The following is a 71733-nucleotide window of genomic DNA, read 5'->3' as shown; positions in this document are numbered from 1 at the left end:
GACGGCGCCAATTGTAGTTGCACGATTTTCCTGGCCCAAATTCGTTTGATCAGGCCCTGGCCCAAAGCGCAACCCACAATAAATATTTGTAGAGGATGGGTCAAAGAACTTGGTCTCAGTGAGTCTGTTCGGTCTGATACATGGAAAGCATTGTTACAAAAAAAATAAAAACACCAGAATGGATCTCTCACGTATAAGTTTGTTTCTTTAGTTTCTCATACAGAAATTTTTGTCCCCTTCTCTAAGGGACTCCACTACATTATATAGTTCCCTTCTCTTATCTCAACCCTACACTTGTTGACTATCTAAGCACCTACTTGAGTGGCTGTCCCATCAGACGCCTTCATCTCTCCCCATGTGAGTTGCAGAGGCCAAGGCGGTACTGTTCAGGGGTCATTTCCTCATTAATGCGGCCAAGTGGGTGGTTGGGGCGCAATTAATGTGGTGGTAGCTCTCCCTGGGATATTTTAGATTTTATTCATTTTATATGTTGGGAGGATGAACTGAAGTGGCTGGGGAGAGTTCCTCGTCTGGGCTTCGTGATGTCCGAGGAGGATTTACTCCTCGGACATGTTTCCCTGGCGTTTATGGGTTTGAGTAATGCTTCATACGTGGTTTCTCTTCGGATAGGACGCTCCTCGGACGGGCCTGAGTTTGGAATAGCCCATTATTTCTGGGCCGGGCCCCACAGCACTGTAATGTAATAGTTATTTCTATGATTTAACTATAAAATAGTTTGGTTATGATTTTATTGCAGGAAATAACCATTCCTTATAAATAGCTATTCTTTAAAATGAGGAATAACTATTCTTCTCTAAAAGAGTTTTAATATTTATTCCTTAACAGGTGTAATAATTTCTAATATTAGTATATTTTCAAATAAATAAACTTTCCATATCTACGTAACAATCATGGAAATAAAAAATCATAAAAAAAATAACTCATCTCTCTCAAATTTAAAATATATTATTTTCTAGGAAATATAATTGTATGAGTGAGATATTTCCAAAAATACATCTTGAGTTTTATTCTAAATATTACAACTTACAATCAAACTACTAGTTTTTTTTTAATTTTTTTGAGAATCTGTCAAACTAATTAATAGATTTAGTTATTCTATTACAACACATTTTATTTTTAGTAATAAAGATTACGATTCATGTTATAATCCACATTCAGTGTATCAAACATGTTTTGAGTAAATAAGAATTTCATTTAGAAATGAGGATAGAAAAGGAAATATAAAAAATATCAGAGTTATATTCTGAATTCAATTAATGGATTTTAATATTGTTAAGTTGTAGGAGAGCTATTATAATTTATTTTGAAAATCAAGGAAGATCTTTGTAGGTGGTACAATTGGAAATAAAGGTGAGGCGAATGTAATTTCATTAAATTTCGGGAAAGGTAAATTTTTTCAGCACTCGTTAACAAAAGATATGATAAATATGTGAAGCTAATGTCAATAATTAAACATAATTGCTCATTAAATATCTTGACTCATTAAATGTATTTGGAAATTAACTTTTCTAGGCTTAGATTTTAAATTTCTTGCTATAAATATGCTTGATTAATATTTGCATTAATTATTTTGTCTTACATTAATAAATACACATAGTAAATTTTCAAGCATGAAATATACTTGCTTAAAAAAGTCTTGATTAGGGGTGTGCAATCAACCTAAAAATCCGATAGATCCAACCCGATCTAGTCCAACTTGCAAAATTAGGTCTGTTTATTGGGTCAGGTTGGTTTTTTAGGGTTAGTGGGTTGAGTTGGATTGTCAAGTTTATTTTATTTATTTATTTATTTTTACAGTGGGTCGGGTTAGGTGTGAATTAGCAAATTACAATTCCGCCTAACTTAACTTGATCCACTTATATTTAATATATATTTTAAAAACATATTATATGATTTTATTATTTATTCATTTTCTTATCAACTAAATTGGGATAGAAAAATATAATATCCTACCGAATATAGAATAATAAACTTGTTCATTTTTAGTTTGTTTCTAATGAACTAAATTGAGATAGAACTATTTGATATCTTACTAATTAAATGAAATGTTGTTTGGTTTGATTATGATGCAATTACTTAAAATTTTCAGATGGTAAGGGTAGTAAATAAAATTTATTTGATTTGATTATTTGTGTTAGTTTAATGCACTACAAATAAATTTATAAGATTATAAATCTGTTGTTATTTGAAATTTAAAGCATTAATAAAATAGTTTGTGTTGGTTTGGTGCTATGTTCAAGTTTCTTAAGTTATGAATTTGCTCTTATTTGTGTTGATATTGTTCTAATGCTCAATTATTAAAAAAAAAAAAAAAAATGTCCAACCCATGGATCCAATCTAATTCAAGTGGTTTGAGTTGGATTTTTTTTAAACTAACCATGGTGGGTTGGATTAAAAAAACCCCTTAAGGCTGGCATAGTCCATTCACACCCTTAGTATTGATATGCACTAACCTTGTTGCACATGCTCCGATGTGTATGTTCAAAGATCTTTTTTTTTTTTTGGTATATTTATTTATTTTAATGTTAAAGTCTTTTATTCATTTAATTCAAAGGTTTATGCTTAATTCGATGAGAATTATGTGTTGCCAATCACCAAAAGATTTATGTTGGTTGTTTTGATTCATTTGTTTCTTTTTTGATTGAATTAATTTATTTGCGTAGATCTTAAACAGTGATATCTTATAGATTATTAGCTTCAAATATTTGAAGATAAATGATATGTCTATAACATTTTTACAACAAATCTTAAGTGGCAGGTTGTTACTGCTTGTTATTGTTGAGGCAAAAAAGTAATCTTAGTGTTAGTTTCAAATTTAAACCAATAACAACTAACCACCTGTGATTTGTTGTAAAAATATTGTAAAAATGTTGTAGACGTAGCATCTCTCAATCTTTGAAAGGATTTTTTTGTTGATAGGATTTGTATCAGGGCTTTGTCTTTTCTTGATTATCCCTTAACTCTTGCTATTTGATTAATTATTACATTTTTATTTTGAGCAAAACTTATGTACATCCATTTAGCTCTTTAGGTACTCTTGATTTCCTAAATAAATTCAATAAGGTGATTGCATTGATCAATGAATCACATGGTTGAGTTTATTGTCTTTGGAAAAAGATGACATTATTTATATTTCATTGGTCACTACAGCAATGTGATTGAATTTAATTGGGGAATTTAAGGTATAACAATTAAGGTTCTACGAAATTGTACTTAAGTTTTATTTTTGGATCATCAATTTTAAATTGGGTCATCTTGTACCAAGATCTTTATAGCTCAACTAGTTAGTATATTTTAGTGTTTCAAATAGAAACATCTAGATTTCAAATCCCACCAAACCTAATTATTGAATAATCAAATAGATTGTCATCTTGTCAAAAGACCTAACTTAGGTCTCACAACCAATATAATATGCCAAATTCTGAAGATTTTTATCAGCTATCAATACGTTACTAAATAATATTTGTAGTTGGCAGGTTTATTTATTAGAACATTCATATTTTGACGTAACAAGTAGCAATACAGGCATTTTCACAGCCATTGTTTACAAACCAAAGCGGGTTTTCTAGCAATGGCTTTGGTAGATTGATAAATGGTGAGGAAGAAAGCATACATTTTCCCTATATATAGGAGATGAGCATCCTCATTGTGATGTGTATCTTGGGAAGGAAAGCAACCCCTTCTTTTAGTGTGTTGGACAAGTTAAAGGTAACTTTTATGAAAAAGTATTTCGTATTAAATGATACCATGTTATCTTTATCATTGACTTTTGATTAGAAGAAATTATCTTTATACTTCTTAGCCCATTAATTATAGATAAAAAAGAAGAAGGGAATTTCATTTAGAAATGAGGATAAAAAGGAAAATATACAAATTTTCTTAATTATTTTTTCAAATCAATTAATTTATTTTAATAGTGTTAAGCTACATGAGAGTGATTGTAAATTATTTTTTTATATTTTTTTTTATAGGAATTGTAAATTATTTTGAAAAGCAAGGAAGGTTTTTGTACAATTGGAAATAATGGGGAGGTCAATGTAATATAAGTAAACCTCTAGAAAGGTCATTGCAATATTTTCACATTTTGTTGTCAGCACTTATTAACAAAAGATATAATAATTATGTGAATTTAATGTCAATAAGGAAGAATTATTGCTTAATAAATGTCTTGACTCATTAAATATATCTTAAAATTAATTTTTCTAGTCTTTAATATGTACCGTAATGTAATACCTATTCCTATTATTTAGCTATTCAATTGTTTGGTTATAATTTTGTTTCCGGGAATAGTCCTTCCTTATAAATAGCTATTCTTTAAAATGAGAAGTAACTATTCCTCTCTAAAAGATTTGTAATATCTATTCCTTAGTAGGAGTAATAATTTCTAATATTAATATATTTTCAAATAAACAAACTTTTCATATCCACGTAACAATTGTGGAAATAAAAAATCATCAAAAAAATAACTCATCTCTCTCAAATTTAAAATATATTATTTTCTAGGAAATATAAGTGTATGAGTAAGATATTTGCTAAAATAGATCTTTAAGTTTTATTATAATATTACAACTTACAACCAAACTAATGAATATATATATTTTTTGAGAATCTACCAAACTAATGAATAGGTTTAGTTATTCCATTATAACAGATTTTATTTCCAGTAATAAAGATTACGATTCTTGTTGTAATCTATATTTAATGTACCAAACATGTTCTAAGTAAATGAGAATTTCATTTAGAAATGAGGATAAAAGTGGAAATAAAAAAAATAGAATTATATTTTGAATTCAATTAATGGATTTTAATATTGTTAAGGTGCAAGAGAGTTGTTGTAATTTATTTTGAAAGTCAAGGAAGAACTTTGTAGTTGGTACAATTGGAAATAAATGTGAGGTGACTATAATTTCATTAAATTTTAGGAAAGGTCAATTTTTTTCAGCACTCATTAACAAAAGATATAATAAATATGTGAAGTTGATTCTCAAAAAAAAAAGAAAGAAAAAAAAAGTGAAGTTAAGATCAATAATTAAACATAATTGCTCATTAAATATATTGACTCATTAAATGTATTTGAAAATTAATTTTTCTAGACTTAGATTTTAAACATCTTGCTATAAATATGCTTGATTAATATTTGCATTAATTATTTTGTCTTACATTAATAAATACACATAGTTAATTTTCTAATGTGAAATATACTTGCTTAAAAAAGTCTTGATTAGGGGTGTACAGCTAACCTAAAATTCTACTAAATCCAACCTGATCTAATCCAACCTGCCAAATTAGGTCCGTTTATTGGGTTAGGTTGGTTTTTGAGGGTTGTTGGATTGGGCTGGATTGTCAAGTTTATTTTATTTATTTATTTTTTATAGTGGGTCGGGTTAGGTGCGAGTCAACAAATTCACAATTCCACCAAACTTGACTCAACCCACCTATATTTAATATATATTTTAAAAACATATTATACGATTTTATTATGGCATAAATGCTCTTTTCATCCCTACATTTTGGGGTCATTTCTATTTTGGTCCTTATATTTTTATATTACCACTTTTAGTCCCTAAACCAATTAACGCGTGATATTTAAGTCCTTATCGTCACTCAACTAACAAAAAAAGCTGACGTGGTAAATAGTGTATTGTTGACACAGTAAATGTTGACGTGGCGAATAAAATAATAATAAAAAAATTATTTATTATTTAATAAATGCCAAGTCAGCATAAAATAATAATAAAAAAATATTTTTTCATTTTTTTTCTAAATTCTTTTAAAATAAAATAAGATATTTAAATTAAAAAAAATTTATTTCTTTCATTATTTTTTTTTGAAGAACATGTTCATGTTCCTTGGGTTCATCCCCAGAAATTTTCTTGAGAAACAAACACACAAAGAAACCCAAAAAATTCAGCTCAAAAAAGAAATCATAAGCTCAAAAAAGAAATTCAGTCCTCATTTTCAATCCTGCAAAATAATCAAATCCCTAAGCCATAAGCCCAGAAAGTTCAAAACTAGAAAATCATCAAATCCCAGAAGCCACAACCCACACTTCTTCAATCACCAAACTCACATTGAAACCTAGAACCCAACCAGGACAACTTCGTCATCGTAGAACCTAGAACCTAGCAACCCAGAACCTAGCAACCATTTCAACAACTTCGTCCTCTCGCACACCATCTCCACCACCGCAAGCTTCACCTCCACCAGATTCTCCACCGTTGTGAGCATGTTATACACCGTAGCCATCTCATCGGGATCAAAAGCCATCTCATGGGGATCGAGATGGTGGGTGCTAGGTTCGACTAGGTTTGCTGGGATCTGGCCTTTCTCTTCGGCTTTGCTCGGTGATCGTTGGTGGGTTTGACTGGGTTTGATTGGATCTAGGTTTAGAGAAAGAGATGGCTTCTCTACCTCTCTCACGCAAAGCGAAGCTTCACACCCCTCAGTCCTCACCGTGTTCGAGGCCCACCGTCGCAAGCTTCACACCACTCGGTCTCCTCAGTTTCTTGGCCTCAAGAGTCAGCACGGTCTCTGGTCTGATTCCGATTACGGCTCTGATGTCATATTTCTCTTCTCGATATCGAAATCTGGCCAGAGCGGCGTAGCTTTTTCGATAGGAATTTCGGAGTTTGTTGGTGGGTGTTGGGTTCGATTTGGTTCGTTGGTTGGGATTGCAGGGTTTGTTGTTGTTGTTGGTCTGATCGGTGATTGTTTCTAGACATTTGGGGTTTGGGGTTTGCTGGAGATTTGGTTTTAGCGTTTGTTGGGAATTTCGCATTTTGAAATTTCTTTTTGTTTTTTAAGTTATTAACTTGTTGTGGTATTCGAAATTTCTTTGATTATGGTTTGGTTTGGGAGTGGATGAGTTGGGTGCTTTGCTGGGTTTCTATTCTTTGGATGGTTTGGTTTGGGTGTGGTTTCATGTGGGTTTTCCTGTGTTTGCTCTGGTTGATGCTCTTTGATTTGGTGATGTTCATTTTTTTTTTCCCTGTTGGTTTGATGTTCATGTTCTTTGATGTTCATGCTCTTTGACTCTGGGTTTACTCTTTGATTCTGGGTTTGATGTCGTTACTGGGTTTATTTTTTGATTTAAGAAGAACATTGAAGAACAAGTTCTTATGTTCTTAGATTTGTAATTTTTTGTTTTTAATTTAATTAAAATTAATTTAGATGCTGATGTGGCATTTTTTGATGTCAAAATAGATTTTTTTAATTATTATTTTAATGTGCCGTTAGCCACGTCAGTTATTTTCGCCTGTTGGCTGACGAAAAGGACTAAAATAACAAGCGTTAATTGGATTAGGGACTAAAAGTGGTAAAATAGAAATGTAGGGACCAAAATAGAAATGACCCCAAAATATACGGACGAAAAGAGTATTTACGCCTTTTATTATTTGTTCATTTGCTTATCAGCTAAATTGGAATAGAACAATATAATATACTACAAACTATAAGATAATAATATTTTTTCATTTTTAGTTTGTTTCTTATGAACTGAATTGAGATAAAACTATTTGATATCTTACTAACTAAATGAAATGTCATTTGGTTTGATACTTTGTATATGATGGTGCAATTACTTAGAATTTTCAGATGGCAGGGGTAGGAAATAAAACTATTTGATTTGGTTATTTGTGTTGGTTTAATGCACTAAAAACAAATTTATAAGATTATAAATATGCTATTGTTTGAAATTTAAAGCATCAATAAAATATTTTGTGTTGGTTTGGTACTATATTAAGGTTTCTTAGGTTATGAATTTGTTCATATTTGTGTTGATATTGTTCTAATGCTCAATTATATTAAAAAAAAAAAAAAATGCCCCACCCGTGGGTCTAGCCTGATTCAAGTGGTTTGAGTTAGATTTTTTTCAAACTGACCATGGTGGGTTGAATTGAAAAAACCCTCAAGCTCGGCCCAACTTGATCCATGCATACCCTTAGTATTGATATACACTAACCTTATCGCACATGCTCCTATGTGTAAGCTCAAAGATCTTTCTTTTTTGTATGTTTTTTTTTTTTTTTTTTAATGTTAGTCTTTTAATCATTTGATTCGAAGGTTTACATTTAGTTCAATGAGATTTATGTGTTACCAATCACCAAAATAGATTTGTGTGTGATGAGATCTAACACCAAAATATGAACATTGAAATTATTTTGTGTTTAGATATGGGAGTGTTCATTGTTTATAAGTTTTTATTGTGACTGCATTTGTATGGAATTGTTTATTCAATCATTTTAAGAAAATATGACGTGTAAATATTGGTTTTCTAAGGCTTATTATAACCTTTCCTCTGGGGGGTGTCGAGCCCACCTGCCCAAACCCGACCCATAACCACCCGATCTGATTGCTCTGGCGGTTGGACTGGAGTCTTGACACCAGCGAGTCGATTTTGGATCTCCTCCTTTAAAACCCGTGAAACTTAACCTGCTTGATGACCATTAACTCTGGCTATATTTCTAGATTTTTTACCACATTTTTAGCTAAATCCAGCAATTTCAGGCACGATATACACCGGATCTGGCTGAATCCTACGATTTCTCCGCACGATTTGGCAGAAATCTCATCGGATCTAGTTGCGTTTCGGTGGATTTCGGCAATTTTTTAGTTTCACCTAAAACCGATAACCACCCGTTGGCAACTCGAACCGACAAACCTGTTACTATTACGGGTCAGTTTCGGGTTGGGCACAAACCTAACCCGAACCAACCCTTAGTGAAACTCATCAAAAGCTTTCTTACTCACCACCTCTATCTTGTTCACACTCTTAATTGATCTGCTGGACTATTTTTCCATTTATATTTTGCAATGCCTTCGATACAATTCTAGTTATGGTTGAGTTGATATGCACACCCATACTTAGAATAATATTCAATGAAGGTAATAATATACCATCCCTCTATGTGCCTTATATCTCAAGGGTCCACATATATCAAAGTGGATCACCTCCAATAACTCTAAGGGTTGACATCTTTTCGTTGATGCATGATTCACTCACACATACACTAAAATCATTATAGCTCAGATTAGGTAGCAATCCACTTTTACTCGTTCACTCAAATCTTTTTTGATAACGTGATGTAATCCGAAATGTCATAAATAAGAACCACTTAACACATCTGAGGGATAGGAAGTAGTGCTTTATTATGAATTTATGATTATTATCAAAGTAATGCTAGGATAACATAAAATTGCACAACTTTTGCCACAACTTGCCTCGTGACTAGTTGTGAATAGTGAACACACCTCTACCACTCACAACTTGCCACATGGTGAGTTGTGGCAAAAGTTATGCAAATTTATTTGGCCCTAGCATTACTCTTATTATCAACCAAGTACATATATCATCTATCCTTAGGCCAAATAAAGAAATCAATATTAAATTCCTAGCAATATCAAGTAGGGTTGTTCAAAAAACCAAAAAAACTGAACCGACCAACCAGATAAAACCGAAAAATACAATTTGATCTTTTCTTTTAAGGGACCTGGTCAAGTCTCGATATTTCAATATAAAAAACTAGGGTCTTGATCATGGTCCTGATTTTGGAAGAAATAACCCCATACTAGATCGGATTGGACCGAATTGTTAAAAAAAATTATTTTTTTAATTATTATTATTATTATTATTTTAATTATTATTATTGAACGATCATTGGGGCTTTTTAATATTTTTATTTATTTATTTTGTGCCACAAAGGTGTCAATTATTATAGTTATAGTGGGTGGAAGAAGATGTTAGAGTAGTTAAAAAAGTTATATAGGGTCCAAATTGATTTGTATGAAAATATAGGGACCAAATTGATGGTGACTCCAAAATATAGGGATTAAAATGAGATTTTTGCAAAAAAAGAAAAGAAAAAAAAAAGAAAAAAGGAAGACATTAAAAGTAAGAAAAGTTATGATAAACACCTCCTTTAATATTTTTTTTTTGAAACCCCTTAGAAAATTAAAAATCCATCACCAAATGATTGTAAAATACATAATTAAAATGGCCTTACAAACAAAATTTGACATAATTTTATTGAAGATTCATTTAATGCTCAAGTTTGCAGGCAAATTTCAATAATTGCTCAATTTATTGATTGCTGAGTTGTCTTATGGCTTGAATGGAGGGGGGAAGGAGGGAGAGTAGAGGGGAGTAGAATAGAGTTGGTTAAAAATAAGTTAATTTTCTGTTAAATCTACTTTACTCTATTCTACTCCTCTTCTTTTTCCCTCAATCCAAACGGACCATTAGTGTTATCATTTGAAACATAAGACTGACCAAACCTCATTGACCCTATAACCACTGAAGCTAAGGCCCAAAGGCTAGATCAAATGTCACTCAAATCTAAACAAGCTTTTGAAATAAAAACCTAATACCATTACGGTTAAACTTTTCAAAACTGGTCACCTGATTTCACTATCATGAACAAAAACTAACTTTTGATTTCTATTGTTTAATTAGAAATTATTGGTAAGATTTCATACTAACACCAAGCAATTTTCTTGATTTCTTATACACTGATTGTCTGGTCCCATGCTCCATTTTCCGTCACTTTGCCAAATCATGAGGACTTCCATGATCTTATAGTCACTGCCATGAAGCGCTTAAATCTCCTTGATATGGTTTTTATAGCTGCTTGGATGATTTGGGGTAGCTGATACGCATAACTATTTGAAAACAAAGGCTATCAGCTATTCTATTAGGTCCCAGGCTTCCATACATACTCTTGAGTTCCTCGAAGTTTATAGAGCAACTCTAGTTCCGCCTGGTCTAGGGATCGTCAAATGGCAACTTCCTAGTTTGATGTCAACTTTGAAGATGGCATACAACAACCTGTAGCCTGTAGGCTTGGACTCATTATTTGTAACTCCAAAGGGGAGATAATGACTACTTCATGTGAGAGACTAGGCAAAGGGAAACTTTTTGTGTACAACATCCCATGCCATGAGAAAAGCGTTGAACAGTCAAGTTAATGACTTTCTTGAAAGCATTTATGGAAAGTACGTTTGGTGAAGTTACTGAATTCACATATCAGATTTGTCCATCACAGATTTCTTGGATTTTAGAAGACATTTCTTTGATTTGTGAGAGTTTTAAATCTTTTTTTTTTCTTATAGCAGTGTTCCTTTGAAATGTAATCCTACTTCTTAAGTTCTTTTGCTCTTACAACTGATGCCAAATAGAACGTGAAGGTTATGGTCTGTTTGGACTGAAGGAGAGTAAAGTAGAGTAGAGTAGATTTAACACAAAATAAGTTAATTTTGTGTTAAATAAGTTAGGATAATAGAGTAGTGTTGGATAAAAATAAGTTAATTTTTTGTTAAATCTACTCTACTCTACTCTCCTTCCTTCCCCCCTCCATTCAAACAGGCCATTACTCTTGATTTTAGAAACCTTGACAATTTAATATACCTTGTCACCTTAAGAATTTTTTTCATTTTTAAATTTTTTTTTGGTGATTTTGGACTTATTGTTTATTTATGTGTTTGTTGTAAATAAAACATATTTTTAAAAGTTCAAATTGTTTAATGGAGGCAAAGGGACTACAAAGTTCTTCATTGGAGCTATTAAGGGAAACTATATATATATACATGATTCCAAGTTATGTTTTGTGATCTAAAACACATAATCATAAATAAAAATTATTATTATTATCATTGCAATATACAAAAATCATGGTGCATATGTATATTGTTTCATAAATGTTTGCCTCTTTTTTTCATAAAGAAAACAATTTTTGAAGCAAATTTCTCAATCTTACGCTTAGCATTTTGTTATGGTTACATTCTTAATTACTTGATAAATATGGTTACAATGGATATGGGAACAACGTCATCCATTACATCAGTGGAATAACACATGCACATGTGGGATGAATTAATATATTATATATATATATATATATATATTTTTTTTTTATAATTTCTTTCATATGTTTAAATAAAGTTTATTTTTAAGTACATATTTATGCTAAGAATGTTTGTAAAATGCAAGTTTATTTTCATAATTTGATATTACTATTAGAAGATTAAATTCTTAGGTTGATTAGTTGAATATTATTTCTTATAATATTTGCTTCCATTTATAAAAGTGGTAGCAAATAATTTTCTTTTAATTGAGTTTTTTTTAATAGAGAGAGATATTAAATGAACGTTAAGACTTAAGGACTTAATTACAAGTTTAGAGCATTGTGTAATGAAAAGGAAATTAGAAAATTAGAATTTTTTTTTTCTTCTTCTTCTTAATAGATCGGTTAGACATGTATTGACGAAATCGTTTTATGTATACATATTTTTATATGCATTAGAGTTTCAGCCATATCCATCATTCTAAACTCCGACATTGGCTAAACTCCTCATTTCCTTACTCGATAATGTTAGTAATATTATAATGATTACGTCTTCTGAAAACAATGAATACCAACTTTGAAGGAAATGAATAAAAGTATATACAGACTCTTAATAATGTCTTTAATAGTAATAATATAACCCTACTTCATATATATATATATATAAAGAGAGAGAGAGAGAGAGAGAGAGAGAGAGAGGTTATTTACATGTTAAATTTTAAAAAAATATGTATACTCTTATCCCATTTTATTGTATTCGTCCTCTTTGTACAACCTTTTTCTTTAAATTTTATATTTCAAAAAAAAAAAAAAATTATAGTTCAAGTTTGAATTCTAGCATAAAAGATCTCAAATATATATAAATATATATATATATATATATTTATATTTATGTGTATAAGTGTATAACATAGCACAAAAAACATAAACTTATGGAATGAATTAAAACACACATTTTTTTTTAATTAAAAATTCATGGTTATGTTTAGGTTTTAAATTCAATAAAGATTTACAAATAATGAAGGATAAGTTGCTAGATTTTAAGATGTGGATAAGGGTATCGACAACTAATGGAACTTCAATAACCATCATTAACTGTTCTAGCTTACCACATGTTTAGGATGCTTTAGTCAACATATTTAACAAAAATAATAAATACATTATGTTTATTTAGGCCAAAATTGGGTTTTACCCATTTCAGTCGAACTTTCTAGCAAAATGCCCAATGTTTAAAACTATTTAAGGATATGTCCCTGTTTTGAAACTCGATTTTCTAAAAACTCGATTTTTGGACAATCAAGTTATAGTGAAATGAGACTCAAAAAAAAAAAAAAAAAAAAAATTCTGGAACTTGAATTCCACTTGAATATTTTCAAGGAACTCGAGTTCTACAAATTTTTTTTTTTTTTTTTTAATTTTCAGTTCGCTATAACTCGACTGTCCAAAAATCGAGTTTTACATTGAAACTCAATTTTTAGAAAATCAAGTTTCAAAACAGGGGCATTTTCCTAAATAGTTTCAGACACGAGACATTTTGCTGGAAAATTTTGGCGAAATGGACAAATGCCCATTTTGGCCTGTTTATTTATGAATGCTAAGCAACACAAATCTAGCGTACAAGAAAAGTGAATCAAGTAAAATACCCATCATATATTTCAAAATTTTAATACACTCACAATATAACATAAACAAATTAAAATAATAGTAATTATATAATAATTTGACCATATAGTTAGGTCCAGATATGACATATATACTAATTCTTTGAAAATAATCCAAGTTTGTTGAGATTAATTAAAAATTAGAACCCCCACTTTCTTGACATGAGATTGTTAAATAAACCACTAATGGAACTTCAATAATTAGCATTAGAGCATCATTTGAATAAAGGCATAGACTGCTACTTATGTCTTTTTTGGGAACCCAAGGAGGACTATGTGTTGATTAAAACTCTAAAGACTAAGCTCTCCATTTGTCCAAGGAAAACACATACAAACATAAAGAATTATACAAGCAAATATTATGGTAAAAGTAAACAATACTTCTATAACACTCATTAGGGATTCAAAGATAAATACAATCTTATACATAAATTTCTTTCTTTTGCTACAAATTGAATAACAATACATTTTTTATAAAAAAAAATTCATCAAATGGAATCGGCTTCATATTCTTTTAGAGTATAATCTAGCATCTATTTGTCTCTCCCTTCTATTGTATACCCCCAAATTTTGCATGCCAAAACAAAAATTAGAGAAAGATTAATAATAATAAAAAGAATTCCTAGACAAGTATTGTAACACCCCAGGGTTTAAAAACAATATTATTGGGGACATTTTTGTAAATTTGCCAACATGATATTTTATTGTGTGGTCCAAAACTTTACTATCACAAATCCATTAAAATATTTCTCTCCTCCCAGCTCTGGAACGTACTATGCACACGCATGGTTGTGTATGAGCACACATGGTTCCAAACATGTGCGTGCCCAAAATTTGACTGCACTACTTGCTCGACTTCAAATGATCATAACTTACTTATTTTAAATTCAAATTATACAAAATTTATGTTCAAATTAAATCCCAGGATCTCTAATTTCCAATGAAACAAACCTCACTTACTGGTGGATAAAAAGTTATGGCCAAATCAATGAATAAATGTCATTTTTCAGCATTATTTTCAAAGTGATTTGAGCACTTTTGGGTTGTGATCACCTTTGAACTGTTGAGAACTCTTTAATTACTTTTGGTTGACGTATGTCAAGCTCATCATTGGGGACGGGAACCAAAGGTTATTAACGGGTATAAAATGAGGTGTCTACAACTAGCCAACGAAGACAAAAGAACCCAATTGATGGGTTGATGAATGAAGTAGGGGTGTGGTGCATGAATGGGACAACTATTGCCAATATGACTGAAGATTATTTCCAAAAATTATTTACCAAAACACAGAGGGATAGTTTTAATGTTGTCTTAGATTTGGTGGATAGGGTGGTGAGAGATGGTATGAACAAAACACTAGTCCTACCTTATACAGTAGATGAGGTTTGCGTAGCACTATTCCAAATGCGCCCTTCAAAGTCATCAAGCCCAGATGGTATGTCCCCCTTTTTATTTCGAAAATATTATCACATAATTGGGGATGAAGTGGCCGTGGCTGTTCTATCAGTCCTAAACTTAGGTCACGTACTACATAAAATGAATTATTATTATATATTGTGACAATCCCTAATAAGAACAACTCACACTGCATGTCGGATTGCCACCTTATCAATTTAGGAAATCTGATCTCTAGAATTGTATCTAAAGTTCTGGCTAATTAGGTGAAAACTATTTTACCATCCACGATTTTTGATTCTCAAAGTGCATTTGTTCTTGACGAACTTATTACTTGCACTGCCATTGTAGCTTTTGAGATGTTACACCGGATGCAAAACTAACAGAGGGCCAAGATAGATCACATGGCAGTCAAGCTTGATATCAGTAAAGCATATGATAAAGTGGAATGGGGTTTCTTGAGGCATATGTGGACTTTCTAGAAAACTGGGTTAATCTAGCAATGCAAAGTGACACAACAATATCATCCTATTCAGTACTTATCAACAAAAAATCCCCAATGTTTTATTACTTTTTCCCGAGGTATAAGGCAAATTGATCCCCTAGCGCCCTATTTATTTTTATTATGTGTTCTATTGAGGAAGGCCACGAAGACACAACAAATAAAGGGGATTATGTCTTGTCATGGTGGAGTGCATATTTCTCACCTCCTATTTGTTGACAATAGCCCACTCTTTTGTCACATAACACCCTCAGAAGCCCAACACCTAATGAACATACTTGGCAAATATGAAGCAGCATCAGGGTAAGCAATATATAGATAGAAGACTTTGCTATTCTTTAATAAAAATACTAGACCGGGCACTAAGGAGGAGATATGGAGTTTACTGGGAGCCCAAGTAATGATTGATTATGAGAAGTATCTAGGTTTATCTATGGTATGTGGCAAATTAAAGGTTAGTACCTTCAAGGGGATTCAAGAGAGGGTATCCAAACGAGTGTTGAGTTGGAAGGAAAATTATATCTCTAAAGCTGGTAGGGCGGTCCTTATAAAATACATTGCACAAGTAACGACATACTTTATGAGTATCTTCAAACTCCCAAAGACTTTATGTGATGATATAAACTCCATCTAGCTAAGTAATGGTGGGGGAAAAATAGGAGAGAGAAAACAATCCATTAGATAAAGTGGAGTAAGTTATGTGCTCCAAAAAACCAAAGGGGTATGAGGTTTAGAGACATCAATGCTTTCCCGATGTGCTCTTTCATGGAGCAACCCTTCTTTTGTTTGGTGTAGCTTACTACAAGCACTTACTGATTCATGAAGGCTCTAAGTGGCATGTAGGTGATGGAATAACAATTTGAATGACTACTCACAAATAGCTACCACGGACCCTTGTCTTTCGAATAGAAGAACCTTACAACCTTGTTGGGCTACAAGTAATATTATCACAAAACTGTAAATCCAAAATAATAATCATACAAGAACGCAAGTATTTATGTGGAAACCCCTTTCTCCTTAAAAGGGGAAAAAATGGGACAAACTCCGAATAATTTTCCTATTATCAAATTAATTAAAATAATTCTCAAGTTTACGCCTAACTTGAGATCCACCAAATACAATAACAAATCCTTTAGTGTATGTCTCACAACTAAAGAAAAATATTTGTTTTTCTTTACTCTCACACACTCTCTTTTTGTGTCTCATGGCTAAAGAAGACCCTTCTAGTTTTTTTTTTTTTTTTTTTGCTCTCTCACACACACACTCTCTGTGTCTCATGGCTAAAGAAAAATCTCATTGTTTTTCTTTTCTCTCATGGCTAAAGGAAACCCTTCTTATTTTTCTTTGCTCTCACACACTAATTTTTTTTATCTCAAAGGCAACACTTTGCTCTCTCCTCTCTAGCTTTCTTCTCTTTGTCTTTCCATTTTCCACGTAGCTCTCTTTGGCTATCTCTTTTTATGTGTCACCTCTTTTTTTGGTATTTTGAAACATCAAACAAAACTTCAAAAAATACGAAAATCCATTTTTTTTTCTCTCTTGATTTCACACTCTATATTTCCTCTCCCTATAGGGAGGACACTAGGGCCAAAGTCATCAAATTCTTTATAATATATATATATATAGTGTGGTATCAGAGCCATTCTTTTCTGGCCGGTGATAGTGTGGTTGTGTTCTCTGTTGTCTATTTGTGTCTACCCGAAACTTTGATACTCCTTTGTTGTGTTCCCTTGGCGCCACCCTAGTCATAAAGTGAATTCCCAGAACCGAACAGTAAGGCCCGTTTGAGCTAGGAGAGCGTGTAGAGTATGAGAGGTATAGGATTGGTTAGGCTATGTGTTACAAAATGCAACAGTGTTAAGAAAAACATGATAATTGAGTGTTGAACCTAGGATAGTATGGATAGGTTGTGGAGATCCAACTACTCTGTCAGCTCCAGGACTGGTTGTCCTCCTGATATTGTAAATGAAGAAGATCACACTGTTAAAGAAAATGAGTTTCCTAATTTTCAGAAATGGAATATCCCCAAAGTTGATACTAAAACTGTTTATAAAACTGGTTGAACTGAAAATGCTTGGTATTCTACTTACAAAGTTAGAACTGTTGAACAAACATTTTCTATTTCAAAAACTCATGAAAAATGTTGCTTGTTTTCCAAAAGAAATATTAATGATTTTCTTACTAAAAAATTTAGTTATTTGCATATTGGACTTGTTCAAGTTGCTGTTAAACCACTCACCCGAAAGGGTATTAATGCTTCTGTTCTCATGTGTTTACGAGATGCTAGATTTAAAGTCTTTTCTGATAGCATTCTTGGTATGATTACTGCTTCTATGTATGATGGTCTTTTTTATTTTAATTGTTATCCTGATATTACTCTTGCTTTGGATGATCCTAATATTGTTGAAGCTTTGACGTTAAATGTTTTGACATCTGGTTATAACATGGCAGAAGGTAGCAAGCCTTTTGCTTTGATTTATCGCATTTATTACAGACTTTTAGGAACTCAATTGAATCTTGGTGCTAGGATCAATAGAGAACTTGCTGGTAAAACCATGTTAATCCAATGTTCAATTGCTGATGCTAAGACTCATGTCCAAAAAATGATTCAATGGCAAGACTTACTCTTCCCACTGAATGTTTGTTGGAACAAGAATCTCCTTCTGCTAAACCTGTTTTTGATGAGCTAAATCTCACTCATATTCAACATTATCTTGATGGCACCGTTAAAATAAGTTTTCATGATAACCAACCATTAAGAATCAACGAAGGAAGACATTCCTTTGTTGGATCTGAGAGTATTTCAAAAAGGGATCAATATCTCAATGATTTTTTGCAAAAGAATCTTGAAAAACCCACTGATTTGAAGCTAAAAGGTGTCTCAAGTAATAAATCCCAAGTTAGTACTACCTTTTACTCTACTAAACCAGAATCTTCCTCTCCATATAGCAGAACTGCTATTGAAGAAGAAGAAGATGTTAAACCTCCTGTGTCACCATCTTTTTCTGATTTTCAAATAAATGCTGAAACCCCTATTTTCGAAAGTCAATTAAGAGTTTTAAATGTTCTGAATGAGAACTTTGAAATTGATATGGTTGCTAACTGCTATTGAAGAAGAAGAAGAAGAAGATGTTAAACCTCCTGTGTCACCATCTTTTTCTGATTTTCAAACAAATGCTGAAACCCCTGTTTTCGAAAGTCAATTAAGAGTTTTAAATGTTCTGAATGAGAACTTTGAAATTGATATGGTTGCTTTGTATAATGAATTCATTTCTGCAAAAAATAGAGAAAAAAGAAAATATTACCAAAAGTACTTTTGCTTAGTCTGAAAAAGATCGTGTCAAAAGGAAATGGAAAGAAAAAAATGAATCAATTGAAAAAACACATTTTGTTTTTTGATTTTCTTGAAAACTATTATGTTTCAAAAGATGAAGTTTCCCAAAATCATTTGAATGTAATAAAGAAATCAAATTTTGTTAAAGAATATAAAACCATTGTTAGGTCTAGCCATCCGCCTCTAGAGATAGTCTTAATAACCTGTAAAAAGACTAAAGTGAAGGCCTCCCCTTTTAAAATTGCTAATGCCGATACTCCTGTTTTCAATATTATTGAACAAAAAATTTTTACTAATGAATCTCTGCATGTTATTGGTCAACAACTTGATCGTATTAAAGAAAAAATTGTTGAAACAACTACTGTTTCAAAATCTGAGAAACCTTTGATTGATTAACCCAGTCAAAGAGAAAAGATGAATTTCAAAACTTCCTAGGCTAAAACCCTTGACATTGTTAAAAAAATGCTTGCTGATTTAAAGGTTAAAACTGAGAGTACTTCTACAAGTGCTGCTCGAATTATTTCAAGAAATGAGAAGGAAATTGTTTCTGAAGAAAATACAGATTCCGACTCATTATCTTCTGTTTCTACTAAAAAAGTTTTTGATGATGATTTACCAGAAATTAAAAGATTTGTTGGAAAATTCCCATGTCTTTTACAAAAAATTGGTATTCAAAACCTACTCCTCCTAATATGCAGTTTGAAGAAAGATCTTTTCAAACCCAATTTTCTGTTTCGTTGATAAAATTTATGAATGAAATATTGATGGTTTGTTTGAATAGAAAATCATTAATAAAATGGGTCATATGTTTATGGTTGGTATTGCTTATATGAATAACCATAATCTTGACCACCCTGAAATTGTTGACCTTCTTGTTACTAGTTTTTCTGGCACTCTTCATGGATGGTGGGATTCATATCTCACAGAAGATTCCATAGAATTTATTAAAACAGATATTAAAAAGAATGATGAAGGTTTCCCTATTTTTTATGAGTATTGGTCGAGGTATTCCTGATGGTGTCAATACCTTAATCTATACTATTCTTAAACATTTTGTTGGTACTCCATCCAATATTTCGTCTCAAATTTTTGATTATCTGAACAATTTGAGATGTCCTACTATGTTTGATTACAGATGGTACCAAGATGTGTTCATTTCCAGAGTCATGCTCCGGAAAGATTGCTACAAGCCTTATTGGAAAGAAAAGTTAATTGATGGTCTGCCTCTTATCTTTGCTCATAAGGTAAAACAAGAGTTAATTGGTAAAAATGATTCCATTGATTATGATAACTTAACTTATGGTGATATTTTAAGTACTATTAAAAAACTTGGAATTAATATGTGCAATGATGAAAAGCTATTAAAATACCAATTAAAAAAAGAAAAGAAAAGCTAAATATGAAATGGGTAATTTCTGTGAACAATATGGTTTACCCCATATTGCTTCTTCTAGGCAAAAAGGGAAAAAACATGATAAAATTCACAAAAATTATAGCCATAAAAAATATAAAAAATACAGAACCAACTATGTTAAACCCAATGATTTTTATGCTAAAAAGAAAAATTTGGAAAAGGTAAATGTTTTAACTGTGGTAAACCTGGACATTACAGTAAAGACTGTAAACAAAAACCTGGTAAGTTAAAAAATAAGTTTAATATGTTAAATATTGATGATAAAGAGCAAGAAGAATTATTCTGAATCCTTGAATCAAACAATTTGTCTGATTCCTTGGAAGAGGATTTTTCTTCCTCTTCCGATTCTTGCTATCAATCTACTAATGATTCTTCTGATTCTCCTAATATTAAAATTGGTTGTAAAGATTCCTGTTGTAATGTTATTAAATCTGTTAATGTTCTCACCAAAAGTGAAGAAAATGAAAGTTTGTTGATTAAATTAATAAGTCAAATTGAAAACCCTGAATTGCAAAAAGAATATTTAGATAAGCTTAAGAAAAATTTGATAAAAGATGAAACTGGTAAAAAACTAAAATAAACTATAAGTTTTGAAGAAACTTTGGAAAGATTTAATAAAAAAAAAATCCAAAGATTTAACTGTTAATGATCTTCAACATGAAATTATTGTTGTTAAACAAGAAATAATTGAGTTAAAAAATGAATTTAAAAACATTAAAAGTGATAACAATAATCTTAAACAAGAATTATTATTGTTAAAAATTGATAAAAGCCTTGATAAACATCAATCTGATAATGAACAAGATGAGTACAAAGATGGAGATGAATCCTGTCAACAGACTCTTCTTTCTGATAAAGGTATTGCTAATGTTTTCAATGATTCTCAATTTAATCTTGTTAATAAAGTGCTTCCTCCAAAATGGTTTACAAAAGTTAAAATTGTTGTTTTCCATGATTATCATTTCACTGTTATTGCTATGATTGATTCTAGTGCAGATATGAACTATATCCAAGAAGGATTAATCCCTTCAAAATATTTTGAAAAATCAACTGAAAGATTGGTTTCTGCTAATGGTACTCAAATGAAAATTAAATATGAATTGAATAATGCTCATGTTTACCATGGTAATGTTTGCTTCAAGATTCCTTCTATTCTTGTTAAAAACATGACTGATAAAGTGATTCTTAGTTTGCCATTTATAAATGCTTTGTATCCTTTTCTTGTTGAACATGATGGAATTACTATTGATTCTTTTGGACAGAAAGTAAAATTTTAAATTTGCTTCAAAGTTTGAAATTGATACTAATGATGCTTTAAATTTTATTCATGCTAAAATCAAACATCTTAACTTCCTTAAACAAGAAGTTAGATACAAGAAAATTGCTGAAAAACTTTCTGATAAATTGTTACAATAAAAAATTGATAATTTTTAGAAAATTCTAATTGATGATGTTTGCTATGATATTCCAAATGCTTTTTGGCATAGGAAAAAACATATTGTTGATTTGCCTTATGTTAAAGGTTTTGATGAGAAAAATATTCCTACTAAAGCTCGTCTTATTCAAATGAAAGCTGAAACTGTTGAATTTTGTAAAAATGAAATTCATGATTTGCTTAAGAAAAAACTTATTAGGAATAGCAAGTCCCCTGGTCTTGTGCTGCTTGTTATGTTCAAAAAAATGCTGAGATAGAGAGAGGAACCCCTCGCTTGGTTATTAATTATAAGCCCTTGAATAAGGTCTTAGAATGGATTAGGTATCCCATACCTAATAGAAATGATTTGGTTCAAAGACTGAGTGAATCCGTAGTGTTTTCCAAGTTTGACATGAAATCTGGGTTCTGGCAAATCCAGATTAGTGAGGGTGATAAATATAAAACTGCTTTTACCACTCCTTTTGGACATTATGAGTGGAATGTCATGCCTTTTGGTCTCAAGAATGCCCCTAGTGAGTTCTAGAACATTATGAATGATATTTTCAATTCTTTCAGCCATTTCACCATTGTTTATATTGATGACATTCTTGTTTACTCCAATTCTATTGATGAGCACTGGAATCATTTGTATTCGTTTTTGGATACTATCAAAAGAAATAGTCTTGTGGTCTCTGCTAAGAAAATCAAGTTGTTCCAAACAAAGGTTCACTTCCTTTGTTATGATATTGCTGAAGGACAAATTTGTCCTATTGATAGAGCTATTCAATTTGCTAATAAATTTCCTGATGTTATTACTGATAAAACCCAACTCCAGAGATTTCTTGGATCCCTCAATTATGTTGTTGATTTCTACAAGGATATGAGGAAAACATGTAAACCTCTTTTTGACCGATTACAAAGTAATCCTCCACCTTGGTCTGATGTCCATACTTCCCTTGTTAAATAAATCAAATCCCATGTGAAGACACTGCCTTGTCTAGTTATTCCTACTATCAATGCTTTCAAAATTGTTGAGACCGATGCCTTTGACATTGGTTATGGTGGTATTCTGAAACAAAGAGTTTCCCCAGATTCATCTGAACAAATTGTTCGCTTCTATTCTGGAATTTGGAATACTGCACAGTTAAATTATAGTACGATTAAAAAAGATATTTTATCTATAGTTCTATGTATTTCAAAGTTTCAAAGTGATTTACTAAACCAAAAGTTTTTGTTACGTATTGATTGCAAAAGTGTTAAATATGTTATTGAAAAAGATGTTGAAAATATTGCTTCGAAACATATTTTTGCCAGATGGCAAGCTATTTTAAGTGTTTTTGATTTTTATATTGATTATATTAAAGGATCTCAAAATACCATCCTTGATTTCCTTACTCGTGAATTTCTACAATGTCACAATGGCAAGCAGGCGGTTGAAAGACAAGAATCCTGCCACTGATAATTCAATTGTCAAAAAGGAACCTGTTTCTCCCTTGGAGATTGTTAACCGTTTCACTCCTTTAGGAACCATTCCTAAGCCTAATTACTCTTCTGTTTTGGCCTCGTCCTATGATCCTTAAGCTTTAACCAGTATCCACCAACCTGTTAAAACTGTTTTCCCCAAAGCTTCCAATGCTTCTTAGTATGTTAAAAAACAATGTTTTCAAAACCTGTTTTCCATTGTGCCAAATAGGGCTTCCATTACTGATCCCTTTACACTTGCTACCAGCTACTTTCCCGTAAGGTTTCACTGGATCCCTGAACTTAGTGAGAAAACTATTCAATATTATTCTGATATTTTGTGCCATGAGAAATCAATCACTATTAAAGCCATAATTGATAAGACCAATACTACTAAAATTATTTACCACAGTGTTTTCCTGAATCATATTATTTCTGAAGAAATGTGGGACCCTAACCTTGCCTCCATAAGAAGGCTTCCAACCTCCCTTGTCCCCTATTCATATCATAATTATCTCACTGCCTGGTTCAGATTCACGCTTCATCAAAATGAAAACATGTCTCATTCATGGTTTGTTAATTTTGATAAGGATTTCAATTCTGAATTGCCTCTTTGGTTCATTCGCTAGTGGACCCAGTTTGGCTCTGCTGCTGAAATATTTCTAGTTCAATTGAAGGATTCTTTCACATATTTTACAAGTATGTTCAAAGTTGATTCTTACGGTACTAAATTCCCTCCTTTGCTCCATTTCATCAAAAAATATAAGGTTCCTTGGATCTTGAAATGGCAATATGATAAGGAAGGTGATGTTCCCACTCGCCCCCGGTATCTTAAGTGGTGGGACAAGTTTCCTTACACACAAGCAATTGTTAACAATGTCACCAAATAATTTCCATCTCTAAATGCTTTACCTGCAGTGAAGGTCAATACCCCAGTGCAAATAGTTAATGCACCTGTTTCTACATCTGCTAAAATTGTTAAACCCTTTGCTAAGCCTAGAAAGAAGGGTTCCCCTCTAGATGAAATTTGTAAGAACCCTGATGCTATGTATGCCCTTCTCAAGATGATAGCAAAAGAAAAAGAAGTTGCTGATTTAGAAGATGAACGGTCCTCTAAAGCATCTGTTACAAAAAACCCTTACTATCCCTATAATCAGGAATGGTTTGGTCATGATAAGGAAGACACTTCTAACTTAGTGGAAGATGATTGACTGATTGATTCACTCTATTTTTCTGGCCTGTACAACGGCCAAAATGCTACAATATTTACCCCTAGTGAAGTTTTCACTATCGTATTTCTACTGGCCCATGCAAATGATGATGTTTTGAAAAAGAAGATTTGTAAGGTTGAATTTAATCAACCATCTTGTTGGCTTTATTTTGTGCTAATTTGCTTGTAATTTAGCACTTAGAAACCCTGTATTTAGGTGGGAATCATGTAAGGGTAGTGTGTGAGAGAGTGTGAAGAAATGCTCAAGACTGTGTACTGAAACAGAGACTTGCGACTAGGGGTGTCAATGTTCGACCCAACCTGCGAACACGACATGAACCCGACACGGGTTTTTTCGGGTTAGGGTTGGACCTTAATGGGTTTAGGTCATAAACAGGTCGACTTGAAAGCGACACGATAAGAAACGTGTCATAAGCGGGTCAACCCGCATAACCCGCAATAAACACGTTTGACACGCCAATTTATTTGTGTCAACCCGAAATGACTCACTTAACACAACCCGTTTAACTCATTTAACAAATAAATATTTATTTTATTTAGATTTGTCAAATACCTTTTATATCCAATATATATTTTAAATTTAAAAATAAAAGTGAGTAATTACAAAAATTTATAAGGGATATAATTGGAAATTGAAACTTTACAAACCCTCGAACTACTAATACTTTTTTTTTCTTTTTTTCTTTTTTGGCATAGAACTTGCACAAATATAATTAGATGAGCTTGTGGAAGATGTTATGAATTTGGACATCAACAAAGAATCTATGGATGATAATCGTGGTCATAATCAAGATTAGTCTATTGTTTACTCAAATTCTTTCAATATTGATACTTAGCATTTGACGAGTTCCAAAGATATCATATATATATATATATATATATATATATTTTTGAACTATGTTATTTTATTTTTGTTAAACTTAGTTATTTTGAATTTGGGTTGAAGTGTATGCACTTCTTTTGGAGTGTAAAGAACTTATTTTCTAGATGAATGTTATATTTTTGTTGAACTATATTATTTTGAATGTGAATTGAAGAGTAGAAGTGTATGCATTGCTTTTTGGGATGTAAAAAAAATTATTTCTAGATGGATGTTATATTTAATATTATGTAAGTTGAAATGGGTTGTGTTACATTCATGTCAACCCAACAAGACTCGTTTATTAAGCGTGTCAAATGAGTTGGGTCAGGTCAACCCGCCTTATTAACAAGTCGGGTTAGGGATGAAGAATCATGACACGATTATTAAATGGGTCGGGTTAGGGTTGAGCCATTTAGTCGAATACCCTTACCTTGACACGACACGAACCCGACATGCTAACCCGAATTGACACCCCTACTCGCGACTAGATCTCGCGGGTGGCTCGCGACTGACAAGCCGCCAGAGGATGCACACGAGTGAAGCATGTAGAGAAGCTGAACTGTCATGTCAGCTATAGCACTATAGGACAAAAAGTCCAGACTGGCCATTCAGTTAACTCGCGGCTTGGACTCACAACTCAGTCAAGTCGCGAGACCAAGTCGCCAGTCTACTCTATTTTGAAAAACTGACTCTTTACATTCCTTTCTCATTCTAGTATAAATACTCCTTATACCCATGAAATATAGAGTGCGTTCAGAGAGAATTTTGAGAGAGAAACCCGGCCTAGAGAAAAACAAGATTGACTCATTAACAATCTTTACATAGCGATTCTTCAAATTCCTCAACTCTTACCCTCTCCATTGTTACATCCTTGAGAGGTTTATTAGCCAAATCATTTTCTCCCCATACTCATATCTGTGAGAAGGCTTTTTGGTGCTTGGGAAGCAGTTAGGAAGGGGTTAATTGATATTGGTTGATGCTATAGGCTATAGCGGAATCTGGTAAATTAGAGAAGACAAAAGTTCGGCGTAACCTCGTTGGAGTAGGAGCTTGGAGGGTTTAGGTACACTGGGTAGATTAGGCTTAGAGGGTTTTTTGCTATTCATGTATCCCAACTTCATTCTTTAGTGGATTATTGACCGTTTGGAGGGCGGCAAAGAGGTTTTACGCCGAGGATTTCGGTTTCCTCTTCGATAACATATCGCTGTGTTGTCCTTGTGTTTGCATCTCTCTTCCCTTAATCTTTGCCATTTAATTTCTGCTATGGATGTGATTTTATTTGGTTTAGATTAATTATGTTATCAATTCTGTTTTAGCTTATTTACATTTTCCGCACGTACATTGTTTGTTAATAAGCTTGAATTGGTAATTTGTAATTTGGGGGTCTAAACATTCAAGGGTGTTGTTTTACACACATTTTGAACATTTAAGATTCTTCATCATTTTGGTCATCTCATGCTTTCTTTCGGCACATTTGGCTCTTTGGATTGAAGAACCAAACAAAACCCTTGCTCCTGATGATTTGAGTCAAAAAAGTGAAAAATCACTATTCACTTTTTACTGTTCATTGATTACTGTTCACTTTTTGCTGTTTACTACGCTTTTTTATACCTATTTAAGGGGGGATATCCCTTATGTTAAACACATAATTCTCTAGAGCCAGAACTCTCTTTAGGACTCCTTCTCTGCTTTAGAATTTCTCTCTAGAATTTCCACTACTACCACTATTTCCCTACAAAGCCTACAACTAGAACTAGTTCCAAGCCTTGTAACTATTGAACTGTTTCAATCTTGTAACTACAACTGCTGCAAGTACTGTTATCTATTTTCAATAATAACTACTTTCAGCTTTGTGTTTTAATATACTTGTTGCTACCCCCTTCTTGGATGGTTCTATACTTTAAATTGTTTTGATATACTGCTTGGCTGGTTCTACTGCCTTATTATTATTTTAAATTACTTTGATTATATCTTGCACTACCGCCTTCTTGGTTGGTTTTACTTTGCTTACTTTATTTTCTATATATATATATATATATATATATATATATCTAAAACCGAAGCTTCTGACCTCTCCACAATTTTTCTATATCAGCATTTTATATATATATATTAATTTGATTTAGAACTTTTAAGATATATTCAAACGCAAACACCTCCTCTCCCATATAGTTTTCTATTTTATTTTGGACTTTTCTCTTCTTCTTTAATTCTTTGAAAATTATTCATACAATTTTGTTAATTAGCATATAACATTCACAAGTAGCATAAATCGACCATCACTTGGAACCAAAAGTTAATCGGCAATATGGATGGTAGAAAAACCCAATTATCGAGCTCCAGTACCAAACATGGTGGTTGGATCACCTTCCCATTCATCATTGGTCAACCTCTTTCTCTCTCTCTCTGTCTGTCTAACACAAAGAATTTGTTTGGATCAATATATTTCTTATTTCTATTTATATCAAGTAGGGGTGGTGGCAAGCTTCATACTTGGAGGCGAGGGATGGATATCAAACCTGATCGTATATCTGATTCAGGTGTTCAATGTGAAAACATAAATGCTGCTCTGATTTTCAAACATAGTGAGTGGTAGCACCAATTTGCTTCCAGTCATTGGAGCAATTGTTGCTGACTCTTTCTTTGGTACTTTCTTTGTTGCTGCAGTTTCTGCCTGTATCTCTTTGCTGGTAATACTCTTTACTGTGTGTAGTTTGCTTGCTGGACTCTGTTGTTTGTTTATCTCGAGTTGTATTTAATTTTTCAATATATTTGATTGATAGATATTTTTCTCTCGATTGTGATTCGCTTATGTTCTTTGTGTGTTTGCAAAGTTTATTATTTGGTAGATGTAAAAATTGATTCTCTTCTATATATCTTTTCCAAGTAACATTGTTAATTATTTGCAGGGACGGACCTACACTATGCAAGAGGGGGGCCATTCCCCCCCCCCCCCCAATTAAAAAAAAAAAAAAAAACTAGTATAAAAAAAAATTAAGATTTGCCCTTATATATATATTTGTCTCTCCTCCTCTAAAATATTTAGATATTGACTTACAAGAAAATAAATAAATAAACAAAATTCATGCCCCTTTAACTACAAAACCCAAAAAAAAAAAAAATATGGACTAAACAAAAATCACGCACAAAATAAGAAATACTTATTTAGTATGTTATACTTTGTTAATGTGTTTTTATAATATGAAATGTTTATGAAATACTTATTTTGTAGGTAGTATTTTGTTGAATATAAAATAGATGTTAGTTTTTATTTTCATGAATTTTTTTTTGGTTTTAAGCTTTGCCCCCCTCAGGTATGAATCCTGGTTCCGTCCCTGATTATTTGTGTGATTCGCTTATGTTCTTTACGTTTTTAGGTTTATAATATTATAAGTTTATATTATTATATTACCAAGCAATTGATTTCTTTTTTTATATAAAAGAGATTTCCTATTGCCATGTTATTAAGTCATGAGAGAATGTTATAAATATCAAATATACATGATAGTGTTGCTTATTGTAAATTAATGTATTTGTCTTTGGTTTTGAGATTTGCTTAATTGTTTTATTTTTTATCTCATCGTATTTGCTTAGTAGTTTAAACTTATTGTTCGTGCTTTTTTTTTTTTTAAGTTGACTAAATAATTAGTTTATAAAAATCAATATAAGGCAGACTTTGTTAAGTTAAAGTTATTCATTAAAAAAAAAGTTAAAGTTAATTTATGAAATAAAGCATTTTTTTTAATCTAACCTAACTCATTATGTTTTCTATTCTAACTTATTGCAACTTTTTATTGCTCTCTTAATTTATTTGGGTTGGTTGAAAATTTAGTTCATGTCCATGTTGATGTTGTTTAATTTGGTTGTGTGGAACTTTGTGGACCTTAAAACCTTATATCAAGACCAGTTTTGGTGTGTACTATATCCATAAAGGCATAAATGTGTATAACCACTAAGTCATTACTTGAGATGCTATAGGTGTAAACATGTCTAAAAAAGTTGTTTACAATTTTACAATATCTAAATAAGCAGTATGATTGTCTATGTACAGTTTAATTCTCAGTTTATACTCTATTTGTATTAATTTGAGACTATTTTTTAGAATTCTCAGTTTATGCTCTGCTTGTATTAATATGGGACATTTTTTTTTTTCATTTGTTTGTGAGTGGATTTAACTTAAGTTTAGGGGCTGTGTTTTTGTTAATTTTAATTTAAGTTTGATTAATATTTTTCATTTATTAATTTAATGTTTCATATCAAAGACATGAATTTTTAAGATTGGAATCTTAATGTACAAGAGAAAGAAACAAAGAATTGTTTAAATTTTTGTACAATATAACTTTCCTATGCATTGCACAGGTTAGTGACTAGTATTATCTATTTATAAGACTTTTTTCTATTTCCTTTTTAAACTAGGAATACATTACTTTTTTAACAAGGAATAGGAAAATAATGGAAAATTATTGTGTACTCTTGAAGTATCATAAATGCATACTCCCTTTTCTCACATAAATGGTGGGTCTCACTAATTAAATTTATGGTGGGACCCACCATTCATGTGAGAGGGGGGAGTACGTATTTATGGTACTTCGGAAGTATCTAATAATTTTCCGGAAATAATAGTCTTCCCCTCCACCCTAAGGAAATCTAAATTAATTTTTTGTTCTTCAACTAAAAAACCCAATTAACTTTCCAACAATTTTGAATTTGAGATAATTTCCCAACAATACAGGTTCGAGACCTTATTGATGATAATGTGTTGCAATGGAATAGAGAATTGGCATACAACCTCTTCGACAATCGGTCTGAACAAGATATCCTAAGAGTCCAACTAGGCAACCTTAGCTCGAGGGACAAGCTGATATGGAAGGACACTAGGTCCAAAGTGTTTTCCGTAAAGTCCGCCTTATCAAGTGGCTTTAAGGTTGAACCAGTCACCAACTGGGGAGCAATTAATGGCCCGAATGGATAAAGATCTGTGGAAGATGTTATGGCCTCTGAACATACCCCAAAAAGTGCGTAACTTTTCTCGGAGGGCATGCTCCAACATTCTCACTACCCGAACCAACTTACAGAAATGGAAAGTAAAAGTCGAAGCTACTTGTGCCCTTTGCTGCCAACAAGAAGAGACTGGTAGTCATATTCTATGGGAATGCCCTTCGTTAGTAATGTATGGGCTTTGGTTCAAACGCAAGTTCCAGAAGTACAAGACGAATGTCCAGGACTTTTTCGTGCTTGCTATATATAGCGGAAAAACTCTCTATCATGGAGTTGGAGACCTGGCCAGTGATAGCTTCGGCTATATGGAATGCTAGAAATAAAGTCTACAAAAGAATCCAAGCTCACCCGCTGACTATTTTCAAGGGTGCAATAACATCACTAGAGGACTATCAGTATCAGAGGCTTACAGGGGGTCTTAATGCACATAGGTCCGTTAGGGTCTAGCTTTTCCACCATAGTTTCTTGGTTTTTTCTCTGTTTTATCATGTTTATCCTTCCTGTTTTTTCTCTTCGTGGATCCCAAGCCACTGCTTGGATGGGACCATGTTACCTCCAGGAACCCGTTTGTTATACTTTTTCTTTTGTTATTAATACAAGTTCTTTTTTTTTTTTTTTTTACATAGGTTATTAATACAAGTTCTACCTCTAACTATTCAATCAAAAAAAAAAAAAAAACTCTTCCCTTTATTAACACACTTCTAAATTTGTCTTATTAGTTTTGTTTCTTCTTTACCTCGTCAAAAACATCAAATTTCATGCAATCAAAAACGTAGTTTGTGCATTTTAAATAAATAAAAGAAAAACGAAAAAAAAAAGGCATAGTTTGTGAGGGATTAGAGATATACCCAGCATGAGTTTCAAAGTTGAGACTTACAGCGGCTACAGTAGCAGCAACCCTCCCATGCGGTGATGTAATGGCAATGATACACAAGAAATGAGTATTAGTCCTTAATAGGAACCTTTTTAATGGAATGAAGGAACGACTAACTGTGACAATAAATGTAAACTTACATGACAAAAATGCAAAAACAAAATTTACAAGACTAAAATAATAATTGACCAAACTAAATGGGTATATTAGCTATTAATCGGATCTTTTATTGTATGTATCAATCCATCCTTTAATCTGAAGAAAAAAATATGATGTGATAGTGTTTTATTGTTTGGGGGTAAATAGAGACATTAACACCACATCCTTATTGAACTAGAAAAGAGTTGTGCTAATTAAGAGCGTAGGACGCAACAAGTTGTCACAAAATCTGAGTTGTGAGTCCCTCATGGGTAAAAAAAACAAATTTAAATTAAAAAGATTAGAATATATTTCATTACAAATAAAAATAATTAAAGGTGTTGTGAAAATATTGAAAAATTTTGTTGTGTTTATAGAATTTCTTTATAGAAAATCTAAGGACTGACGGTAGATTAATAACGTCATATGATAAATGCATCTTTGAAATGAAAAAATTTATATTGAGCCCGTACATAAATGGCATTCACCCTCTTTTCTTTCTTTTTTTGTTTGTCATTCGACTAGAAAATGTCTTTTCCGCTCCTTTTTCTCTCCTACCAAACGAAGTGGCTCACCTATAGAAAAAAAAAAAGATGTCGTTGTCTTATAATAAACCCAGAAAAACATGTCGTCCTCTTTGGTTATACTATTATATGCCACAAGGGAAAACCACACGGTCTTAGATGAATAAAAGATAGGTGAAGTCTTGGAAAACTTTTTGGCGAAATTCTTAATTTAAAAAGAGAGGCTCTTCTTCAACAGGTGTGATATTCTGGACAAACACTAAATCACTGAATAGAGATTATAAAAATTCCATTGTTTATTATAAGTTGAAAGTGCCTGGAAAATAAAAAAATGGTCGATGGTACCAAAGCTAGGCCACCATAGCCTCTAAAAAACCGAGTCTTCCACTAGAAAATTGGCCTATTAGTAGAAACAAAATTTGTTTTCTTTTTGTTTATTTAAATTAATAGTTGGAATCTTGACGTCTATGGGGGGTTGTTCAGGGATGAAATGATTGGTCTACTTAAGGTGATGAGTCAGCTCCTTTGTTCTAACTTTTTTATTTTTTATTTTTTTTGGTCTCTTGTCCTAAAGATGATCTTTTCAACATTCAAACAAATATTGATGCCAACAAAAAGCCAAAAGTGATAGATTAAGTTTCATATTAATCATCTTTAATTTATAGTCCTGATTTTGTGGATCGTCTCCAGCTAGACATATATGTCCTCCTTGCTTGAAATTAGAAAGAATGCTGATCAAATAGGTTTTCATTTTCCTTTGTAATTTTTTTTTTAAAATTTTTGTATTGATTGTAGGTTAATCTATATATTAAGTTAATTTTACTAGATGTGACAGCCATTTGAGCATGCTTAGATGATGATAAAGTAGCAAATAGGCATTTAGTACATGGAAACTGCGCAATTACTGCTAAAGTGCCTTTGCCAAATGCCAAAAAACCGATTGCTGCTTGCCACATTAGATGAAAGTTGCAGATCTTCTTGCGATATTTAGATATATAAATGTAACTAAGTTAGGTTATTATTATTATTATTATTTTTATTTGATAGTTCATGAGGTGGAAAATTTGAATCATCGATGGCTCAATTGAAATCATTTGGAAGTATCAACCAATTAAATTACAAGATTTTTGGCGGCTGTATCATTTGTTGAGTGTAAACTGATTTTTTTTCTTCAAACCATTATATATAAAATCATGTGATAATTAATCATACATGCTAATGTTCAATAATATTGTGCATATGAAGGAAAGGAAAAAAAAGTAAACTCCAAAAGCAAGTAAAATAAATTTTTGAATAAAGTAAAATGATCAAATCTCAAGAGTGGGAAATAAGCTGAATTTTCATAATTTTCAATATGTTCAGTCTGTTCAGAATACTGTTTTTTTTTTTTTTTTGGCCTCTTTTGAATAGAAGAATTCAAAACGTAATTTACAATTGAAAATTCAATACTCTAGCAAAGAAAGAAAACAAAAACTTAAGCAACAGAGTAAGGACCTAAGATAGTTGGTAGTTATAATGGTTGCAGTGAAGCTAGCTGTGGAAGTGGAGGGAGAAAAAGTGTAATATATATATTATATAGTAGCCTTCGAAAATGATAATAACAGTAATAATACTCATAGAGTAGAAAATATGACAAGGTTCCACGCCAAAGCTAATGCAATGTGCTCTAGCAAATTCCCTCCTTTACTTTAATAATAAAAATAACATAATATTGTTTTATACTTTATAAAAAATATATATAATATCAACGACCTTTAGGCTGAATGGTATATTTCCTGTTTACGAGGACATTGAAATAAAGTTTAAACGCCATTCATGTGAGTGGGAGGTTTATTCAGTAGTATAAACCATGGGGGGACCAAGTTATTGAAAAATGAAACATGCTATAATATTTTTATTTTTATTCAAACCATATAAGAATCTATAAAGTTTAATTGGTTTATTTCTATTGTTATTTTTTGAAATGATTAAAAAAATTATGTAATATAGGTACAATTTAACCTAAAATAAAAAATTATTCTATGAAGTTGTAAATTAATCAAGTTATTTATTAACAACTCTGACTTGATTAAAGAAAAATATTATTTAATTTTGATCACTTATAGTATTTAACAAAAAATCAAACTCAAAATAATATATCCCTGAATATATATATATATATATATAAACTTGTATTAGTATATAAGATTGTAAGATGTTAATACTTATTGTAGGGGTGATAGGCCCAGGAGCCTATATCTATGTATATATATATTGGGTCAGGGGCCCAATTCGAGGACGTTAAACAATTCGAGAATGGGTAAACACTTTCATAAGAATCCGTGTTAATAAGTGAAGAAGTGAAATCCGATTAAAGCCATCCAGAAGGGTGGTTCGAGGAAGAATCCCTCCTCGGCTGAGCAAAGCCGAGGTCAGAGGATGTGGTCTGCCATCAAGAGTAACGTTCTGGATCATTCCATAGATGAGGATAAGTATCAGGAAGGAACAGGACAGAGAAAAGCCATGAAATATCTCAAGGGAAAGCTACTACCACAACATTAAATGCTCTGCAGTTAACTCTCTGACCACATTAATGAGGAATGATACCTGAATAATAGCTTTCAGCCTTACAACTACTCTTCAAAGACTTCAGGAAGGTGCTGATGTGACAGGGATCAGCACCAACACTCTAATCTACACGTGGAAGGCAGATAAGAAGGCAGAGAGAAGGAGATCGAGAAATTAAGAGAAAAATACTGTAGCAATTAAGAATTGAACTTGTAATCTAACTTGAGAGAAATATATAAGAACTGATCTTTTCAGACTGTGCCGAGAATGATTTTATTTAGAATAAACCAGTCTATCTTCATTTTTTTTTCATCTGAATCCACTTTACTTGTTGTCTGATTCATTAAAACTCAGTTTTCCAACCCACTCTCTACAAATTCATTGTATTGGATTTTTTGAGCCTAAGTTCATTTATTCCTTGGGCTAAGGACTCAAATTGCGTCCTTACACTTATTTTTAAATTTCACTTTCTTATTTATATAAATATTTTACTTCACTATAAAAAATTATAATTAATTTGTTACAAATACAAAGTGGTGAATTTAAGTTTTATAAGTTCATAAATAAAAATTAGTATATCTAGTTTAATTATACAATATAATTTTTTTATATAATCATTAATGGATTCTAAAAGGTCATAATATTTACATATATTAGAAAATAATAATTTAATGAAGAAGTTTGTATATAAACTCAAATTTTTGGAAAAAGAGAAAAAATTGATAGAGGGAAGGAAAAAAAAAACTTGATTGAGTAACTATTCATAAACAAATAAACTTAAGTTCAATTGGTGTTCAAAACAAAATTAAATAACTAAACATAAACTTTTAATATTTGACTTGACTTGGCTCAGTTACACCTACTACATTTTAACTTTGGGGTTAAAATAACATATTTGACCCATTGTAGTTCTTAGACTTAACATTTTTTTTTTTTTTTGGAGAACTTAATAAAAATTTTAATTTTTCTATACATATTAAAAGAGAAATCTATAGATGAACTTTTACATTTATATTATCAATTTCTAACCAATATTCGAGTGTTTTTATTTTAAGTACTTTGTGAGTTAAATAATGTGATAGGGCTTCAATTCAATTGTTCTAACACCCCCACCCCCCTCTCCAAAAAAAAAATTTCAAAAAATTAAAATATAGATTAAAATTAGATTAAAAAAATTATTTATGTCCTTTTCCATCCAAAAAGAAAAAGAAAAAGAAAAAAACAACAAGGCTTCAGCCCAAGGAAAACAAACAAATGAAAACAAGATGTATTTAATAAAATAGTAATCCTTTTCCCCAAGTCCAATGATAAAAGAAATAATTGTGATCATACTAATAAAATAAATTAGCATGGCCTTTGCATCAAAAAGATTATTCAAAATTTGAATAATATTTTTTTTAGAGTACTAATAATTAATATTTAATATTCTAATAATATTTTAGAGTTCTTTTAATATGAATATATATATATATATTATTGTTTTTTAGGATCTATATATATAATATAGGTAAATGATAAAAAACTTTATAATCACAACATTACAAAGAGTTTCTTTAGAATTCCTTCAATATAATATAATTTTTTTTGTAGTCAAATAATATAATAATGCTACTAACCTTATAAATGTACACTCATTTGAGGGCCCCTAATCTTTTTATTGATGTAGGAAGTTGGATAAAGGTCCTTAAATATAATGATTTTGACAAGTTACAAGTGGAGTTTTCTTACTAATTTATCTTTTAGACGTACGTTTTACAAAAACAGTCAAACTAGCTATGATGAGGGCATCCCTATTTTCCTTGTCATGAGCTCTCTTACAGTTTTAAAACTTCTGTTATGTCATTTCATTTGTTAAACTATAACGATTTGTAATTTCTAGGTAAAAAGTAAAACGATGTTATTGTGACTTCACAAGTAAGGCTGTAAACGAGCCGAGCTTTATCGAGTAGTGCATGTTCAAGATTGGCTTGTTAAGAAAAGTCAAAAGCTTAAGATTGGCTTGAGCTCGTGATATGCCTAAGAATGGTGTTTGAGCTTGAGCTCGTGGGAAAGTCAAAAAGTTTGAGCTGAGCTTGGCTTGGCTTGACTTGATTAATTAGTTAAGCCAAGCTCAAACTTAATATCAAGCTTAAACTCGAGTTCAGGTCAAGTTTTTGAGCTTGAGATTTGAAAAAATTATATTATCAAATGCTTAAATCTCTAAAATTAAAAAGAAAAAAACTAGTAGACTTTAATTATTATGCATCTAGTCTTACTTATGATTAGCCATTATTCAAATTAAAATTTTACACAATTAAATTCATTCATTCATCATTCCCTATCTACATTTTCAACAATTATTCAAAATACAATTTTTACATTCACGTTAGAAGGTGAAGAACCAGAAAAATACTTGTTTGTAATTATTATGAATAAGAAAATACTAATATGTTTCATAACTTTACTTTAGATGATTGATAGGGAAAAATCTTATGTGGCTAGCTTAATTAATTAATTAATTTTTAAATGTAACTATAGTCTAAAGTCTTGGTCAGTTTAAAGGGAAGAAAAATATTAAGGTAATGGGTAATGGTCCCATGTTGGTCATATCATTATTAAAATATGTGTAATGAGTATATTTAGCTAACACATTTAAACTTATAAATGAGTCTATACTTGAATTGTATTGTATCAAGCCTAATAGCTCACGAGTTTGTTCATGAACAATTTTTTTTGCTTGGGCTCGGCTTGTTTATTAAACAAGCCTAAAATTAAGGCTCAAGCTTGGCTTATTTATAAACAAACAAATATGAACAAGCTTTTCATCTAACCGAGTTTAAGTTGTTCATGATCGGCTTGGTTCATTTACAGTCCTAAGCACAAAAAAAATTGATTAAAAAAATTTGTTTAAACACTGTTTCAACTTTCAAGTGCAATAACATTTTATCCTTAAAAGGGAAAAAAAAAAGTGCAATAACATTAATAGAGTAATACTATAGACACAAACATTTTACAACAATTTTACAAACTGCTGATGTGAAAAATTCTTATTAGTTCTAATATGGGTCTACCACTAAGAGGTTTCCTTTGAAAAGTATGCTTATCAATTATTACTGGTAAGAGGTTTTTCCTTTCTGGTATCTTTTTCCTTACAAAAGCATTAGTATATTTTAAAATAGAAATAATTTTTTTGTCTTTGAAATTATATTTTTGTTCAATAATTTTCCTTCGTGAAATATAAGAAGTTCTAATTTAATATTTAAAAAGATTTAAATGGTAGACTGGTAGTAGTAATTTAATCGCAGTGCCCATCATCGATTACAGCAATTTAGTCTTGATTTAGGGATCAAACTTGTATTTCATCTTTGAAAAACTTAGTGCTTTCACAAGTCACAACTACTAAGAGTCCAAGCCTTTAAAAAAAAAAAAAAAAAAAAAAAAAAAAAACCTAGCTACCAAAGAGAGTTCCCTTTTTTTATTTGCTTTTTTCCCCCTTATATATAAATAATGACGTTCAATAATTTGAATATTCGTAACATTACTAATATTAATATTATGAAAATTTCAATGTTGCCTAAGAATAATAATATTTTGAGTCATTATAATATATATTCAGTCAGATGATAAACCAATCCCAACTAAAGTCCAGATATGTATATATATTTTATTAAGTCTGATCAAATTAAACCGCATTCTTTATATTGATATTACCTCTATATAAAACTTATTCCTTATTAGATTCAGACTAATTTTTTTTTTAAACCAACTAATATTTTCTTTATCAATGTTAATCTATTTTTTATTTTATACATTTTAAATGGAAGAGTGGTGATTGTCGGGTATGACTTACCTTTTATTTTAACTAGTTGCTAATCTGTGTGATGCATAGATTAGTTCAACAAAATTTTAAATTTTAAATTTGCCTAAAGTTATGATCACTTGAAAAAATAAGTTACAATTTAAGAGGGAAATAAAATACTAACACCAATAATGTTAGGCATGCCATGTCTATTATCAATGGCATCCTTTCTTTAATGAAAATTAAGGTCTCAATCATTTTTTTAATATAATATAATCCCTACCATTACTCAATTTGTTTGCAAAATCCTGAGTTTTTTCTTACCATATAAAATGCAACCAAAAAACCCAAAAATAAGAAAATAAAAACTATAGAAGTTTTTACATAGAAAACAGTAATTAATTACACTTGGAAATGGCATTGACACTCAAAAAGAGTCATTAATCTAGAGCAATAGGTTTTGGAAAAGTTTTTTTTTTTTTTTTTTTTGGTTGAGAATTGAAAAAGCTAATTTAGTGTTATACGCAATAGTTATAATATTTTAACACGTAGGAGAACAACAACAAAAAGGCGTATCATATGAATAAATTGACTTCGTTAGAAAATGAAGACAAATAAATGCACAGGAAAGAATAGATTTCAGAGTATATGAACGTAAAAAGAAGAAGAATGAAGTACCAGTTGAAAGACCATAGAGTTTTAATCGAGATAGAAGACGATCAATTTAGGAAGCACTTGAAATGCTCCTATTATTTGCATAGCCTTGGCTGCCACCTTCTTGCCTCCCATCTACTTATGATTCCAACTTTTATTCTTGGCGAGAGAAAGGGGCTCTTGCCTTCAGGTAATATAATTGAGAAAAATGCAACAAGAAACATATCAACACCCTTTTTGGTTCTTAAATAATAAAAATTTAAAGAAGAAATTTATGAGGTTAACGCATAACCTAAGCTTGTTCCTCAAGATTCAAGACCCAGCAATGTAAAAAAAAAATATATAAAAAATAGAGTAAAAAAGCAAAAAGAGTCATATATATGGAAAATAATTTTTAAAAAATAACAGCAATTTATAATTCTTAAATCACATTAATTCAAACGGTAAGGAAAAATATATGACTACATAATAGAAAAAATATAAGAGAAAAATAGGTTACCTTAAAAGAGTAATGCACGACTATAGCAATTGAAATTTGTCAAGACAATTTCATATATTGCAAAACATGAACCCAAAATTTAGATGTTAAAACTTTTAAAAAGCCAAAAGAAAGAGTAAAGAATCAAAAAAAAAAAAAAAATGTATATGACTACGTAATAGAAACAAAAAAAATAAGGGAAAGATGGGTTGTTATCCATGGCTTAAAAAATTGAAGAGTCAGCCAAAAAACATATGACTACATAACCAACTAATATTTTCTTTATCAATGTTAATCTATTTTTTATTTTATACATTTTAGATGGAAGGGTGGTGATTGTCGGGTATGACTTACCTTTTATTTTAATGAGAAAATATTATATCACCCATTAACTAAATAAAATGTGAAGATTAAAATCTAATACTATTTAATATGATATATTAAAAAAAAATAAAAATCTTTCAATTAAAAAAGTACGAGGTAAGGCGAAGCTGTGGTTGCCAAATCCTGAACGTCTCTTCATTAAAAAAAAAAATCCTGAACGTTTCGTTGAGTACATCGAAAATTACCATTTGACTATCTATATATAAAGACAGACTTAAAAGATTATTGGCTATGTATTAATCCACTAACAGTAACAGCTACTTAACATAGTAAAATATTGAAAATCATAAGTTGAGAATTTTTTTTTATTTTATTTTTTTTTATAAAAACAAATACACTAAAATATTGAAAATCATAAGTTGAGATTTTTTTTTTTTTTTTTTAGAAACAAATACGGAAAAAGTAGTTCTATTAATATGGTCATAAAATGTAAGAGTAAACTTTGTGTGTCTCCTTCATCTCTCAAATCACTGTTGCTCATTTCTTTGCGTCTGGTTTTCTTCCCCAAACTTTGTCAAACCCTCTCTTGTTCCTGAACATACTTCAAAACTCTCTCTCTCTCTCTCTCTCTCTCTCCTTGCTCTCAGTTCCCAAAAACCCTGCCTTCTTCTCACCTCGAAATGCTCGAGTTCAACCCCATATAGAAGCGAAAGAATGAAAAAATATGTAAAAATGTTTTCTCATTGATCTTCAACCTCACAAGCCCCCAGCCTTGTCCTCTAGCTTTAATGGAAGGTATGACCAAACCCATAACAACAACAACCACCACTAACACAACTAGCACACTGATCAGCGACAAAGCTTGTCCAATAAGCTTAAAGCTCTCTTTCTGGTTCTCCCTCACAACTCGCCCACCTGGTCTGATAGCGTCCAGCTTTGGTTCATAGTAGTATACGGTACTCTATATATACTTTCTATCAAAAAAAGAACTTTGGCATATAAATGGGTTCCTACTCTTATAACTCGAAAAATTCTTCATATGGTTATAATAACCAAAACCCTTCATTCGGCCCTGAGTTTCAGAGGCTGTTCGATCCGTCCTCGAATAGTCTAGGAGGGTTTAATGGGGTTTTACGAGGCGGGTCTGCGCTGTCTCACTCTTTGGTTTTGGATAGCGAGAAAGGAGAGCTTGTGAAAGCTCCGGCAAGAGTTGGGAAGAAAGGGGTGTCGGAGGCCAAGGCTTTGGCGGCTTTGAAGAGTCACAGTGAGGCAGAGAGGAGGAGGAGAGAGAGAATCAATGCTCATCTTACTACTCTTCGCAGCCTTGTGCCTTGCACTGATAAGGTAAATTTAATTTTTGTTCGTTGGTTCCTTATAATCAATAATAGAACTAAAGCATATATATTAATCGTGTTGCTCATAATCAGTGATCGTAGTAGTACTAGCTAGACACTTGTCAGTTTGTTTTGTCTCTCTATTTTATGTGATTGTTGGGTAATTGATTTGCATATTCATATAAATGGTTGAGCTTCAAAAATTACCAAGATTGAGTAAAAATAAATGAAATTCTTCAGATTATCTTGCTGAACTTGATGAGCTCTCTAGTATTCACCAAAATTAGGAAGTTTAATTTGATAGATGAATCATAAAGATTAGGTATCTTATGTTTTGAAGTGTTAATTAGATATGCATACCCCATATTGTGGCTGAGAACAGATAGGAAAAAAGAAAGATGGTCATGCTGAGTGTTTCATATTTCATCATTCAAACGTGAGCGAGGAAACAAGATTTTCACCGGGCCTCTTGGAATTGCTATACTTTTTTTTTTCCTTTTTTTTTTTTTTTTTTTTTTTTTTTTTTTTTTTTTTTTTTTTTGCCCTCTTTCCATAAAAAGAAAAGAACTTTCAATCTTATGTCGTAAAGGGTGTGACCTATGTTAGGTCCATAAGATACCACAGCTGTTGATTCAAGAAATGAAAGATAAACTCTAACCTTTTATATATTTCAATTCCCTTTCCATTTCAGAAGCAACTAAGTTGAGGTTTAAAATTATTTTGTGGAAAATTGTTAGGCCAAGATGTTAGTAAATAGCATTTTATGTTTATTTTCCAATGCTTTCCTTTAACGACAACAATAAAAACCAAGTTAAGTTTTTGGACTGGTTATGGATATTCAACAGACTAAACATACTTTTCTTCATATAACAAATGTAAATTTGAATTAGCAAGCAGATTGTCAGTTGGAGCTATGGAGAGTCTAGATTTTTAGCTTCTGTGTATTTTACTGGCATGATGTACATTTTTCTAATAAATTCAGACAGATTCTGTCTATGATTTTTCGAGAACCCGCTAAACATGATGTCTGAAGGAGCCTAAGCGTTGTTTGGATACAACTATCCAAACTTATTTTGCTAAACATTGAAAATATTATAGTAAAATAATTTTTAAATATGTGAATAGTGCTGTAAGACTTATTTTTAATAAAAAAGTCGTTGAAAAGTGAAGTTTGTGGGTCTCGTGAACAGTATACAGGACCCACTAATATGCACTATTTACGGAAAAAGTCAACAACTGCGGCTTGAAAAAAATAAAAATAAAAATAAACGCGGCTTGAAAACGCAGGCTTGAAAACGTAGACGTGAAAATGCTGTATCCAAACCGGGCTTAAGGCTGTCAATATTATATTGGGTCTCTCACGTGTTATAATATTTTTGGTTTTTGTTTACTGGAAATAAAATTGGAGATCCAAAGCTATACTATTATGCAACAAGCGTATATTCCGCCGAGATGATGTCCATTATTGAAATTAGCTTATTTCTCATCCAATCATTGGTGCTTTTGGATTGTCAACTCTAGATCTAGGAGTTGTTAAGTCAACTTCTTGATTCATCATCTTTATATAATATAACATTCATGACATCAAAACTTAAAACTAGGACATTAATCGTAGCAGTTAAAGTATACTATACTTCTTGACAATTCAACAGTTTTTTTACAGTCCCAACCTGAACCTGTAAGTCACTAATAAATTACTAAATAAATGCACTACAGTTGCCTCAGTTTCCTTTCCATATACGTAATCTGTACAGTGTTCATAGTTCTGGATAAGTGAGTGTGGCTATCGTCTATCATATAGGTGTGAATTGGTCTTGAATTATTGAAGAATTTTTCCCCAAGCAAGTGGTCAATTAATAATGTTCTTGTCTATGCACATCATGTGCAACAGAAGAAATGGAATGTCTTACTATTTGGTGCCGAAACCATTGTGATAATTATTTGCCTTTTGGTTGGGTCACTTAGACTGTTGATCAGCACTGTTTCATGCTAGTTCTTTTTTTTTTTTTTTTTTTTTAAATAATTGTTAAAATAATAATGAAGTAATTAAATTCACTATTTTATAATAATTTTTTTTTTTTTTTTTTGAGAAACCTATTTTATAACAACTTAAACAGTCCAGACTAGTGAAATTTTTTTATGTGTTAGTCTGTAATCTAAGCTTTTGAGACAAGTGAAAATTTATCTATAACCTTATGATGAGTTTTAACCATAAGTATATCCAAGCAACAGATGATTTATAAGAATTACTTGAGATTTATTTTCTCTCTTCATACCACATAGTCAGCAAGTACGTCACACACACACCTCTATATATATATATATAAATTATTGGATAGTGACTCGAGGATGAGCATGAATGAATAGTGGGGACAGTGCCAGCTGTTGGGTTACGGGTGCCTTTAGTCTTAGTCTTTGAGTATTACTATATGGCTTAGGTATGTGTTGCTTAATTTATATTATGATATTTTATCATTTATAGGAACGTAAGCAAGCCACTAACTACTGCGTGAAGAAACAACTATTACATTTTTTATAACTTACAAGATTGTTACTAATCTTTTTTTTTTGTTTGATAGCCAAAAAAACTTTCTTTAGTAAAGCCTATAAGTTTTTTTTTTTCTTTGCTTAAGTGATTATCACGGGGCTCGCTGAAATTGACCAAGTCAAAGGTTTCATCTTAACACGTTACTCGACAAAGTAACAGATTTATATATTTCTCCGAATTGCAGTCAACTTAAGTGTACTGATTAATAGGTATACATTAATTTCATTAAGAGTTTATTAATTTTGTAGATAACAGTTTTTGATAAATTGCTGATTACATTGTTAGAGAAGACTTGTGTTGATGGTACTGCCAAGTTGCTTTTAGCAGTATATCAACAAATTTAGCTGCATATAGTAGTAGTTGGGTCCAACAAGCATATACAATTAGCAGGCTATTGACCACAAATTTATGTAACTTTGTTCTCTTATAAATGTTCGTTTTCTTTTTTATACAAGTAGATAGTCACTTTGAATTGATATATTTCTTCCTCTAGATGGACAAAGCTACATTGCTTGCTGAAGTAATCAGCCGAGTGAACGAATTGAAGAAGATTGCATGTGAAGAAAGCCAAGGCTTTCTCATTCCAATGGATGATGATGAAGTAAAAGTTGAACAATGTGATGATGGAGCAGAAGATGGTACAGTGTCTTACAGGGCATCTCTCTGCTGTGATTACCGACCCCAGCTTCTCTCTGATCTAAGACAAGCTATTGATAATCTTCAAATTGAGTTGGTGAATTCAGAAATATCAACCTTGGGAAGCAGAGTGAAGAATGCGTTTGTTTACACTTGCCAAGGTGAAAATATGGACATGGAGCAATGCCAAGGTATTGCAAATAGTGTTCGTGAGGCCCTGAATTCTGTACTGGAGAAAGCTGCTGCTGCTTCTGCCTTACCAGAATACTCACCAAGAACATTCCCAAGCAAAAGGCGAAGGACCACTTGCTTTGATACCTCATGTTCATCTTCATGATGAAAACGCAGAAATACCATTATTGAGTAATCCTGTATTGAGAAACAGTACCTCAAATGGCCAATAGTGAAGTATCTTCTAATGCTTCTAGTAGTCATCATATATATTGATTCCATCTCTGTAATCACAAACATAGTATGGAGAGGTTAAAAACTCCCAAATGCTTTTATGTATTGTAAGACATAACACCGCCAACAGACATTGGAATCAGTTGAGATAATTTAGTAGCGTCTTTGGGTTATTATCTGTCGCATTTATACGAATCTTATGGGAAAGTGTCATATAATCTTATGAGAAGTTGGTGTCATTTACAATTTTTTAAATTACACTTTATTGAGAATTCTATCTACAAATTAAAAAATATTAATTGACAGTCTTGTCCGTGCATTTTTTGGAAAAAATAAGTATTATGCTTCATATAGAGAAGAAAAAAAAAAAAAATATATATATATATATATATATATATAACATACGGTAGAATGTAGAGGATACAGGTTTGAGAGTTTTGGTTCAAATAAAAAGTTTAAATAAACTTTATAGTAACAAAACTAAAAGTATTTTAGGAATTTCGTTTTCATATTATTGTAACTATGTCATAAACATATTTTGTTCCTATCAGTGACAAACTAATTAAACAGAAGTGTATGTAAGTATGGAACATAGCGGAGTTCTAAGTAATTTTTGAAAATACAATGAAGCTCGATAAATTTATTATAAATTAATCAAGGGGGGATGAAGTATTAATTTCACCTTTTTGTTTTCTTCTTTTTAGCAACAACCAGAAAACACCCAAATTTAGCAAGAAGCTCAAACTAATACAACTGGATCTTGTATTAAAAAAAATTAGAGCACCCTATAATATTAAATCTTTGAACGCAATACTCCTGCAGTTCTGGTAAAAAAAAGACCTTCCAGTTCACTTAACAGTTTTCTTCGGACCTCCCTTAGAAATGAATCCTGTATATTCTTTTATTTATCAATTTTGCATTGGTAGACAGAATCTTGTTAGCGATCTAAAGAGACATGCATCATTTTTCTACTTACCGAAACAAACGAAAAAATAAAAATCTTTTGAATTTTTGAAGTGTCTTCTGTTTAATAGAGAATAATGCTCAGCTTTGTTATCTCACTAATTTACTTCCACCTCTTCTAGACAATACAATGGTAATGCATCAATATTGGGACCATATTATTATGAGAGTATAAATCAATTGATTTTTAGCACAAAGATCATTTTTGTTAGGACATATGTGGAACTTTTTAGATACATATGTTATGTAAATTGGTTAATCATTTGACAAAACGCACTTTACTTGTAATTGGGTAGATCTAAAATGAGTTTAGTACTTCAAGGAACAAGAGTTCAAGTTTAGTACTGAAGCCATGCAAATCTGTCCAAGAAACAAGTGAAGAAGTGTTGTTCATTAAATCACAACAGATAGCTCGACAGATCATATCTATCGAAGTTTAATGCTGATGCTTGATAGCAGCTCGACAGAAGCTGTATTTATCGAGAATTACGAAATTCAGATTTTCAGATCTGATTTCACACATATCCATATGTATTTGTGTAGGGTTTCTTTTCTTACAACTTTAGGCATATATAAAGATTATTTTAAGGGCCGTCAAAGGTGATGCAAGATGATGCAACTTAATGAAAAGTCATTGTGCATGCAAATTATGACCGAAAACAGAATTTGCCTTAGTTCATCATATTCTCTCTAGAAACTACTGCGTATTTGCGCCAAGGGTTTTGTGACCAAGGAGCTTCCTGATCTTCATTGTTAGATAAATTGGAGAACTTTGCAATCAACAAATTCCTCAAGTTGGTGTGTTAGTCACGTACTAAGATCCGTGCATCATTGGTTAGTCACGTACTGGGAGCCGTGCATTGAAAGGAGAGATTGTCTCTACATTACAAGCATAATTGGCTATTGGGATAAAGGTTCAACTGTAGGTTGATATTAGGTACTGAGATTCTTTTTGCTTGTAACTGCTTGTTTTGATAATAGTGGATTCTTGGGACTGGTGACCTTAAATTCATCCAATGGGGTTTTACTTCGGTGGTTTTCCTCATTCGTAAATAAATCACTCATGTCAAATTTATTTTCCATTGCATTTAACTTAGTTGGTGATTTGTTTGTGCTACTACATTTTTTGCATGTAATTGAATCTAATTAATTCACTTGGCTAATTAATTGATTAAGTTACCAAAGGGATCAACATATTCTTGGCCTATCATGTGGTATCGGAGTAGCCATACTCTGATTAGGGTTAATCTTTTCTATGTGATCCATTAACTGTTGTTGTCATGGCTGCAAATGGCATGGAAAGATCTTTTATTTCAAATACATCTGGCTTTTCTAATCTCTATTTGATAGTGTTTCAGAAGATGTAAGTCTGAAAGTTATTTGAAAGCTATCTTGAGGATTATTGAAAAAGTTCTTAGTATGACAAAGAAGAAACTAGACTGTCTCAGAATGAAAATGTGTAGAGGAGTTCGTTTGAGAAGGGTGAAACTTAAAGGTTTCCTTCTTAAATGGCAGATGAGAGAGAAAACCATTCCTACTAATTTGTCATGCAAGCATGAAGTGTGCTTTATGATGAAATTTGCATTTAAGGTAATGGACACATGTTTATGGTACTTGACAGTGGATGCTCATGACACATGACAGGAGACCACTCTCTCTTTAAGGTTTTCGAGTCTAAGAAAAGTGGAAATGTCACTTTTGGTGATGGGAGCAACTCACAGATAACAGGAAAGGGAACTATCTCTCTACTTGGACTGCTAGACATTGTAAATGTGTTGTATGTAGAAGGTCTAAAAGTAAACTTGTTGAGCATAAGTTAGATATGTGATCAAGACTTCATGGTGTTGTTCTCAAAAAGGAAATGCCTTATGTTGAATGAGTCTGGGAAGAAACTTATAAGCGGAGTCCACACTCTGGATAATTGCTAAGGATTGGTACTTGATGCTGATATTGTGTGCAACAGTATTCAATTGCCAAATGAAGACTTATAGCACCAAAGGATGGGACATGCTAGCTACAAACATCTGTCAATTGTATCTAAGCATGAATCAGTGTTAGGAATACCAAAGCTCAGCAGGGTTAGCAATGTTGTGTGTGGACCGTGTCAGCTTGGGAAATAGACGAAAGCAAAACATCCAAGCACTCAGACATCAGCTACATCTAGACCTTTGGAGCTAGTACATTTGGATCTCATGGGTCCAACTAGAACCGAATCTCTTGGAGGAAAGAAATACATCATGGTTGTAGTAGATGATTTCACCAGGTACACTTGGGTCATTCTTCTAAGATCCAAGTCAGATGCTCCTGAGCACATTGAAGTTTTGTGTACAAGACTGCAAAATGAGAAGGGCACGAAGATTGATCAAATTCGCAGTGATCATGGTAAAGAATTCGAGAACTCATATATGGAATCATTTTGCACTAAATCTGGTATATCTTAAGAATTCTCTGCTGCTATTACTCCTCGGCAAAATAGTGTAGTAAAAAGAAAGAACAGAGTCATTCAAGAGATGGCTAGAGCCATGTTACACAATAAAGATGTAACCAGAAATTTATGGGGAGAAGCAGTCAACACCGCATGTCATATGGTTAACAGAGTGTATTTCAGACCCGATACAAAGAAAATTCCCTATAAATTGTGGAAGGGAAGAAAGCCAAATGTGAAGTATTTCAGAATCTTTGGAAGTACTTGTTTCATCCTTAAGGATAGAGAAAATGTGGGAAAGTTTGTCTCCCAAAGTGATGAAGGAATATTTTTGGGATACTCCTCCACAAGCAAATCTTATCGGGTGTACAACAAAAGAACCAAGAATGTGATGGAAACTGTCAATGTTGTTATTGATGAAGCTTCAGATTCTAGTTCTGAGAAAATTAGTGAGGAAACACCTAAGGCAATTCTTCCTTCAGAACCTAAGGGTGTTCAAGAAGTAGTTGATCAAAAGCTCATCTCTCTAAGTACTCTAAGTGTTGTAGAAGTCTCAGTAGACATTCCTACCTTACCTGAATCTGAATCTCATGAAAAGAAAAGACCTGCCTCAAGGATCAAGCTGAATCACCCTCCTGAAGCTATTGTGGGAAATATGAATGAACTTACACTAAGAAAGCGTACAATTGATAAATGTGTTGCTAACTTTGTGTCTTATTCTTGCTATTTGTCGTAGGTTGAACCCACCAAAGTTGAGGATGCTCTCCAGGATGAAAGCTAAGTGAAGGCCATGCATGATGAACTGCTCTTATTTCAAAGGAATGGTGTTTGGATCTTAGTACCTAGACCAAAAGGAGAGCACATCATTAGCACAAAGTAGATATTCCGCAATAAAACTGATGAGGAGGGAAATGTGATCCGCAATAAGACTCGTTTGGTGGCCCAAGGATACACTCAAGTGGAAGGAGTAGATTTTCATGAAACATTTGCTCCTGTAGCTCGCATGGAATCCATCAGGGTTATTTTAGCCCTGGCTTGTCACTTAAAGTTCAAGCTTTACCAAATGGATTTGAAGGCTGTTTTCTTGAACGGGTTTCTTAAAGAAGATTTCTATGTTACTCAACCTAAAGGATTCATTGATCCACACTTTCTGGATCATGTGTTGTACCTCAAGAAGGCTCTCTATGGACTAAAGCAAGCACCAGAGCTTGGTATGACCGGCTTACACAATACCTAGTCTCACATGGTTTCACAAGAGGACAAGCTAATCAAAATCTTTTCATAAAAAAGGAGAATGGTGAGTTGATAATAGCTCAAGTCTATGTTGATGATATCATCTTCGGGTCTACAAAGGATGAACTTGCTCATGACTTTTCGAACCTTATGCAGGCTGAGCTCGAGATGAGCATGATTGAAGAGTTGAGTCATTTCCTTGGATTGTAGATTCGCCAGCAAGAGTCAGGTATATTCATATCTCAATCTAAATATGCTAAAAATCTTGTGAAAAAGTTTGGTTTGGAATCTGCTAGTCCTGTTAGAACTCCCATGAGCCCAAATGTTAAACTCACTATTAATTTGTTAGGCAAAAGTGTTGATTCATCATTATATAGAAGCATAATAAGTAGTCTCCTTTACCTTATAGCTAGTCAACCTAACATTAGTTACGGTGTGAGAGTGTGTGCTAAATATCAAGCAAACCCCAAAGAGTCTCATATGATTGCTTTAAAAAGAATCATAAAATATGTCAAAACCATTTCCGATTTCGAAGTGTGGTACAGCAAGGACACAAATGATGTCTTAGCTAGGTATTCCAATGTAGACTGGGTAGGAAATGCTGATGATAGAAAAAGCCCATTGGGGGGTTTTTTTTATGTGGGTAATAATCTTGTCTCCTAGATGAGTAAGAAACAGAATTCCATCTCATTATCCACTGTTGAAGCTGAATACATTGCTACTGGTAGCTGTTGCACCCAACTTCTGTGGATGCAAAAACTCATTCTTGATTATGGTATTCGTTAAGAACATCTTACCATTTATTGTGAAAATACCAATGCCATTAACATCTCTAAAAATCTTGTGCAACATTCTCGAACAAAACATATAGAGATTCGACATCACTTCATTCGGGAGCTTGTCGAAGATGGCACACTCACTCTTGAGTTCATCCATATTGATGATCAAAAGGCGGATTTGTTCACTAAGCCTCTTGATAGCAAACATTTTGAATTCCTACGCCAAAATATTGGTGTAATCTCTATGGAGTGATCTCTCCTCTTTCTCCTCTTTCCTCATACATTTGCATCTAGTTTTATGCTTTGCTTTGTTTAACATGTTTTTGTTTGTTTGTTTGTTTTCAGTTTTACTTTTTTTTTTTTTTCATAAATATAAAAAAAAAAATGAAAAATCAGAAATATACAAAAACAGTGTGTTTGTGTACATTGGTACTTGTGTACCTTGGATGGCCATTGAAACAAAGTTTTCTAAACTTTGTATCATTTGTAGCTTAAATGAGCATCTCAATGCACAACTAAGCAAGTGAACTTTGTGGCTCGTATTTCTGATGAGTAAGATTTAGTGATCTTTTATACTTAACACTCATATCACTCTTTTTGATGGGAATGACTAAAAAATCCTAAGAGAAGGGCATAAATAACTATCTCACCATTAAAGCCCGCCAATCATATATAACATCTGAATGCTTCAGCATAGCAAAATTGTGATGTTTAAGCTTACATAATTAGGTATTTCTTCTCTCTCCCTTATATGCCCATGCAAGATATGCTCAAAAAACAAATATGCAAAGAAAATCAAAAGAAAAAAGAATCAAAATACTTTTAAATATGGTTGCAAGCGTGTTTCTAGGAGATGTGGGAGTTATAGGATGTACCTCGAAGGTGATAGTCCTCATCAAGTAGTTATGATTGTGTGTGAGTGTATGCGATTTTCTCATATCTTAAATCATTAAAATATGAGACATTTATGCACTCTTACTATGTTTTCACACATAACACGCAAATTCTTTATTACTTTTGATACATGTGCAGATACAATGTGATTTGGCCATTACAAGGAATACATGTGTTAATATATGCTCACTAAACTGTTATAACTTGTTTTTGAAATATAAAATTGGTTAGACTTTTTTTGTGTGTGTATGTGTTTTTTTTTATTTTTGAATGCTTTGTATTTTCTTGTTGAGAGATATTTTTGAGAGCTTAATATATTGATTGGATCTATGTTTGAGTAGCTTGCTTGTTGCATTTATTTTTATGTGTTTTTTTCCTCTCTTTAAAAAACTAATTTTCTTCAAGCTCGACAACTTCTCAATAGATCCTCGGTAGATTCTTATCTATCGAGCCCTTGGACTTCTTTTCTCAACAAAAGTTAGCGCATTTTCGATCCATCGAGCTTTCTAGAATTTGTCTCGATAGCTCCTTGACAGCTTCTCGATCCATCAAGAAACTTTTTATCTAGATGATAGATTCTCGACAGAAGCTCGATCCATCGAGGTACTTTTGCCATCGATAGATTCTCGACAGCACCTCAACAGATTCATATCTGTCGAGATTTAGTGCTCGATAGATCTCGATAGCTCCTCAATCCATCGAGATGCGATTTCTATATATATACTCAGCGCGAAATCAAATTCTTTTTTCTCACCTCTCTCTCGACATAAAATCTTTTCTCTCCTTCCCAACACTCTCTTCTCACTCAAATCCCTCTACCCATGTGATTTTTTGCCTTGATCAAGATCGAATCACTTGGTAAGTGTCCTAAATCCTTCATTCTTTATGCATTCATGCATTTTAGACCTAGATTTTGGGGTTTTTGTGAAATTTTTGGGGTTTTTGAGGTTTTTGTGAAATTTTTGGGTTGGGTGTTGTTTAATTGATGCTATATGATCATACATTGCATTGCATTAGCTTTTTCACAATGTTTCATGCATTTAGATGTGTGCTTGATTGTTGAAAATTGTGTGCTATTAGGTTTGGATTGGGTTTCAACCTATGATGCAATTATTTTTATCACGTCACATGTTTATGCATATTTCATGCATTCATACCATTTTCTTTTCTTTCTATTTGCTCTGTTGTGATTGTATTCTGTTTCTTTCTCTCTCCCTTTCTCTCGGATAGACTGCGCATGGCACCCAGGTGCAAATCTAATCTGACACGGAACACTTTTCTTTCCATGTCTTCCTTGTCTTCTGATCTTCCCGTTCCCTCTCTTCACATTTGGTTCCGTGATGAGAAAGACCATCAAGACTTCTTTGAGAACTTTTCTAAATGTGGCGTTCATCCGGAGCGCCATGTGATTCTGTCAGACTTTGCCGGCACTCCTCTACCCGATGTCATTCATACCCGGGGATGGGAATCTCTTTGTGAGATACCCTTAAGGTGTCCCATCATGTTCATACAGAATTTTTACTCCAATATGCACGGTATCGATACCTCTGTACCTCAATTTGCTACAGGACTCCAAGGTACACGTATCGTAGTCACTTCGGATCTTGTATTCGAGATACTACATGTCCCGCAGGTAGCACATCCTGACTACCCCGCTTATCAGCGTCTGAGGACTATGTCCAAAGACGAGCTTCTGTAAGACACCCTCCACATAGGGTGAGTGTCAAAACACCCCATGCTTGGGCTTTGCAAAAGGTTCGAGATTCCTTAATATGGTGATGACATTTGTTCTTACTCCACTGTCTCACTATAACTCTATCACAGAGCCTCGTGCTCAATTTTTGTTGTCCCTCTTAAAGGATCTTTCCATAGACCTTCCCTCTTATTTCATTATCTCTATCATAGATGTCTATAGGGATACGGCGACTTGTGATAAGCTCATTTTTCCTTCGGCTATCATGCAGATCCTTTGCCATTTTTTCATCCCTATTCCTAATTCTCCTTACTACATTGTCATGGGTGCCATCAACGTAGCTTCCTATTCGGCGGAGAGAGGCCCAACTTCAATCGAAGCGACCACGGACGGAGACGACTGATTCTGCAGCTCCTGCTATTCCTTCCACTTCCGCTTCTTCTTCCTCAGATGGTCGTCTGACTCTTGAGGCCATCATGGCACAGCTTTAGTGCATGGATGCTCGCCTTAACACTTTCAGTGATGAGTTGTATCAGGTGAACACTCGTGTTAGTCGTATTGTATGACAATGGCTCACCTCGGTGGTTTCGCTGCTTCTCCCTCTCCTTCTTCAGATGCTTCAGCAGATGAGGATGGCGATGATGGTGCTAATGATGATGAGGATGAGGATGCTAACTCTTCTAGTGATGAGAAGATGACGACCTCTCAGTGACTTACCATTTGTCATTCATGACAAAAAAGGGAGAGTAGTTTTGGATGATGAGAGTAGTCTTTTTTTTTTTTTTTTTGGAGAGTTAGCATAGTTAGGGGGAGTATTTATATTTTGAGGGATGTAGTGAGGATTTTATGTACTTTTCTTTTCTTTATCTTTAGTTACATTATCCTCTTGTACACCGGTCTTGTGACCATTTATTTTTGACATACATTGTATTTATTTTCATTTATATATGTTGATGTATGTTGTTTTTCACCTATCTCTCCATGTGTTGTTTCTTTTCTATCTTTATACACATGTTTCTTTATGTATGCAATCATTTTTTTCTATTTCACACTAAGATGCCTAAATGAGTTTTGTTTAAAGTGTTTCAGAAAGACAGGTTATGAAAATCTACCATGCCATGAACTCTCTTTTTGCAAAGTTTTTCAAGAGTTTGTGTTAGGGTTAGATTTTATTGTATTCAACAAGTGGTTATGAGTTTAGTGATTTAAGACTTCTCTCATAATTCAATTGTTTGTTGTGGTTTTGTTACGGATTACCAAATGAGTAGATTGTTAGGACATATGTGGAACTTGTTAGAGACATATGTTATGTAAATTGGCTAATCCTTTGACAAGACGCACTTTACTTGTAATTAGGTAGATCTAGAATAGGTTTTGTACTTCAAGGAACAAGAGTTCAAGTTTAGTATTGAAACCATGCAAATCTGTCAAAGAAACAAGTGAAGAAGTGCTGCTTATTAAATCTCGACAGATCATATCTATCAAAGTCTAATGCTGATGCTCGATAGTAGCTCGACAAAAGCTGTATCTATCGAGAATTACAAAATTCAGATTTCTAGACCTGATTTCATGCATATCCATGTGTATTTTTGTAGAGTTTCTTTTCTCACAACCCTAGACATATATAAGAATTATTTTAAGGGCCGTCAAAGGTGATGCAAGGTGATGCAACTTGATGAAAAGTCATTATGCATGCAAATTGTGACCGGAGACAGAATTTGTCCTAGTTCATCATATTCTCTCTAGAAGCTATTGCGTCTTTGCATCAAGTGTTTTGTGACCAAGGAGCTTCTTGATCTTCATTGTTAGATGAACTGAAGAACTTTACAGCCAACATCTTCCTTAAATTGGTGTGTTAGTCACGTACTAGGATTCGTACATCATTGGTTAGTCATGTACTAGGAGTCGTGCATTGAAAAGAGAGATTATTGCTACATTACAAGTCCAATTGGGTATTGGGGTAAGGATTCAACTGTAGGTTGGTATTAGGTATTGAGATTCCTTTTACTCGTAACCGCTTGTTTTGATAATAGTAGATCCTCGGGAGTGGTGATCTTAAATTCATCCGATGGGGTTTTGTCTTGGTGGTTTTTTTCCATTCGTAAACAAATTACCCGTGTAAATTTATTTTTCGTTGTATTTAACTTAGGGTCCGTTTGGATATCATTTATTTTGTTGGAAACTAAAAAAACTGTAGCAAAATAATTTTTAAATGTGTGAATAGTGCCGTGTGATCCATTTTTAATAAAAGTTTTGTTAAAAAAAGAGGTTTGTGGGTCCCGTGAACAATACACAGGACCCACTGGAAAGCACTGTCCACCGCTTATTTTGCTGGTCAAAGAGGTAGTGGGTCCCGTGCGTTACTGAGAGACAACATCTCAGTGCTTCTCAATAAATTAAAAAAAGAAAAAGAAAAGAAAGGGAAACGCAAACGCAGCAATAGAAACGCGTATCCAAATGCATACTTAGTTGGTGATTTGTTTGTGATACCACGTTTTTTGCATGTAATTAAATCTAATTAATTCACTTGGCTAATTAATTGATTAAGTTACCAAATTGGTCAATACATTCTTGGCCTATTAGTTTTAACCAAGTTCCTCCATTGATACTAATAAGATTTATTAATTGAATTAATTGAAACCTACTACCATGATTTTATAATGCCATTGATTATCATAGTTTTGAATATATTATGACCATAATGGTTTTTTTTTTTTTTTTTTATAGTACAAACATCATTTTAACCAAGTTCCTCCTTCGATGCTAATAAGATTTATTAATTGAATTAATTGAAACCTGTAATGCCATTGCTTATTATAGTTTGGAATATATTATGACGGTATGACCATAATGTTTATTTATAGTAGTCATGTTTGTCCTAATGTGTTTTAATTTATACTCTAATAGTTATTGATAAAGTTTGAATGATTTAATGGATTAAAAATATATTATAAAGTAAAAGGGACTTTCTATTTATACAGATAGGATATGTGTATAGGGACTGTCTATTTATATAGATATACTAGTGTAGTACAACAAAACCTAGTACAAGGTATATAGGGCCTGAATTATTAGCTTATATTCTAACATCCCCCTCAAACTTACATTGGATAAAGTGAAACCAACTTTAGTTGGAAGCCAATGCACGAAAGCAATTATAGAGTACCCCAGAGTAAATGATGACAAATGAAGTGAAAGACAATCTCAATATATTTGGTGCACTCATGAAAGACATTATTGTAGGTAATATGAATGACACTTCAATTGTCACAATGGATTGAAGTTGCAGCGGAGCAATCAACTCCAAGAGCTTGTAGTAGCTAATGTCGCCATAGAAATTTGACTATGGCTTATGCAAGAGCATGATATTCTGCCTCAATGCTAGATTGAGCAACAATAATATGTTTCTTGCTGCTCTAAATAGTGAGAGTCACAAAAAAGGAAAAAGAAAAAAGAAAACCTTGTATTGGACCTACACTTAGTGGGATTGTCTGCCCTGTCTACATTCAAGTAAGCACGAAGGATCAGTGTTGACTGTGAACAAAAGTGATGTAGGATGAAATATACAATTTATTTTTTGTAATTGATTAATTTTCATATTTTTATGTAATTTTATTTGTTTTAAGTTTAGGGTTATTATTTCTTTTTTTTTAGGTGTTTTTAATGTTGTTTAGTCAAATTAAGGTTTTGTAGGATTTTGTATTTGATTGCCATGAAAATACAAGAAATTCTGAGAATATTCTTACAATTTTATTTATTTTAATCATTCAAACTGAAAAAGTAGATTTAAAATAAATTAATGTTGATGTGGAATTTTTAATATTTATTAAAAATATTTTTTTATCAGCCACGTTAGATTCAAGTGTCCATCAATGTACACCGTTTGCCACGTAAGCATTTTTTGTTAATGAGTTAATGTTAGGGACCAAATTGGTTGTAAGTTGAAAATAAAAATGACCAAATTGACTACTATTAAAATGTAATGACCAAATTGACCATGACACCAAAATAGGATTTTGGGCTAAAAAAATATGATTCCTTATATAACCTTCGGACAAAATGGGTTTCTGCCCTTTTCAGAAAAATTGATTAGCCTTTTACCCTTTTTCCCAAACTAAATAGGGAAATGCCCCTCTTTTGAAACTCGACTTTTTCAAAATCAAGTTAAGCCCTATAGTGACGTTTTCAAGGATCTATAGTGACGTTTTTAAGGACCTATAGTGGTGTTTTGTAACTTTTGATATCCATGAAATCGAGTTATAGGCGATTTTATTGCCTATAACTCAATTTCATGGATATCAAGTTACAAAACCTCACTATAGGTTTTTAAAACGTCACTATAGGTCCTTAAAAACGTCACTATAGGGCTCTAGAATTTTTTTTTTTTTTTTTTTTAACTCGATTTTGAAAAAGTCGAGTTTCAAAAGAGGGGCATTTCCCTATTTAGTTTGGAAAGAAGGGCAAAAGGCTAATTAATTTTCCTGAAAATGGCAGAAGCCCATTTTGTCCTATAACCTTCCTTTTTATCTTCAAAAAGGCAAGTTGACCAAAAGAAAATAACCTTGAATTTATGGGTAAAAGAGGATTGCAAAGTGTTTTGTGCTAGTTTTTAATTATGGAATTAAGACTTAATGAAGTTCACACATGATGATTACAAAAGCCATGACCTTTATCCTTTTTTTTCTTTCTTAAGAAACCAACCAATTAGAGCATTATCTGCTTCTACTAAATAACCAAGTGAGCTTTGATAAACTGTGAAACAACTTGAGTTAGTACTCTTTTAAGTGCATGTTTCACTTCATCACTAAATTACAAAGCCATCCAAAATGTCTTGAAAAAGATGATTCCTCGTATAACTGATATAAGCATCCAATTGCTTCGCAATGTCCATCTCCAAAAGTTAAAATCATGCATTCATATTTGCCACAGTAAAAAACTTTTCTTGGATGAGACTTTGTTCTATTAAAAGAAAGAAACCATTTAATACAATAGATTGGTAAGAATACTACAAATTTAATCAGTTTATGTTTCTTTAGGTGTAGCATTTCAAAGACCTTTTTTATAAGTGCAATTAAGTGATGCTAAACCCCAAACATTCTCGTTCACTTTACTAAATTTTTAGTTGAATTTCACACTATGAACTTCACAAAATCTTCTTTATTATCACTTAAGCATAAGTTTCACCAAGAAGCACATGTATATAGATATATTTATTTAATCTCTCCCCCTACATACACATAAACATATCGTATAGTTATGCTTTTCATGCACACGTGAGTTGAACTTTGTCAATTTTCAGTCCATTAATCCTTTACAAATTTGTTTGGGCAAGCTATAAAAATATTTATTAGCATTTGCATCCTAGTTGCTTATACAGGCACCATCCAAATCCAACTGCAAAAGGTTGTCAAATAAAATAAAATTCAACTACATAAAAGAAGTGACCTAAGTATTTGATATATTACAAACAATTCCTTTAAATATGTGTTGCAATTACTATTAGTAACTGAAATCAATGTTGTCATGCCCCAAACCCAAATGGGTCCAAAGCATGAGAAATACATCCCAAGGGTACCTGTAGATTTTTCCTTTTTGGCAAATCAAACTATAGCAGATCTTTATTTTCCTTTCTTTTCCACAAGATAAGAATACATAACCATACTAAAATCTCCACATTACAAGTCAGAGCTCTATAACACATTTATGAACAATAACTAAAAATCATGTGCCTCCACATAATACATGAATATGTATTACAAAACTCTTGGATTACATGAAGTCACAATCTTATCAAGAATAAGGACCTTAACATCGAGTCTAGGCCTACCACACCAAAGGCTAACAAACCTCAAGCACTCCAATAGAATTAATTAAGGTCTCGTTGAACATGGCAAGATCGAGTCACCAACCATTTACAGCAAAAGTCTCCAAATTTAACATAGCACTCTAATCATCACCAAAGAAGTAAGCTCCATACCCAAGGTATAGCTAATAAATCTGAAAAACTGTTAGAGGGTGGGATGAGCTAACGCCCAATAAGTAGCATAATTAATGGGGGTGGGGGAATGCAAGTTTCATCTTCAATAATAATAATATGACAATAATGATTAAATAATGAAACACAAAGTTTCTCAAAGTAAATACCTTGAAACTATATACTATAATATGTGAGCATCAAAAATATAATTTCCAAAGCCATAATATTGAACATAAAGTAAATTATCACAAATATACCGCACTACCACATAGACCGGTCAGAGGATCCACCCATTCACAACTGATATGATATTGTCCTCTCTGGTATGCAGACTCTTGGCCCTATGGACAACAGCCTCACCCATACCCTCAAGGTTTTTCTCTCCCCTCATGGGCAGTAGAGAGAGCGCATCGAATAGGACTTCTTTTGCATGTGGTCTTTTGGCCCCATGGACAGCAGCCTCACCTATACACAATCAATGAACCTCCTCACCCTATGGGCAGCAGGGAAGAACGCGCCATCCAAAGTGAAAGGGCACTGACCTAAATCTAATTCCATTGTCACAAAGACTACGAAAACAAAATCGGGTGATCACCGAGAAATCAACATGGCATGGTGTTAAAAACCACATAAGCTCACAGGTTACATTACTTTGAAACATGTAGTTCATATCCAAGTAGTTTCAGAAAAACCTTAAATAATCTAACTTCTACAAAGTTTGTAAGATTTTCAACTTCATTCTTGTCAAAAGATTTTCTATCGATTTCCTACATAACAAGATCAGATAAGCATCTTTAAATTTTCTAATATACCATGAAATCCATGATTTCCTTATGAAAGATTAAATAAAAGATGTTCATTTTTCCATGTCAACAATTCATGCATTTCCCCAAATGCAATTCCAAATATGATGCACTTTTCATATATAATAATATATAATAGGGTCACAACACAATACTTTTAAGAATATATATATATATATATATATATATAATTTTCCAAAATATGTTTGACACAAAAACAACATTTATGCCACATGGTTATTTTTCAAGCCTAATTCTCCAAGCTCCAAAGGAGATTAGCTAGACTCAACAATATCAAGCAAACCTAACACAATTAGCATAAAGCTTAAAATTGTATCTAGCTACAATTTAGGAGTTGCCAAATAAGCACTTAATTAGGAAAGCCTAGTATTTAACCTCAACAATAACATATTCCTCTTCCAAAGTTTCTCAACAAATTAATTCACAAGGCATAGACTCCAATTTATAAAGTTAACTCATTCAATATCATCTCTAACATTATGACTAACTTCCATAATATTTACACAACATCATCAAGAGACCTATGTAAGCTAAATCAAAATATCCTCCAAGACAAGAAATTTAGAACTTCAACTAATTCCAAATAAACCCAATAGCAATGGAAAAATTATATTTACCAACCATCACATGTTATAACTCAAAACCCCTAAATTTCCACCATAAATAAACCTTAGATAGTCATCATTAACACAAACCATAACCCCACTCATCAAATAATTGTACCAATACAAAACTCATACATATAAACACATAAATATCACTTTCAATGCTCATAAATCACATGGGTATCATTATTAAAGTTTAGATAAAAATATAACCTCAAGCAAAATATAAAACTCACCAAAAGGATTAGAAATTTTATCTCAAATAAAAAATGAAGATGCTTAGAGGTTCCTAAGGATTTTCCAGTGACATTGCCGGAAAAAATGTTGGTGGAGATGGTGGCATGGAGGTACCGGTGGGAGAATGTGAGGGAGTGTTTGTGTGTTTGTGAGAAAAAGAAAGAAAACAAATGAGAGGAAAGGGATGGCCGGCCAAAGAGAGTAGAGAGATTTGTGAGATGAGTGGTGGGGGTTAAATGGGGTAGGTGGGCACATGTGGTCCAAAAAATATCTAATCATTGCTCTTTTTTTTTTCTTTTTCTTTTTTTTGACTTATTGGGACATTACAAATGCTACACATTGTGCCATAATAACAAAATTGCTACTCATTGCAATTAAGATTTGTAAACATATTCAATGCCACCACTTATGCCATAATAACAAAATTGATACTGAAAATGTACCTCTGACTATCAGTTTATGTTTATTTTATGAAAATAAAGGTTTCACATCCATCTAATTCTTCACTTTTATTGCTTTTTATCAATGCTTTTGATTTTGTTCTCTTAGTCTTTTTCCACTACAGAAATCTACTCAAAAGCATTAACTTGAGTTTCTTCTTATTTCAATAAAGTTGATTATTAATTTATTCCATTTCAATAAATTCTGAAACTTTTTGTGAATTGAATTTGTGATTATGTTGCAGGGTAAGCAAGAAGAAGTTTTGGAAGTTATGTATACTTATATACTCGAAAATATGGCAAATGAAGAATTTGAGCAAATGCAATGTTTGATTCAAGTAGGTATTTCCACCTTTGAAGATTCTTCACATAGGAGAATTATCACTCCCATGCTTTTACAAACATGAATTTAAAAAAAGGCCTCCTTGCTAGTGTCAACATCAATTTTACACATATTAGGAGTAGTAAGTATCACTTATAATAGCAAACTATTATGCTTATGTTATGCACATGTTATGCTTTTCATACACTCATGAATTGAACTTAATGTCATTTTTTCAGTCCATTAACTCTTAACAAATTTGTTTGGGCAAGTTGTATAAAATATTTAGGGTAAGTTACCAATTTAGCCCCTAACCTATTGCCTGATCAACAACTAACCAAGCCTAACCCACTAGGCTCACGGGCTGGCCTAGCCTAGCCCATTGCTAATCGTTACCTTTGTGTGACACACACACAAATACATAAGCATATTTTATGATTATGTGTATGTTATGTTCTTCATACACATATGACTTGAACTTAGCGTCATTTCTATAATCCATTATCGCTTCCCAAATATATAACTAAATGAGCTCCAAAAAGTTGTGAAACAACCTAAACTAGTACTCTTCCTTCTAGTGCACACTTTACTTGATCATTGGAATATAAAGTTGTCCATAATGTATTGAATATATGATTCCTCTTATGGCCTTCCTCATGCTTCATGCTTTTTATATCCAAAAGTTCAAGTTGATCTAAGAATAATAATTTTAAAACCATAGGTAAAAAAAGGATTGCAAATTTTTGTGTATGTTTTAAATTTGGGAATTAAAACTCAATTAAACTTTTATTGCTTTTTATCAATGCTTTTGATATTTTTCTCTTAGTTTTTTTCCACTACAAAAATATACTCATTAGTATTAACTTGAGTTTCTTCTTATTTCAATAAAGTTGATTATCAATTTATTCCATTTCAATAAATTCTGCAAATTTTTGTGAATTGAATTTGTGATTATGCTAAAAGGTAAGCCAGAAGAAGAGTACAAAGTTTTGCTTACTTATATTCTTGAAAATATGGAGAATAATTACTCCCGTGCTTTTACAAACATGGATTTCAGAAAAGACATCCCTACTAGTGCCATCATCAATTTTACACATATTAGGAATGAGAAGTATCAAATATAATATCAAACTATTATGCTTAATATTATGCTTATGTTATGCACATGTTATGCTTTTCATACACTCATGAGTTGAACTTAATATCATTTTTTCAATCCATTAACTCTTAACAAATTTGTTTGGGCAAGTTGTATAAAATTTTTAGGGTAAATTACCAGTTTAGCCCCTAACTTGTTGACCGAACAACAACTAGCCGTGCCAAACCCACTGGGCTCATGGGTTGATCTAACCTAGCCCATTACTGATCCATACATTTGTGTGACATACACTCAAATACATAAGTATATTTTATGGTTATGTGTATGTTATGTTCTTCATACACATATGACTTGAACTTTGAGTCATTTCTTTAATCCATTATTGCTTCCTGAATATATAACCAAATGAGCTCCAAAAAGTTGTGAAACAAACTAAACTAGTACTCTTCCTTCTAGTGCACACTTTACTTGATCACTAGAATATAAAGCATCCAAAATGTATTGAAAATATGATTCCTCTTATAGCCTTCCTCATGCTTCATAGTTTTCATCACCAAAAGTTCAAGTTGATCTACGAATGATAATTTTAAAACCTTAGGTAAAAGAGGATTGCAAACTTTTGTGTTGGTTTTAAAAATAGGAATTAAGACTCAATTAAACTTTTATTGCTTTTTATCAATACTTTTGATATTGTTCTCTTTAGTTTACCCACTACCGAAATATACTCTTAAGTATTAACTTGAGTTTCTTCTTATTTTAATAAAGTTGATTATTAATTTATTCTATTTTAATAAATTTTGAAAATTTTTGTGAATTGAATTTGTGATTATGCTGCAGGGTAAGCCAGAAGAAGCTTTGGAAGTTATTAAACTTATATTCCTGAAAATATGGAGAATGATTACTCCTGTGCTTTTACAAACATGGATTTCAAAAAAGGCCTCCTAATTAGTGTTATCATCCATTTTACACATATATTAGGAGTGGGAAGTATCACTTATAATAGCAAACTATTATGCTGAATATTATAGTTATGTTATGCCCATGTTATGCTTTTTCATATACTCATGAGTTAAACTTAATGTCATTTTTTCAGTCCATCAACTCTTAACAAATTTGTTTGGGCAAGTTGTATAAAATTTTTAGGGTAAGTTACCATTTTAGCCCCTAAGAACATCCACAGCAGTGGAGCTAAAAATTTAGCTATTTGGCACTATAAAAAGTTACTTTATCTATTTTACCTACTCACTTTACAAAACATGCTATAGCAGTGGATCTATTTTAGCTCAACACAATAAAACAATATAAACATCATAATAAAAGAATATATCTACTACAATAAAATAATATATCCACTACAATAAACAACAATCACAACCACCAGCAACTGCTACTGCTGCCACTACCGCCGCCAACGCCACCGCCGCCGCCACCAACTCTTCCACTGCCGCCGCAACATGATAGCAAATAATTGTCTAGTGTTAACAAGTGATTTTTTAAACCCCAAATTATACTTATACATTTTTTTTTTTTACTAAAACAATTTCTCAATATCATCATGATAGCAAGCAAATAATCATCTAGTGTAACAATAATCTTTTGTTTTAAACCCAAATTATATATATACAATTTGATCCCACCCACACGTGCCAAGTCCCTCTACTCTTTCTCACTCACACATGTTGCCTTTCTTCCTTTTCTTTTCTGGTTCACCTTTTCTTTTCTGGTTTAGACTCAACACGCCACCTAGCTCCCTTGCCTTCTTCTCCCATGTTGCTCCCCTTTCCCTCAACCAAGCTGTCACTGCTCCAAGATCCTTTTCCCTCTGATTGAACCCAAAAACCCAGCCACCAAATCCATGCTTAGCACTTCTCCCCCTAACCGAACCCAAAAAGCTTGAAGAAGTCAAAGTCGCCGATATCTAGCAAAGCTGCCAACGATGTCAAAGTCAAAAACTGCCAAATCTTTCATCTTTCTCTTCCGATCTACCTCCGTGGGTTTTGGTGAAGTTTTGGCAGTGGGTTTTGCTGATGTTTGCTTCTTCTTTTTTTTCTTGGTAGTGGTGGGTTTGATGAGTGTGGGTGTGATTGGGTTTGTGACTAATGTGGTGGTTGTGGTGGTGGTGGTGGTGGAGGTGGTGATTGATATTGGTGGTGGTGGTGCGTTTGATAAGTGTGGGTACGGTTGGATTTGTGACTAATGTGGTGGTGGTGATGGTGGGGGTTGCCATGGTCGGAGTTGGGTCTATGGTGGCGTGGGTCAGGGGGGCGACGATGTGAGAGGTCTGAAAGTTGAGAGATTGTGAGAGTTCTGAGAAGAAAAAAAAAAAAGAAAGGAAAAAATAATATTTTAATCTGGTTGGAGGAATATATATATATATATATATATATATATATTTAGCTCTAAGCTACAGTGCACATCTATCTAACCTGTTCACCGATCAACAACTAGCCAGGCTTGACCCACTAGGCTCATGGGTCCTTACCTCCATGTGACATACACATGAATACATAAGCATATTTTATGGTTATGTGTATGTTATGTTCTTCATACACATATGACTTGAACTTTGTGTCATTTCTTTATTCCATTATCACTTCTCAAATATATAACCAAATGAGCTCCAAAACGTTGTGGAACAACCTAAATTAGTAATCTTCCTTCTAGTGCACACTTTACTTGATCACTAGAATATAAAGTTGTCTAAAATGTATTGAAAATATGACTCCTCTTATAGCCTTCCTCATGCTTCATGGTTTTCATCTCCAAAAATTCAAGTTGATTTACAAATAATAATTTTAAATCCATAGGTAAAAGAGGATTGAAAACTTTTGTGTTGGTTCTAAATTTAGGAATTAAGACTCAATTAAAATTTTATTACATTTTATCAATGCTTTTGATATTGTTCTCTTAGTTTTTTTTTTTTTTTTTTTTTTTTTTTTTTCCACCATAGAAATATACTCATAAGCATTAACTTGAGTTTCTTCTTATCTAAATAAAGTTGATTATTAATATATTCCATTTCAATAAATTCTACAAATTTTTGTAAATTAAATTTGTGATTATGCTACAAGGTAAGTCAGAAGAAGTTTTGGAAGTTGTGTATACTTATATTCCTGAAAATATGGAGAATGATCACCCTCATGCTTTTACAAACATCGATTTCAAAAAAGGCCTCCTTGCTAGTGTCAACATCAATTTTACACATATTAGGAGTAGTAAGTATCACTTATAATATCAAACAATTGTGCTTAATACTATGCTTATGTTATGCACATATTATGCTTTTCATGCACTCATGAGTTGAACTTAATGTTCTTTTTTCAGTCCATTAACTCTTAAAAAATTTGATTGGGCAAGTTGCATAAAATTTTTAGGGTAAGTTACCAGTTTAGCCCCTATCCTGTTGACTGATCAACAACTAGCTAGGCCTAACCCACTAGGCCTAACCCACTAGGCTCATGGGTCGGGCTAGCCTAGCCCATTGTCGATCCTTACCTCCGTGTGACATACACACAAATACATAAGCAAATTTTATGGTTATGTGTATGTTGTGTTCTTCATACACATATGACTTGAACTTTGTGTCATTTCTTTAATCCATTATTGCTTCTCAAATATATAACCAAATGAACTTCAAAAAGTTGTGAAAAAACCTAAACTAGTACTCTTCCTTTTAGTGCACACTTTACTTGATCACTAGAATATAAAGCTGTCCAAAATGTATTGAAAATATGATTCCTTTTATAGCCTTCCTCATGTTTCATGCTTTTTATCTCCAAAAATTCAAGTTGATCTAAGAATAATAATTTTAAAACCATAAGTAAAAGAGGATTGCAAACATTTGCGTTGGTTTTAAATTTAGGAATTAAGACTCAATTAAACTTTTATTGCTTTTTATCAATGCTTTTGATATTGCTCTCTTAGTTTTTTTCCACTACAAAAATATACTCATAAGCATTAACTTGAGTTTCTTCTTATTTCAATAAAGTTGATTATTAATTTATTTCATTTCAATAAATTCTACAAATTTTTTGAAATGAATTTGTGATTATGTTGCAAGGTAAGCCATAAGAAGCTATGGAAGTTATGTATACTTATATTCCTAAAAAAATGGAGAATGATCACTTCCATGCTTTCACAAACATGGATTTCAAAAAAGGCATCCTAATTAGTGTCATCATTAATTTTACACATATATTAGGAGTGGGAGGTATCACTTATAATAGCAAACTATTATGCATAATATTATGCTTATGTTATGCACATGTTATGCTTTTCATACACTCATGAGTTGAATTTAATGTCATTTTTTCAATCCCTTAACTTTTATCAAATTTTTTTGGGCAAGTTGTACAAAGGGTAAGTTACCCATATAGCCATTAACATGTTGACCGGTCAACAACTAACTAGGCTTGACCCACTAGCCTCGTGAGCTGGCCTAGCCTAGCCCATTGCTGATCCTTACTTCTGTGTGACATACACACAAATACATAAGTAAATTTTATGGTTATGTGTATATTATGTTTTTTATTCTCATATGACTTGAACTTCGCATCATTTCTTTAATCCATTATTGCTTCCCAAATATATAACCAAATGAGCTTCAAAAAGTTGTGAAACAACCTAAACTAGTACTCTTTTTTCTAGTGCGCTCTTTACTTGATCACTCTAATATAAAGCTATCCAAAATGTATTGAAAATATGATTCCTCTTATAACCTTCCTCATGCTTCATAGTTTTCATTTCCAAAAGTTCAAGTTGATCTAAGAATAATAATTTTAAAACCATAGGTAAAAGGGGATTGCAAACTTTTGTGCTGGTTTTTAATATAGGAATTCAGACTTAATTAGATTCACATATGATGATTATAGAGGACACAACCTTTATCTCTTTCTATAGAATCCAACCAGTTGTAGCACTACTTGTATTCAATATGTAACAACCTAAACTGAAATGATTTGCGACACTAAGTATACTAATACTCCTCTGAGTGCACACCTCACTTGATCATTAGATTACAAAGACATCTAAAATGTCTAGATCCCAATATAAGCTTCCTCCGGTTTTGCAAAATCTAATTTTGAAAGTTTAAGTTTGTATCGCTGTTCGCAATAGCTAAAACCTTTCATTACTCGAGAATTTTTATTTTAACAAAAGGAAAAAAAAAAAAGGCATAAATGCACTTTTAGTCTTTACATTTTGACTTTTTTCCATTTTAGTCCCTACATTTTATTTTTATCACTTTTAGTCCCTAAACAAATTAATGGCCTTCATTTAAGTCCTTAAAGCACCATTTCGTCACCAAACTAACGGTGAAACTGACGAATGAATAAAATAATAATTTTTTTCCATGTTGGACAATAAAATAATTTTTTTTTCCGTCACCAAGTATGTGTTGTCTCTTTTCTTCGTGTTTTTGCTAGCCTTTGCATCGAGGTGTTGTCCATCTTGCCCGATGTCAAGCCTATAAGCACGAATCCCATGCTGGGCGCCTTGACTCAAACCATCATATATACTTGTCGCATGGGTTTTGCTTACTTAGTCATGCTCTCTGTCATGTCCTTCAACCTTGGAATCTTCATAGCTTCCCTGGCTTCCATGTCTAACAAGTACCCAAAATATACAAAAGCATAAACCAAATTATTCACCAACAAACACATCGCAGTATTTCCAATCCTCATAAAATCCTATACCTAGAAAACAACACACACACACAGAGTGAACAAAAAATAGGGAACTGTAGGGAAAACATATAGTTCATTTGCTAATTGCTAAGATCCAATGTTTTGTAGAAAATGATGGTAATTGTGATAGAGTTAACTATGGAACAATGCCCATTGTTTTGTAGATAGTAATAACCTTATATATGTATAATTAATGCAGCAGAATTTTTATTAGAAGAAATTTGCAACATAAATTTTATTTGATGCAGCAAGTTTTATTTGTATTACTGAGTTTTATTTAATGCAGCAGAACTTTTTCAATGCAGCAAGTTTTATCTGCAGCATAAATTTTAGCAGCAGAAATTTCTGCAGCTGTTGCATTTATCCGCAGCAGAAAGTTAATGCAGCAGAAATTTTATTTGATGTAGCAGAATTTTTTCAATGCAGCAGGTTTTATTTGTATTACTGAGTTTTTTTTAATGCAGCAGAACTTTTCAATGCAGCAGGTTTTATCTGTAGTGGAAATTTCTGCAGCTGTTGTATTTATCTGCAGAAGAAATTTTAGCAGCTGTTTTTCTATTAACACATCACAATTTTAATGCCTACCCACAAACTATGAAAATCCACATATTACTTAAGCATGAGTTTGAACTTTGAAACCATTACCCCAAGTCTGCTCTGAATTATGCAGTAGCAGGGGGTAGGGGTATTGGCTAATTGTTTCTACTTTAACACAAGTCTATAATGGCCTTTTCATTTTGCTGTCAATTTTATTTTTTATTTTTTATTCTCATTATGTTTTGGTATATATATATACCAATTATGAGTGTGTTCTCCAGTATAAGTATTTTCTTACCTAGTGAGGTTGGGACCTAATACAGTCCCTAGTTTATAAAAACAACTGGTATGTGAGTGAGTGGATCCTAGCAATTAGCAAATGAACTATATGTTTTCCCTATAGTTCCCTATTTTTTCTTCACTCTGTGTGTGTGTGTGTGTTGTTTTCCAGTTATAGGATTTTATGAGGATTGGAAATATTGGGATGTGCTTGTTGGTGAATAATTTGGTTTATGCTTTTGTATATTTCGGGTACCTGTTAGAAATGGAAGCCAGGGCGGCTATGAAGATTCCAAGGTTGAAGGACATGACAGAGAGCATGACTAAGTAAGAAAAACCCATGCAACAAGTATATATGATGGTTTGAGGCAAGGCACCTAGAATGGGATTCGTGCTTGTAGGCTTGACATTGGGCAAGATGGACAACACCTCGATTGCAAAGGCTAGCAAAAACATGAAGAAAAGAGACAACACGTACTTGGTGACGGAAAAAAATTATTATTTTATTGTCCAACGTGGAAAAAAAATTATTATTTTATACATCCGCCAGTTCCTCGTTAGTTTGGTGACGGAATGGTGCTCTAAGGACTTAAATGAAGAGCGTTAATTGGTTTAGGGACTAAAAGTGATAAAAATAAAATGTAGGGACTAAAATGGAAAAAAGTCAAAATGTAGGGGACTAAAAGTGTATTTACGCCGAAAAAAAAGAAAGACAATAGGGTGATTCTAAAAATACTCCGAACTAAATCATTTTAGTTTTCTTTAGATATAGTTATAAAGGCCTATTTTTAAGTGCAACAAAGTGATGCTAAGGCCCTAGCATCCTTGTTCACTTTCATAAAAATATTTAGATGAATATCAAGTGATGAACTTCAAAAAAATTTATTTACTTATCACATGAAAATAAGTTTCATCAAGAGGCACATGTATACACGTATATTTATATAGCCCCCTTGACACACACATATAAACAATCATATAGTATGGTTATGTTTTTCATACGCACATGAGTTACTTTTATGTCATTTTATCAGTCCATTACTGTTGCACAAATTGTTTTGGGCAAATTGTAAAACCTTTTAGGGTAAATTGCAAATTACACTCCAAAATTTCAAAATTTTGATTTTACACCCTAAAGTTTGGTTCCGTTAGCAATTCACCCTCTCCGTTAGTTTCTATTGTTATGTGACACATCATCGCACTGATGTGTTTTGGTTCTGCCAAATTAGCCCTAAATTACATCATTTTGCCCAAAGGTGAAAACACAAAACTCAAGCTTAATTATAAGACACCTTTTTAGCCAAAGCTACCAAACTCAAAAATAAAAGACAAAACCCCACGGTTACCTATCAATATCAAGTTTCTGGAGGCATGCCAAAATTTGTAAATAAAAAATTTTATGCTTCAAAATCAAACAAATGAAACAATTTCACAAATGTATTTTTGTATTGATGAATGAGTAAGTACTATTCTCTGATATTAAATTATATTTGAATAGAATAATTTTCTAATTTGATCTCCTTGAAAATATTTGATTCAAATACAAATTAGTGAACTTCTATGAATTTTGCTTCAATTTGATCGGGAAAATGGATTGAAAACTCTTTGCAATGGAATTGCAATGAATTTTCAGCTGTGTACTTGTTAGAAATTCTTCATTTTTTGTGTTTTTTGAAATTTCTTTGGGGATTTTCAAGGCTTGAATTCATAGAGTTTTACTAATTTGTAGTCCCTTGAAATTTATGGAGGCTTTTAAGTTTGATTCTAGTGAACTTTGAGATCTAGGTGGATGATTTGAATAATTTGTCTTTAAATTTTCTTCACATTCAAAGATTAAAGCTCTTCGAGGTTTTGGAGCTTGATTCTAGTAGAGGTTCGAAACTTCTGAGCGTGTGTGTTCTCCTACAAGATTGAGGAGATCCTCTATTTATAGGAATCTTAAGAAGGTTTAATGACACATGATTGACTCTGATTGGTGACATGTGCTATAATTTAAATGGAGGAATTTTTAAGTCTTATTCTCCAAGGGATACATGACATTATTTGATTAGCCAAATATCTTAATTTAAAATAACACTTACAGTCACTTTAAATTAAATATTAACACATGTCAATGTGTGATAAGTTTTTGAATATTTTTTGCAATTTATTTTCAATGATACTCGGGAAACTCCTATTGGTCTCTGGATTATAAAAGTGGGACTCACTAAGTAGCACATGGCAGTAGGGCTAGCCCCAGACATTTTGGGGCCTAACTCCTAAGGCGACAATTAAAATTGGTCTTTTTTTATGCATTAATTAAATTAATATTTATTTAATATTTTTATATTATAATATATTTCATTTAAAATATATTTTTCTTGCCTTTTGAGATGCAAACTGACTAATTACATTTTTGTATACAAGTTCTTCTAATATATCTTTTTCAATAATATAGCTAATTTGCTTAATTTTTCTTGGGACTTTGTTGATCTTAGATATGATAATATAACTATTTTAAAGTTCATAATCAAGATTTTTGTATTGCAAAATTGAACATCAATATGGTTATTTTCACTGTTATCTTGCAATTGTATCATTTCATTATCTTCATACTCTTTTTGGTAAATTTCTTGTTCATTTGTGATATTTTCATCTAAATTTGTGCTGTATTTTGTTTATTACTTACAACAAATTTATTCATTGATCATTTTGAGACTCAATTAATTTTTCTATTTTTTATTTTTTAAAGTTTTCATATCTAGATGCATTTTTGCTAGTAGACATTTCTAATAAAAAAAAATTTACAAATAAAAGAAAAACTGTCAATAATATATTGTGGGGCCAGAGAACTTGTGACCCTGGACCACTTTACGTTAGGGCCCAAGGCCCAAGCCGAGGAGGGACACTGCCGAGGACATACAACGAAAGTCCAAATGGCCTAGAGATATAGTCGAGGATGATTCTGTCCTCGGCATCCTAAAGCGCTCCTGGAAGAAAGGGCAAGTACGGTATAGGAACAGTTCATGGAAAAGCTAAACACCTCTACATTGATGGGGAAAGGACCTCTAAACAGTGTGGCGACAAAGGACAAGGGAAGGGCAACCATTATTGCGATAAAGTACTCTACGCCTGACAGAGAATACTTTTCAGCTTTTACAACCACCCCCAACCACTTTGGGTATGGGCTGATAGGACAAGTATCAGCCCTAAAAAGTTGAACCTACACGTGGACGTTGGAGGGAGGAGAAAGGCTAGTATAAAAGGAGAAAGGAGCAGTCCAGAAAAGTGGCTGAGAAAAAGGCCAAAAACCAGAGCCACCTAGGCCGTGCCGAGGAGAAAGTCTTCTTAGGCAAGCACGGTTCACCTTTGTGCGATTACTATGAACACCAT

At 32.4% G+C, this 71733-nt stretch overlaps 1 protein-coding gene across 1 annotated transcript; it reads left to right on the top strand.

The window, feature by feature from the left end:
• Positions 1-39974: 39974 nt before the first annotated feature.
• LOC115993090 (putative transcription factor bHLH107) lies at positions 39975-44545 on the top strand. Its single transcript, XM_031117369.1, has 2 exons — positions 39975-40791; positions 43823-44545. Exons 1-2 carry the CDS (start codon positions 40450-40452, stop codon positions 44300-44302), a joined length of 822 nt encoding a protein of 273 aa, XP_030973229.1. The 5' UTR covers positions 39975-40449; the 3' UTR covers positions 44303-44545.
• Positions 44546-71733: the final 27188 nt, after the last annotated feature.

The sequence above is a fragment of the Quercus lobata genome, chromosome 5 (genome assembly GCF_001633185.2).
Source record: "Quercus lobata isolate SW786 chromosome 5, ValleyOak3.0 Primary Assembly, whole genome shotgun sequence".
Taxonomy (NCBI): domain Eukaryota; kingdom Viridiplantae; phylum Streptophyta; class Magnoliopsida; order Fagales; family Fagaceae; genus Quercus; species Quercus lobata.
Note: the sequence above shows the minus strand (reverse complement) of the source record. Positions and strands in the feature narration are given on the sequence as shown.

Coding starts and splice junctions, on each gene's coding strand:
- LOC115993090 (XM_031117369.1), top strand. CDS start 40,450: ATGGGTTCCTACTCTTATAACTCGAAAAATTCTTCATATGGTTATAAT. Junction 40,792..43,822: donor TTGTGCCTTGCACTGATAAG/GTAAATTTAATT, acceptor TTCTTCCTCTAG/ATGGACAAAGCTACATTGCT.